Below are 72,089 nucleotides of genomic sequence, written 5' to 3'. Positions count from 1 at the left end.
GGGTTAAAGACTTTATGCCACATAGGAGTCCTTCCATGCCTCAAGATAATGTTCCATTGGAAAATGAGGTGAATACGCAAGTGTTCAACCATGACAAGTCTGGAAAAGTGCTGAGCTATGAACATGGGATGACCAAATCCAGGTTTGTCTAGCTATGGTTCAATCATCCGAGGAAGCCAATCTACACCGACCATCAGTACATTGATTAAAGAGATGAACGCTAAACATGCCGAGCAAATACAAACAGTCCAAGCCAAACAAGCAGTTATACAGAAGGCTCTACTCGAGAAAGCAAAATCTCATTCTGTGCAAAGGCCACAGAGCGAGAAGCTCGTTTGATAGCCGAGGCAGAAGAAAATGTTTATGAAATTGACTGAAATTTGAGAGGCAAAGTTCATGGATATGATGGATGCTCGTGAGAAGAAGTATATGGCTCTCCTCAACAAATGTATAAAAAAAAGGAATTTCAAGTAAGTGAAATACTTACTAATAGAACTAGATTGTCAATAAGTTTGCTAATGGTTTAATATAGATTGATTGTTGTTATTTGGCTTTTTTTGTGTTGTAAATGAATGTTAGTTTCTTATTTGATGTATTCTTTGTTTGCTCAACCAATAATTAATGGATGTATTGATGAAAATTTTTTATTTAGCTTCAATTTATGGGTCTTTGGCTATTACTAAAATATACTTCCCACGTGTTCATGTTTTTTCTCATCTAACTCATATAAATAGAAAAGGTAGATTGTTATTTTTGCCCTGGTTAATGCAATTGAATTTCATACTAGAAGACCTGATGATGAGGTTTTCAGTTTAGATGATAATGAATGAGGCTTGTGGCATATTATGTGTGAATATATATATGTTATAGTAGTTGAGGAATGTAATTGTCCCCGAATTTTTTGATGTCATGGGCAACAAGTTGACAACATGTTAGCAATGCATTCACCGAATGCAGTTACCAAGTGATGTAATGGACAACAAGTTAACAATATGTTGCCAACGTGTTGACTGCTTCTATTAGGATTTTTTATATAAACTAATAATTGCATTATTCAATGGTAATTTTGTATTAATATGATCACTTTATTTTAATTAACTATTCTATTAATATTGTTTCAAAATTGTCCAAACCAAACACATACGAAGTTGCTCTTGTTTCACCGAAATAGGCTCTTCAAAAGTCAAGAAAAAAAGTAGTAAAAAACATGGGACCTGAGCCAACTATGTAAGGTGTTGGCATAAACAAGGTCTATCCCAACCTTTTTAAGGTTGGTATAAACTACTTTATCCTAACCTTTTGTGAGCCGATTCTGATTGCGTCTCGTACAACCTTTATAAAGTCAGTGTAGGCACGATCTAACCTGACATCTTGATTGACCTCGGATCCACCCTTCTTATGTTAGGATAAACGTACACTAACTAAACTTTTTTTAGGTTGGCTTTGGTTGGCACATGAGCCAACTCTTTAAAAGTTGGCCCAAGTGCGACCTAACCCGACTATTTTTAAGTCACCTTTGACGGGGGCATAAGCCAACTCTTTAAAATTTGACATATGAATGCTTTATTCTGACCTTTTTTAGGTCGCCAATTTCCTTCTTTCCCAACCTTGTTTAAAGGAAGGTCGACCTTGACTAGGTCTTTGCCAACCCTTCAATACAGGTTAGCCTAGGTTGAGTCATGCCGGTGCTTTTTCCAAAGTGTCGTGGTACCTATGCCAACAATGCTAATAATAACATTTTCAAAAGCATCGGGAGGGCATATGGCAACATTTTTTGCGTCGTCCTAAGTAAAAAAAAATGTCGACTTAGGCTTGTTTTGTTGTAGTGTCTTTCACATAATCAAAGCCAACGATTTTTAAGGTCTATTATCAATGTCACTCGTCAATTTAAAGTGTTAGCTGCTTCAATGCTTGATGATCAATATAAAAGAAAATTTCATTTCAAAAAAAGTAATGCTTCCAATTTTTTAAGGCTCGTATACTTGCATAAAACTCTTTATTATATGTAAACTGTAACAACCCATTTGTCAGTGGTGTTAGAAATAATGGTTTCGAGACCACAAATTTGATGAGTGAGCCTATAAATATTATTATTTGATATTTACGAGTCAAATATAGTAGTATATTGAATTTTAATATAATATTTTTTGTTAATTGAATGAATAGTTAAGTATAAGTGGTTTGCCCCTTAAGTCAAGTGATTTTGGAAGATGAGGTATCGGGACCTCATTTCTGTAAATCGAGATATTTACGGAGTGACTATATAGGTATATTGAAGTTTGGTTCAAAAATTTTAGTGATTTGGTAATTAATTAAATAAAAGGACTAAATCATGAAAGTTGCAAAATTTAATCGCTATTAGTGTAAACAGCATCGTGTAGCCTAACATCCCGACCCACAGCTTGTGTAAACAGCATCGTGTAGCCTAACATCCCGACCCACAGCTCATGTGAGCAGGCCCATTTTCACAGCTTGTGTTAGCATTTATAGTTACAACTTGTGTGAGCATTATTCCCGTGTATCCAATACTATTTCATTATGGTTCATCGAGTGGGAAATAAATATATCAAATGGTTATATGAAAAATGAATACATGAAATGGTTATATAAATTGATTATATGGAAATAGATATACGGAATGATTATATGAATCAACTATATGAAAATAGTTATATGAAGTGTTTATACGAAATGTTTATATGGATATAGATATGTAAAAAGGGACATTTGAAATGAAAATCTTGAAATGAAAATGTGAAATGTTAAATGAATAGATGATGGATGAATGGTATATCAAATGTGTTTACTTGTATATGTTTTATGACATGAAGAAGTTACACATTTTCATATATGTGAATTTACTAACCTTTGAGACTTATGGTGTGTATAGGCAATTAAATGACTTCATGACCTTGGTTATGATTTTTATTATGAAAGGTTTAAGTTAAGTCTTTTATAGTAAGTTAAAACTTAGGTTCAATATGAACTTACTAAGCTTTAAGCAAGCTTACCTCGTTTTGGTTTTGCTTCTTTGCAGATCATTAGATACGAGTTGCTGATTGGATTACTTTTGGAGACCACACTATCTGGCAATTTATTCGGTAACTAATTGTTCACTTTGGTCTGGTTATAAGTGGCATGTAAATAGGGCTTTGGTATATGTATGTTATGATAATTTGGTTATGTTTTTGCCATTTGAAATATGTAATATGTGTTTTGATGTAAATCCTTAATGGTATTTTGGTTGGTTTGGTGTTTGATAACATAAAAGTGTGTTTGAAATATAATGCATTGTTGGATTTTTCAATTGGTACATACATGTTAGGTTAATTGATGAAATTTAAGTAATGATCTTTGAATTTGGTGATTTATGTTGATATAGTGAATGTATAAGCATGGAAAGCTAATTTGTTTAGGTTTTAAATGATTGATCCTTATGTTTGAATTGTGGTGCCAATGAAGGCATATTGGTTAGGTACATACGTTGATTGTGAAATGGTATATTTGGCATGTTTTGGCACATTTTGAATAGGTTTGAATGTTGAACAATGCATAGCTTGGAACCTAAGTTTTGGTATGTGAATCGCCTTGTGTTTGAAGGTGAATTTAGGCACACACGGTCTACCACACAGGTGTGTGCTTTACACGATTATATAACACGGTCGTGTGGTCTATTTGATTTTAGGTGAAGGATGTTTCACACGGTCACAGGTTGTTACACGGCCTTGCAACACGGGTGTATGGTTTAGTACCACATGGCCTTAACCTTGTCACATGGTTCTATGACCCCTGTTTGTAGTTTTTCCATATTTTTTTCTTTCAGAATAGTCCCTACTTGTTTCTAACTTGATTTTAAGGTTTCAAAAGCTCGATTTAAATCGTTTTTGTATTTATGTTGTGAATGATAAATGGTTATTAATTTATGATGATTAAATAGATTTTTGTATTTTGAATATGAATAATCGAATTTGTTTACTGTCATAATATCTCATAGCCCTAATCTAGTGATGGAGACGAGTTAGGGGTGTTACATAAACCACTTCTATTTAGAGTAAGTCAACTTCTCATTAAAGAAAGCTATTGGCCACTTTTCTTGTGAAAAAACAGCTGTAATGCTACTCTATTAGCATGACACCACTTCAAAAACCATATCAAAGCTAGACAATGCTAAAACTGGAGCATTAGTTAGTTTCTTTTTAATGAAATTGAAATTTCTCTCAACATATTCATTCCACTAAAATGTTCCTTTCCTTGACAAATAAGTATATAGGAATCATACTTGTAACACCCCAAAATTTGTTACATTATAAAAGCAGTGATAAATCGAGATTATGTTCTCGATAAAGTGAAATAAGGAAATGAAGGTTATAAAAAAGAAAGTTGAGTGATGTTAGAGAATATTTAATTGAGAAGCATGATGTGATGCATTAATTTAAAGTAGGGACGAAATCATAAATATGTGGAAAGTTTTGGGTCCCAAGTGTAAATATCTAAAATTTCAAAGGTTAAAATATAAATATGAAAAAGTTGATGGGGTAATAGTACAAATATCTTAAGGGTGGAAGGATCTAGAAAAATAAGGAAACTTGATAAATAGGGACCAAATTAAATAAGCAGAAAAAGTATGAGGGACTAAATTGTAATTTTAGAAAAATTAGGTGATGATTCAAGAAATGAATTGTGAAGAATGTTGAAGGGTAAAATGATCATTTCTCAATTAAGATAATTATCATAGAAATATCATGATGATTAAAGGACTAGTGTTGAAATTTAATTCGTTTGAATATTTTATTTTTATTTTATTTTCAAATATTTTTTATTAATTAATAGTTAAGAAAAGATAAAAAAAATAAATAAAAAAGGGTCTTTCATCTTTCCTTCCACCTTCTCACACCATTTCCTTGTGGAGAAGAAAGAAGTTTTCATTTCTTTACATTTAGTCCTTCCACCATAAATACATCATTTTCACCTAGAATTTTAAGGAATTTCCATAACCACCAAGAGAGAAAAGTGATAAGGAGATTATAGGGAACAAGAATATTACCTTGGAGTTAAGAAAATAGAAGTTGGAAGAGAAAAGAAAAACAAGTTAAAGTTTGAAATCAATAGGATAAGGTAAGAACATCAAGATTTTAATTTTTTTTAAGTTTGATATTGTTGAAAAAACATGAAAATGATGTTAAAGTAGAGATGAAAATGATGTTAAAGTAGAGTTTTCTTATATAAAGTTTTATGTTCTTAATGTGTTAGTGAAGGGAAATAAAAGCAAGTGATGGAAAATATTGTAGAGAAACGAAAGGAGAGTTGTTACAAACTTGGTTATCAACATTTTGCACCAAAAAAATTTTGGACAACAACAGTAGTCTAACTTTGAAAATTTATCAAAAATTTTAAAAATTGATTTAGACATTGAATCAAATAAGAAATTAAATCTTATTAAGTCTAGTTTTGTATGGAAGAAACAATGAAAGAAACGAAATTATATATTTTGATATATATTAGTTTATGTGGGACAAGTTTAGAATGGATTCGGATTCCCCTGTTCTGACTTTGGAAAATCATCAAAAATTGTACAAAAATTATTAGAGCCTGAAATTTATATTTTTAAGAGAAATAAACGAAAACATCATTCGAACCCCGTATTAAGAGATAATTAATTTTTAGTTAAGAAATGATGAAACTATTAAGCAGCAAATAGGGGAAATTTTGAAGAATTTACTGTATTGATTGGATAAAGTAGAAATTTTGAAATTTTGGAGCTCAAGATATAAATAATTTAGTGACTATGACACAAGTGGATAATTTTAATATGAACACATAACTAAATAGTGGAATTATGGTTAATGCTACATATAAGCATGTTATACTAAAAGCTAAATATACTAATAGGATGTGGAATGGGGAGGAGGAGGAAGAGGAGGAAAAGAAAAGAAAATTAATAATAAAAATATAAAATGAATTTGACATGTTACGAAAAGGTTATAAGTGATGGAATGATTAATACTTGTCAGAATGCTTAAACGAATTGATAAAATAATAAGTGAATAATTATTAATTGATGTGATATGGAAATCTTGATTAAAAGTTATGAAGAATTAAATTGATTGGCACAATTTAGAAATAAATATGAAAAATACATAAAATGGTAAACTACTTTAGAAAGTGTAAGTCCTCCAATGGACTTAATTGTAAAACTTTGATAATTATGTTAATTTTATAAGGTTGATTATCTTTGATTGAATATCATATTTTATTATGTAGACTTAAGATTATAAATAGTTACATGTTAATGATATGTGTAATATAGTATAACATGTGAAATAGAGTGCTCATCGTGATGACGGAGAAGCCACGTTGTGGTGAGAAACCCCCGACATTGTGACATCGCTCCAAAATTTTGAAACTCTTACATTTTAGTCCTTATTCCTTCTTAAATTGTTTTGAGAGCAATAATAAGCTCATATAAGACTCACAAATTATTTAAGACATATCGAAAGCATAAATTGATCAAATTGATTAAATATATACTCAAAATAAAAACGAATTTGATTGTTGTTGCTTCGGCAACAAATGTAACAACCCAATATCTTAACCCGATGATCAAGTCGGGTATATGAGTGTTACAATGTTGATGCTAAAATGGTGAATAAATCATAAACCTTAAACCACTCTTTAATATCTTTCACTTTATCATTGTTAATATGAACACCATCGGCACTAACAATGAACCCCAATAAAAACAACTTTGAAGTTATAATGCTATATTTCTTAAAATTATAATAGTGTTTGTTCTGCTGTAAGACCATCAATACCTCTCGCAAATGTTGGATGTTGTCTTTTTTTAGTATAGCTATGGATCAATATATCATCGTGTACACTACAACAAACTTTTTTATAAATTATCGTAATATTTGGCCATGTGTTGCATAAAAGCATTGGGTGCATTGATAAGCCAAAAGACATCACAAAACACTTGAAAGGTCCATCTCGTGTCTTCAAAGTTGTCTTCCATTGGTTTCCTAGCTAAATTCTAATATGATGGTACCTGATAGGAATATCTATCTTTAAAAAATAATTAATTTATTCAATTGATCCAACAAATCATCAAACCGAGGAAATAGAAATTTGTGCCCTATTATGATTTGTTAATAGCTTTATTATCTATACATGTTCACCAATTACCAATTTTTGTTCTGAACAAAACTAAAACTAAGCAAGGGCTTATAATCTCTTAGATGTGTCCTTTCTGTAACAACTTTTTTTACTCTCTCGTAAAATCTCACTCTCCTTTGGAATCATTTGGTAATGCAGTAAATTCGACAAACTTGTCCCAAGAATAGTGTTAGCTTTAATTAATCATGCTTTTGATATAACAATATTTAAGATTAATTTTATATTTTTCCCTTAAGTCATTTAATGAAAATCAAATGATATTATTTTAAAATATTTTCAAGTCTTAAATTAACTAAAACATACTTATTTATAATTATTTGATTCATATATTATCTGAAATGTAAAATTTATAACTCTCTTTAGAAGTTATCCGAAAGTCAATGAGAGTGCTCAATTTGAAATTTATAGGCATCCTTTAGCCAACAACTCAGCCCAAGCATAAATTATAATTGTCAAAACCATTTTTTGTTTGATTTGAAAAATGGGGATCGACTTTTAAAAATAGAAATGGGAGTCGCCACCGATCTTTTAAAGAGATGTGATTGGATCACCTTGAAAACGATTTTAGGTCTACGAAATTTGAAAAAATAGGTTTGGGAGTCGGTTACGCATGAGGAAGGGTCAGCACCCTCGTAACGCCCAAAATTGGTACCGAATTGGTTGTTTAATGTCTTAGTGTCGAGAATTTGAAAAGATTTTAAAATACGATCCTTCCTTTTTATTAATGTTAATTTTATAAAAGATGCTTGGATAAATCGAGGCGAATACCAAAGACCTCCTTGTCTTAGAGTAATAAAATAACACACCCAATACATTAGGGCACGACATTTTAGTCCTCGAGAATAAGTTTGTCTTTTGATTTTCAAAACTTGTGTGGTGAAGTTTAAAAAAGATATTCAATTGCTTTAAGTCAGATGAAAAATCGAAACCCAATACGTTAGGGCACAATTTCTCAAAATTCCGAGCATTGAATATCACCCTTATTATTGTTTAAAATCTTCATTTCGAGAAAACGACATGTCACATCCAATACATTAGGACACGACGTATCGAATTCCCGAAAATGAGTTTTTGGCTTATGTGCTTTGATTAAAGAAAATTTTCGATTATTTAGATTCAACGAGGAAAATCGAAACCCAATACGTTAGGGCTCAATTCTCTCGAGGATTCCAAATTTCGAGTATTGCGTCATTTTGAAAATTTTTATATGAAATAACTTTAACATTTGTAATCTTTTGAATAAATAAAAAACGATTAAATAATAATGTACAACGCGAAATGATAATTTGTAAACTAAAGCATGCATTAATGAATAACAAAGATTCGATATATACGAATAAACAATATCATATACGTAAGAGCAACAATTTTATACCCTACACTATGCATATACTATCATCCATATTAGCAAGCAAATGAATTAAAAGGTTAGTCTTAAAAAAATAACAAGCGAATTAAATAAAATGCAACAAGTTTTTTTAAATAACAAAAAGGTAACATGAAAGAAGGGAAATTATATATTAAAATAAGTTTAAAATAATATATATGTATATACATGAAAGTTTGAAATAAACCAAAAATATAGTTAAAAACAAATAATTTGAAATCAATAGTATTTTATGTACATACATATGTATAATAAAAATAATTTAATATAGGTTGTATACATAAAAAATATTAAATAGGGATATTATCGTATAAATCTTTAAAGATGAAATATATAAAAATGGCTTTTAAACGTATATTATAAAATAAAAGTTATTAAAAATATATTATATAAAAAATAATTCATCACAAAGTTAAAATAATAATGTATGATAATAATAAATAAAAGAATTTAAAAATAATAGTGCATAATAAACTAACATATATATATATGTAAAAACAATAAGTAACCGAAAATGTAACCAAATATAACAATAATAAAAAATAACAAATAATAATAATAAATTGATATTAAACTAATTAATAAAACAATGGGCTGATTTGGAATTAAAACAGAAATTTAGGGGTAAATCTAAAATAAACAAAAGGAAAAGTCCAAATTACAAAGCGCGAATAACATAGGGACTAAAATAGGAAATATTCCTTGCCCACTCAAACGCTGCGCTGCAAATGGACTAAAATGACGTAATATCGAAAATGTGGGGCAAATTTTGAAAATAAACAAAAACCGAATTAAATCAATGAAACAAATCAGGAGGACTAGTGGCACAAATATTCCCTCCTAGACCAAAACACGCAGATCTGGCCGTGTTCGGGTCGGATCATCGGGTATGGCTTATACGACACCGTTTTGAAGGTATTGAAACAAGTCTCAAACGGTGTCGTTTTACATGACTCTTATAAATAAAAAAGTAAACACATTTCAGCCATTTTACATCTAATGAAACCCTAGCCGCTCTTCACTTAAAACTTGGCCATCCAAACACCGATTAATCTTCGCCCAGACATCGACGGCGACAGAGGGAGCGAAGATCCAACGGCGCTGCTAAAAGGTAATTTCCCTTTTATTTTATATCTATTCTTATATATCTATATGTTTGATAAGAAAGGAAAAGAAAGAAATATGAATTGAAAAAGAGCATAATCAAAAAAAGAAAAAAGAAAGAAAACTTTGAAAAATCACCTTCCAAAAAACCCTTCTATTGCTTTTTGATTCTTTTTGTGCATTGATTGTGCGTAACCCTTACAAAATCTGGAAAACAGCTTTATATAGCCAAAGATAAAATGGGAGAAGAGAAAAAAAATCCCAACAAAATATCTTTCGCCCCCTTTTATTTGCTGCTGTTTTCTGTCCGTTTTTGCTTGTTCACTTGTGTGCAGGTACGGCCGTACGGAGCAATGGGCGTGGCACGTACGGAGGCCAACTGGGGCATGCGTGGCGCGGAGGCTCGACGCGTGCTGAAGGCAGGAGCGGCGCACCAACCATTAGGGCTTCCGACTTTTGCTTGTGCTGAGGCTGGGTTAGGGTTATTGGGCTTAGGCTAATTGGGTTTAGGCTAAGGCTAATTGGGTTTAGTGTTTGGGTTATTGGGCTATCTGTAAATGGACTTAGCTTGTATTTTGGGTTTGCTGGACTAATGGACTTTTAATAATTTTGTTTTTATTTTTATTTTTTATATATTTTTTGTTTATTTATTTGATTTAGGCCAGGCAAAATTAGGGTATTACAATAATGTCGAGGTTAATTTGGGTATTGCACACTATTAATTATTATTATGATGGGTACAAGAGAGTTAGAGAATGAAATCTAATGAATTTTTTTTAGTAAGCATCCAATTGAATCAAGTTCACTTGATAAAAAAAATTCAAGTTATTTAAGTTGATGAGACATATTTTATTATCTTAATTCGACTTGAATATTTTTCTAATCAAATAGAGTAAAATGAAATTCGAGTTGAATCGAATGAATTTATTTGAGTTACATTAAAGAAATTAAACAAGTCAATTTAAAATTTTGTTGGCAATGTGGCTAAATTCCTAGCTAACACATAAATTTGTTGACAAGTCTTTGCTCATTTTCAAAATTAACAGAGATTGAATGGGTGTCTAAACCATTTTATTGTTCAAGTTATTCGAATTGTTCGAGTTGCAAAATTCAATTTGACTCGAACTCAAAAAACTGAATTATTTATTTAAGTTGATTCAAAAACCTAATAGCCCGATTCGATTAATTCAAAATTTGAGTTTTTTTAGTCAAATTGAGCTTTGTCTACCACTATTTCTCTTTCTGTGTAAAAAAAATTATAAAAGAAAATTTAGGTGGTGATGTGGCATAACTTTAGAGTGACAAAATTATAAAAAAGAAATTATCAAATTTTGAAATTAAGGTAAACAAAAAAAAAGAAAAAGAAGATCCAATATGAAAAGAAATGGGTAAAATTAAGAAGTAAATATTAGTTGATGGTAAATAAATATGTAATTTAGAGCGAAGCGCAAGCATGTTAGTAGTTGTGTGTTATAATCTACTTGAATAAAGACAAATTACAAAGTCATAAACTGTGTTATAATCAAACTAAACCTTAAATTAGATTTAAAACTAATATCTCCTCAACACCCAACATTCTAAAACTTACCACAATGCCTAAATTTTTCTACTTGCTTCTTGTTTAAGAAATGTTCAATGTTTGGATGGTGGCTACATAAAACTTTGGCCCAATCTTTTGGGCCCATCTCATTCTTAGATTTCCTTACCCCAAACAAGCGCAACCGCTAATGAAATTATAAAAACATCATGTGTTCTATTTATTTATTTTTAATTATTAATTAAAGATAATATGATTTTTTTTAACTTTTTTCACTCTTAACGTATCAAATAATTATTTTTATAAGCATACTATTATTTTTATTTTAATTAATGATATTTTCAATAATTATTTAATTTTATAAATAAAAGAATTAAAAATAAAAATAAAATATCATCAAAATAATAATCAAACTCTAATTTATTAAAATAATTAAAAGTATATAAAAATTATGAAAAATTATAAAACTCTAATTGAGTGGGAAAAGATGTAAACATTTAAAAAACTAATAAAAATAGTCTAACTAAATTATTTTTGAAAGCTTTTTTAAGTGTTCTGACTTGTGCACTAATTTAATCCTTATTTATTTTTTAAAACCACAATCAAATGATTCAATACAACGAGGAATCCTCATATTTATGGTCTCAAAGCATGTTTTTTTTTTTTTTCTTTGTGACAGAAAAGAAAAGATACAACTAGTTAAGTTATACTAAAGGGATTATTTGTATACACATGCAACCTTTCTTCCCTATTAAGGGTTGTTTTAGCTATTCGAATTGCTTCAGTGTTTTTTTCTCTAGGGATGAATTTAAGTTCCCATTTTTTTTATCCTTCAAGAGATGGAAATAATTCAACATCAAGTATTGAACATTTCCCTACCTGTCAACAAAACCCGATGATTCAATCTTCGTGGTTGTCTCTCAAAGTCCCTCCTATAGTAGCATGGCCTGAATTTGTTTTGACAGAACCATCAATTCTTAATTTCATCCAACTGTCTGTCGAAATAGTCTCTGCTCTCACCTTTTGTTTCACATTATAATTTTCTTTGGGCATGGAAGTGTATTGTTTTGCACAGCTGTACAAAACTTTGAAGATCTCTTTAATGCTCCATGACACTCCCTGAAAAATAATAATATTCCTATTCTTCCAAATGCACCACATGACAAGGTTGAATAAAGTTGACCAAACTACCTCATCGGAGGCGAGTTTTTGGTTATTTTGCAAATTAGACATGAGCCACTCCTACAGAGTCCCGGCAAAAACCAGGCTTACTTCTCTATTGGAACAATAAGCGACCAGACCGCTTTTGCTGCCCTACAGTCTCTGATCGCATGGATGGTATCCTCCGGAATTGCTCTACAGATCATGTAATGATCATCGTTTGTTAAACTGCGCTTAAGCCTCTCCACTTGCGTGAGTAAACGATGCTTAAGAACTAACCAAATAAACATCTGAACCCTCAGCGGCCCTTGATACTGCCACGGTATATTCCAAGTTTCATCTCTCAAATTCCACAAGTTTCCTTTAATCTGCTTATAAGCACTCTTGATAGTGAAAGATCCTGTTGAAGTTCCTGTCCAAGTGACTTTATCCAACCCAATGCAAGGGTGTGGGGGAGGAATGCTAATAATAAGGCTTATAATCTCATTCGACAACCTAACCCGAAATAAATCTAAGTTCCACAAGCCCTCCTCAATTACCATATTGTGGAGGAAACAATCTTCATCAAGGTTATTTCTGACGGAATAAGATTTATCCAAGGTCCAACTTCACGAATTCAATTGTCCTTCCAACACTTTATGGTATTACCATTACCTACAGACGAGAGAGTGTTCTCACAGAGGAAGGGCCAAATTTTCGAGAGTGCTCTCCAAAGAAAGGAGCAGTTTAGTTCTTAGAAAAAAGTTAAGATTTTTTTCATGCATAGTTTAATGAAATTCTCATAAAGGTTTTATTATTGATTGGTTTTTTAATTTTATTTTTAAAAGTTTTTCATTTTTATTTTAGAAATTTTAGAACATTTTGGAATTTTCTTCGCATTTGAAAAATTAGAATGTTTTGAAAATTTTCACAATTTTTTTTTAGAAATTAGTGTAATTTTTTATAATATTAAAAAAATTGATATATAGCTTAAATTTAAAATAATTTTTATATTTTTAAATAATTTTTAACTTAGATATTTAAAAAAAAACCTCATAAAATAATTGAAAAGTCAATTAAGTCCCCAATAAAAAGTCATCCTCATCTGCCATGTATCTTTTGTTGGAGCTTCAATGGTAACATACGTTTAAAGGCTTAATTGATTGTTAGTTTTCAATTAAAACACCGCAAATGAGTGTGATCTTATATTAGAAACTTAATTATTTTTAATTGTTTTAAGAGAGTTTTTAATATTTAAGTTTTTTTATATAATAATGTTTTGTTTTCATAATTTTACAAATGAAATTACAATATTATTGCATACAACCTTTTTTTTATCACTTAAAAAGTTAAATTTGTATTTGAATTTGGATTTTAAAATTTTAAAATTTATTAACTTAAAGTGATTTATTTTGAAAAATATTTTTCATTTAAATTTTTTATTTGAATAATTAAAATTTAGATTTAAGGTTTAACATTTATAAATCAATATGGATTGTTATACCACGTACCTTAACACCCTACACTATAATAGACATCACTATAATGCCATCAAGGACAACTGTTAGTAGGGGCGAAGTCAAAAATAATTTTAGGGGATCAGAATTAAATTATATATTTTTACAATAGTAAAAAATGTAATTTCACCATTTTAATAGTATATATCTTTATAATTTTAAAAGGATTAAATTAAATTTTTACCATTTTTGGAGGGGTCTAAGTACAATTTTACCATTATCAATTTAAAATTTTATAAATCATAAAGGGGCTTAAATGAAAATTTTTTTATTTTAGGGGAGACTGGACCCCCTACCAGCCCCCTTGGCTCCGCCCCTGATGTTAGATCCAATTTCATTAATTTTTTCCAACTTGCCAAGCACGCCAACTTTATATCGCAATGCATTTAGATCATACTCTAATCTAAGTCTAAATTGAACTCTACTAAAGAAGCACTCATGTAACGAGGAACACACTCCAAACCCTTATTCTTATATAAATATCAAGAGAAATGGTGAGAAAAACGGAAAAAAAGAAATCAACCATAGCCATCACTACACTCCTAAACCTCCATTTTAATAGCTTTCAACTATGTAAATCACCACCAAAGTCTATCCCCAAATTTGTGTAACTTAATTGTTTTATAGCAAATATAGTATAAGGAGATGTATTAGTGGTTTATTATTATGTGTTGTTTTTTTTATTATGAAAAAATGGTGACCTCGTCTTTGGTTCTAAGTTAGAAGAAGCAATCAAGGTATTTTATTCGATTTGCATTTGAAACATCCACCTAACTTTAACTGAAAGTTCTTGAATTCTTCCTTTTTTCACTCTAATTCCAACTTTTGTTTCTAAAAGTCCAAACTATCCTACTCTCTTTCTTTCGACATTTCAAACCAAAACTACACATTTTAAATCTTTGCTGATCCATTTGCAATAGGATATTATATACACATCAATCAAATCCAGATTCATGGCCACTCTTTATGTTTACGAATTTTGATTAACTCTTCTGTTTTTGGTGAATTACAATAAGATCGAGCTTGATTAATATGACTCAAATTCAAATCACATCTAAAATAATGAATACGTTTAACCATCAAACTATCCTATGGAGTTTAAATTTATATTTATAAGGGAAACAAAATCAAATTTTGATACTAAAATATATTAGAATTAAGAAATGTGTGGATGAGAAAGTCAAGAAATTGGGCAGGTGAAAGGAGCACGCCTTCTCTTTGGCTTTGGTCGATGCTGCCTTTCCGTCTTTGACTTTTGGCAGTCGGCTCTGCTTCATGGAAGCCGCACTCCTGTTCTTTGTCTATATATCCCCACGTGCCTCTGTTCAACCTCAATTATATTTTCTTCAATCACGGACACAAACTTCCCATATCTAATCATAATTTTATTTCCCATTTCTATTTAAAATTATATTATTATTACAATAATTTTAAAAAATAAGTGAATATGCGTAATTCAAGGATTGGAGATTATAGATAATAGACAATTTATAGATTAGAGAGGATTTATAGGTAGACTGATTATGGACTAGGTTGTCCGATTTGAAAAATTAGAAGGTTTAGATAAATTTAAAATTAGGTTTAAACAAAAAATAATATCCATTTTCTAAATGGGTCAGGCCTTGGATAAAATTTTTTTTAGTTCGGGCCTAAATAAAATAACTATTTTTAATAAAAAATTTCTATCATTTTTGGTGCTATTTTTGCTTTTATTTTTTTTGTTTTTTTGTTGTTTGGGTGTTGTTTTTTTGTGCGTTTTTACTATTGTTACGTTGTTGTTTTTAATTTCATTTCGGTGTCATTTTTAATATCATTTGAATATTGTAGGACTTATGTTGTATTGGTAATCTTGCTACTATTTCTATTACAACTATCTTAGTATAAGTATTTTTTTATGTATTTTCAATTTGTTTGTTGTTTTAATATTTGTTTTAAATTTTTTAAGTGTTTTTGATATATTATATATTTTTTAAAATTTGTTGTATATAATAAAATAATTTAAAAAAATTAATACGGGCTAAGGTTTGGCTTCTATAATTCGGGTCGGGCCTAGACAAAGTTTTAAGTCTATTTTTTGGGTCGGACCGAGTCTAGGCCTAAAAATAACCTTAAAATTTGGTTGAGACCTGACTCGGCCCAAAATCAATTCTAGCTATGAATAGTTTTAAACATTGCATCAAAAATAACAGATATGAATTAGCTCTAGCTATGAGTAGTTCTAAACATTACATCTTATAATTTAATATGATCAGAACCTATAATATAAATAATTTTTTTATATATTTTTGTTTCTTTCGTATTAAGTAAAACTTTTTTATAAAAGATAAAATCAAATGTAAATATTTTTTGATGTTGAATCCAACATACCAAGCAGAATGGAATAAATTGGTAGGAAGCTATACAGATGGTGAAATTGATGTGATTGAATGAACGTAAGGATCAAATCTATTTATTAAAAAATTGATGAGATAATAATTTGACCTGACCGTTAATGATAATTTCTTGAAGTGAAATTTGTTAAATAAATGTTGTACTCATCCTAACCAATTGAATATAAAAGAATGATTTGTTTTTATTATTTAAACCCCACTAGTCTATGTTACTAAAAATGATCAATTGAGCAGTGTTAGTGTATCTCTTCAAAAAATCATCCTAAAAATGATTTGTAATTTTGTCTTTTTTTATTCAAAAAATTGATATATCAGTATGATGTACAAATGATACATTTTGTGTCATTGTCTAGTTATTCCGTCAATCATACTAATTTTTAACTAAAAGAATCGATTTAATTTTTTATTTAACATATAGAAATTAATTTATCTCTTTTTTAAATAGAAGAGATAAAATAAAATTTAACTCTTAAAATAGAGACCTTGATAATATTTTTTCTATTTCTGTATTATGTTTATCATCATTTATCTTTTTCTAGTCAAATTCAAGTGTAAACTAGCTTGGTCGACCTATTGGTGCATGTGAAGTGCTTACAAGTGCAACTACTACTTTTATTTCTTAGGGTGGGTTTGGATGGACGATTAAGTGCGATGCGGTGCGTTTAGTTTACTTTTTGTCTCACGCTACAGTATCGCTATAGTGTCTAATTTCACCGCCACCGCTGTTTTTATACTAACCGCGGGTAAACGCATCGCCCATCCAAAATCACCTTTAGTTGACTTTGAAATTAGATTTATATTTATATTTATATTAAATTAAACCCCCCGACCACCGTCCCCCGTGTTTATTGGCAAGGAAAGAAGCATGCGGCAAGAAAAACACATGATATGATGCTGAACGTTCTAGTGAGTTTGATTCATTCCGTGTGGCAATCTTCTTATGGTAGTCTCAGCCCATCAAGCAGTCTAGCACTTTCTGCAATTACATGATTAGCCAGTCAATTGCAGTATACCATAAAGATATGAACAAACCAAAAAAAAAGAACTGAACAAAATTAAAATTATCCAAAATTATTATTTAAAATTAAAATATATACAAAATGTATATATTAAAATTAAATTATCCAAAATGTGAGAGATGGAGGCGGAGGGGGTTTGGGTTTTTTAAAATAAAAATAAAAATAAAAATAATTATTTTTATTTAATATTAATATAAAATTCAAAATTATTGTTTTTTAAAAATTATTTGTGTGTTTTTTATATTTTAAAATTTTATATATTATTTTTTTCAACAATATTTTTTATTTTTATATTTTCTAAAATTTATCATTGTTGTTTTGAAAATATTTATGTATTTTTATATATTTCTTTAAATTTTTTAGAATTAGGATCAAATTAAGATCATTTGTAAATTTCTTAAGGTTAACTTTTAAAACAATTGACTAAATCAATATAATATGTAAAAATTAAGGGATAAATTTATTACATTAAAGTTTCAACTGCCATGTCACCTCCCGTTAATGCAATTAATGGAAATGGATAAAAATAATAATCTCAATTAATTAGGTGATCAATTTTAAAAAAAATCATAATTAAGTGACTAAAAAAGAAAATGACCCAGAGTTGAGTGATGTCCAGTAAATTTACCCTACATTCTTAGCATTTAGAGTGTGCTTAGTGTTCACTTTATATATAGACTAGAATATCCTGAGAAATTATATCAAAGTTTTCTCTATATTAATTTGTAATAATTTAAATTTAAAATTTATATAAAAAATTTAAAATTGAATAATTGTAATAAAATACTCAAAATTTGAGATAATTTATATAACATGAGAAAATAATTGAAGTTGTGGATTAAGTTTGATCACACTTGACATTCTTCCACTAAAAGGAACTAAAGTTATAAGTTGATACGAGTCAAGGAGGTGACACTCAAGGGGTTGTTTTTCCTAGTGGTCCAATCACTCGAAGCAATGCACGACAATTAAAATCAAAGATAAATGCTTTTGTCCAAGACTTTGTTGCTACAAATTTAAATCATCATGTTCGTGACGTTGACAAATACGGGAATGCAATTTACTGGACCAATCTTGAAATAGTGAAAGCCCATGAATTGGTGGATTAATCTTTTATGTATCTTATTATTATTATTTACTTAATTCTCATTGGTTAGGACACATCACTTATGAGTTAAGTAATTTTATTGGTTAGGTTATTATTTATTTATTTTCTTAGATAATTTTAAAGAGTTTTATTAGGATTCAATTACTCTTGAAAGAGTTTTATTAGGATTCAATTACTCTCGTAATTTGCCTATAAATAGGCTTGCTTTCTACACATTGGGGGAATAAAAAGAGTATTTGTTTTCTTCCAAATTTGTGTGAGGCAAATTTTGAGAGTAGAGTGATTCTTCTCTCGCTATTTAGTTTGGAGTTTGTTACTTTCGAGGGTATTTCGGAGTTACAAATATTCAAATTTCTTTCCCGTTCATCAGTGTTTCTAGAGGTTCTTCTTCTAGGGTTTCGTAGGAGCCGCTCAATTATTGACGTTTTGGTTACAAGTTAACCAAGGTTCATAGGGCAAATCTATGCTTTTATTATTATTATTATTTTTTTATTTATTCTCGTTTATTTCTAATTGTGTTTCTCTGTGTCTAATTCGGATTTCCGCATCAGTTGGTATCATTCAGGCCATTCGGTTTATTTTTAAGCTAAATCATATCGAAACGAGTCAAAATACAAAAACTTCTCATGGTTTCGTCGATTTTTTTTCTTTTTTTCTTAAAAAACAAAAATCGCAAAAAAAAAGAAAAAGGCAAAAAAACCGCAAAAAAAGTTGTACCTTTCATAGTAGGTTTCTTTTTTCCTATAGTTATTATTGCATCTTTTATTATTATTAATTTAATTTATTTTTCGTTTTTTCTTTTTCTTTTCTTTCATCGACAGTCAACGGTTATAACTTCAAAGCTCTCCAATTTATTTTTGATTTTTCCAAAAATCTTCAAGATCACCAAATTAAACGCTTCTTCTTGATTTAATTTCTTTTTTTTTTTTTTTTACAATTGGGTAGAGTTTTCTTAAGTGTTCTTCTTATTAAAGCTTTTCTTTGACTCTAGAGTTAGGGATCGTTGCAGGTCTACGTTTTTTGTTTCTCTTACGCTTTCTAACACTTTGTTTCTTCTTGTGTTAGCAGATATTAAAGGCACGCACAATTCCTTCATCCGTGTAGCCTCCATTACAAATTGCCTCGTCAAGTTTATTGGCCTCTTAGAGCAATTAGGGTCTTCATTGTTTCTTTGAAGTTTGCACCTCCGTTATTTGATCTTGATTAGTAACCCTCTCCAAACATATTTACAAGTTTTGAATCATTCAGAGAGTTATTCTTTTGAGAGCTAACAAGTGAGGTTATTATTATTCTTTCTTTCTTGTTCCTGTTTGTTTGATCTTTCACAAATACCATGCCGCTCACTAGATCCCAAACTAGTAAAAATGAAGAGGATAAGCAAAAAAGAGAGAACGATCATTTGGTCGAGTTGTTACAAAAAGAGATGAAAAAGTTGCAAACTCAATTCGAACATCGCATGACCCAGATGTTACAAGAGCAAAGGGAGTATCTTGATACAAAACTTACAACTCAAGAGAGATACATTGCTGATAATTACAAGAAGTTGAACGAGTCCTTTATAAGGCAATCAAATTCGCGAGATCGAACTTTTAAACGAAGTGAGGACCATGTTTTTTATGATGACTTTGAGTCCGAGTATGTACCTAGAGAAAGGTTGGAATGAAACAATGACACCCCCAAACCAAAATTTCCTTCTTTCTCAGGGAAGAATGATCCTGATGCTTACCTTGATTGGGAGGAAAAGATGGAAGCAGTCTTTGCTTGTTACAATTACTCTGATGAGAAAAAGGTAACATACGTTGTCGCTGAGTTCATTAATTATGCACTAATATGGTGGAATCAATTATGTAAAAGCAGGATTCTTTATAGAGAGCAACATGTTACTAATTGGGTTGAAATGAAGCGTATCTTGCGAAAACGGTTTGTTCTACCATACTATTATCGAGAACTCCATCAAAGACTCCAACATCTTGTTCAAGGAGATAGATCTGTGGATGACTACTACAAAGAGATGGAGACTATTCATATTAGAGTCAATCTTGTTGAAGAGGCTGAGGTGACTATGGCTAGATTCATTGCCGACCTAAAGCCTGAGATTGCAGATCGAGTTGAGTTACAACACTACATGGATGTTGAAGAGATGCTTCAAATTGCACTCACCATTGAAAAGCAATTACGAAAGAAAGGGACAACGAGGGGTGCTAGTTCAGTTTCTAATCCTGTTTGGAGAGGAAATTGGCAAAAATAAGATGACAAATTATGGAATGGGAGATATGCATGGTTCAAGCCAAATGAGCCTAGAACTTACTCCAAAGATAGAGGTATGCCTAATTCATTTAAAGGTTCTACTTCTACTAATCGAGCTCTATCTTCTTCTTCTACTTCTCCTAGTGTCATTAAGCAGCCAAAAGATATTACATGCTTCAAATGCCAAGGAAGGGGTCACTATGCTCGAGAATGCCCTAATAAAAAGTCATTGGTGATTCGAGAAGATGGCGAGGTTGATTTTGAGTCTGACAACGAAAATGAGATGCCTCCTTTGGAAGATGCTGATGATGTGCATACTCATGATGAGTATGAAGAATACTTAGAGTATGGTGAGAAAGCACTTGTTGCTCGAAGGGCTTTAAATGTCCAGTTTAAAGAGGAAGGGCGCGAACAAAGAGATAACATTTTCCACACGAGATGTTTGATTAGTGGACAACCTAGTTCATTGATCATCGATAGTGGAAGTTGCACCAATGTGGTAAGTTCTTCCCTTGTTGAAAAACTTGGCCTACCTTGTGTGAAGCATCCAAGGCCATACCGCTTACAATGGCTGAATGATAGTGGGGAGGTAAATGTATCTAAACAATGCTTAGTTTCATTTTCCATTGGTAGATACTCTGATAAAGTTTTGTGTGATGTTGTTCTAATGCAAGCTGGGCACATATTACTTGGACGGCTATGGCAGTTTGATTGACGAGTAAATCATGATGGTTTTCTTAACCAATATACCTTTGTGTTCCTTGGATAGAAGTTTACTTTGGCTCCACTTCCTCCTCAAGAAGTCTACAATGATCAACTCTGATAAAGTTTTGTGTGATGTTGTTCTAATGCAAGCTGGGCACATATTACTTGGACGGCTATGGCAGTTTGATTGACGAGTAAATCATGATGGTTTTCTTAACCAATATACCTTTGTGTTCCTTGGATAGAAGTTTACTTTGGCTCCACTTCCTCCTCAAGAAGTCTACAATGATCAACTCAAACTTGCTAGTGAGATGGGTAAGGGAAGTGAGGTAAAATCATTGAAAAAGGCTGAGAGTAAAGAGGCCCTTAGTGTTAAAAGCCAACTTAAAGGCCCAACATTGGTGAGTGATTGCACACACAAGTCACGAGATGAGAAAGTGAGTTTATTCGCTAGGTTTCGAGATATCAAATTTGCTCTTTGTACAAAACAAACATTTGCAATTATTAAGTTTAGGGAAAACTTTGTTTTGACTAACCCTAATACACATTTGCCTAGTTGTTTTGTTGATCTTTTGCAGGATTTTGAGGATGTATTTCCTTCTAAAATGCCTAAGGGATTACCTCCTTTACGAGGGATTGAACATCAAATTGACTTTGTGCCTGGTTCGAGTATTCCGAATAGACCAGTATATCGAAGCAATCTTGAAGAAACTAATGAGTTGCAAAGGCAAGTTGAAGATCTCTTAGAGAAAGGGTTGATTCGTGAGAGTCTAAGCCCTTATGCGGTCCCTGTACTTCTCGTCCCAAAAATAGATGGTTCTTGGAGAATGTGTGTTGATTGTCATGCTGTCAACAAGATTACGGTAAAGTATTGATATTCAATTCCTCGATTAGATGATATGTTGGATGAGCTTAATGGTGCATGCATTTTCTCTAAAATTGACTTAAAAAGTTGTTACCATCAAATAAGAATGAAACAATGTGATGAATGGAAAATTGCTTTTAAAACTAAGTATGGCCTGTATGAATGGTTAGTCACGCCATTTGGCTTAACTAATGCTCCTAGCACATTCATGAGATTAATGAACCACATACTTAGACCTTTTTTAGGAAAATTTGTCGTTGTGTATTTTGATGACATACTGATTTATAGCAAAACTTTGAATGATCATGTTAGGCATGTTAAATTAGTATTGGATGTGTTAAGGCATGAACGACTCTTTGCTAATCTTGAAAAATGCACCTTTTGTATGGATAAGCTTATTTTTTTGGGTTTTGTGATAAGTTCTACAGGAATCCATGTGGATGAAGAGAAGGTAAAGGCAATTAAAGAATGGCCTATCCCTAAAACTGTTTCTGAGGTAAGGTCTTTCCTTGGGTTAGCCGGTTTCTATTGCAAGTTTGTTCGTAATTTTTCCACAATTGCTTCACCTTTGACTGCACTTATTAAAAAGGATGTATCTTTTCATTGGATAGATAAGCAAGAATTATCATTTAATGAACTTAAAGATAAATTGTGTAATGCTCCTATTCTTGTTTTACCTAATTTTGAAAAGACGTTTGAGATTGAATGTGATGCTTCTGATGTAGGTATAGGTGCCGTCCTCATGCAAGATAGTAAACCACTAGCCTACTTTAGTAAGAAACTTGGTAGAGCACATTTGAACTATTCGACCTATGATAAAGAGTTGTATGCCTTGGTAAGGGCATTAGAAGTTTGGCAACATTACCTTTTAACAAAAGAGTTTGTGATTCACAGTGACCATGAATCACTTAAGCACTTAAAGGGACAAGGTAAGTTGAACAAGCGACATGTGAGGTGGGTTGAATTCATTGAATCTTTTCCTTATGTTATAAGGTATAAGAAAGGTAAAGATAATATTGTGGCTGATGCTTTATCAAGGAGGTACATTTTACTTAGTACTTTGCATACTAAGTTATTAAGTTTTGAGTATCTCAAAGATTTATATGCCACTGATTCTGATTTTGCAAGCATTTATGACGCATGTGAACATGGTGCATTTCACAAATTTTATAAGCATGATGGCTATCTTTTTCGAAATAATAGACTATGCTTACCAACGTGTTCAATGCGAGAATTGTTGGTTCGAGAGGCTCATAGTGGTGGTCTTATGGGTCATTTTGGAGTCACTAAGTCTTATGATGTTTTACATGAGCATTTTTATTGGCCTAGCATGCGAAAACTTGTTGAGAAAATTTGCTCTACTTGCATTACTTGTAAACAAGCTAAATCCACTATGATGCCTCATGGTCTATATACTCCTCTTCCTATTCCTAGTTCACCTTGGACTGACATTTCAATGGATTTTGTAATAGGTTTACCAAGGACAAAGCGTGGACGAGATAGCATCTTTGTGGTTGTGGATCGATTTTATAAAGTGGCTCATTTCATTCCATGCTATAAGACTGATGATGCAACCCATGTTGCCAATCTATTTTTCCGTGAAGTTGTGAGATTACATGGAATCTCAAGGACTATCGTTTCCGATAGAGATGCAAAATTTCTTAGTCACTTTTGGAAGGTGTTATAGGGTAAGTTAGGTACTAAACTACTTTACTCTACTACATGCCACCCTCAAACTAACCGAGGTGGTAAATCGAGTTTTGGGATCTTTGCTTAGAGCCATAATAGGTAAGAATGTTAAATCTTGGGAAGAATGGATGCCCTATGTTGAGTTTGCTTATAATCGTTCTGTTCATTCTTCCACAGATTTTACTCTTTTTGAGATTGTATATGGCTTTAATCCACTTACTGTTTTAGATTTGCTTCTTTTACCTTTGAATGAGATTGCTAATTTAGATGGTGAAAGGAAAGATGATTTAGTGAAAGAGATCCATGAGAAGGCTCGTAAAGCCATTGAGAAAAAGATTGAGTCCAATGCACATCGAGCTAATAAAGGGCGAAAGTAAGTCTTGTTTGAACCTGGAGATTGGGTATGGGTACATATGAGGAAGGAACAATTTCCTTCTAAGAGAAAGAATAAACTTGATGCACGAGGGGATGGACTATTCCAAGTACTCGAGAAAATAAATGACAATGCTTATCACATTGATCTTCTTGGTGAGTATAGTGTTAGTGCTACTTTCAATGTTTCTGATCTTTCTCCTTTTGAATTTGATGTAGGTTCAGATTCGAGGACGAATCTTCTTGAAGAGGGGGAGAATGATACGAGCCAAGGAGGTGACACTCAAGGGGTTGTTTTTCTTAGTGGTCCAATCACTCGAAGCAAGGCACGGCAATTAAAATCAAAGATGAATGCTTTTGTCCAAGGCTTTGTTGCTACAAATTTAAGTCATCATGTTCGTGACGTTGACAAATACAGGAATGCAATTCACTAGACCGATCTTGGAATAGTGAAAGCCCATGAATTGGTGGATTACTCTTTTATGTATCTTATTATTATTATTTACTTAATTCTCATTGGTTGGGACACATCACTTATGAGTTAAGTAATTTTATTGGTTAGATTATTATTTATTTATTTTCTTAGATAATTTTAAAGAGTTTTATTAGGATTCAATTGCTCTTGAAAGAGTTTTATTAGGATTCAATTGCTCTTGTAATTTGCCTATAAATAGGCTTGCTTTCTACACATTGGGGGGAATAAAAAGAGAGTATTTGTTTTCTTCGAAATTTGTGTGAGGCAAATTTTTGAGAGTAGAGTGATTCTTCTCTTGCTATTTAGTTTGGAGTTTGTTACTTTCGAGGGTATTTCGGAGTTACAAATATTCAAATTTCTTTCCCGTTCATCAGTGTTTCTAGAGGTTCTTCTTCTAGGGGTTTCGTAGAGAGCCGCTCAATTATTGGCGTTTTTGGTTACAAGTTAACCAAGGGTTCCATAGGGCAAATCTATCTTATTATTATTATTATTTAACTAATTTTATTTATTCTCGTTTTATTTCTAATTTGTGTTTCTCTTGTGTCTAGATCCGGGATTTCCGCATCATAAGTAATTTAAGATTGTGTAAAAAAAATACATGAAAAATCACAATCTATATAAAACAAATTATTAACATCATGTTAAATCTATAATATTATGATCATAAAAAAACAATCGAATAACTAAAATTTTCTCTAAATTGAATATTTTTAATATTCAAAACTTAATAATAAAATACAATATTATTCCGCTACCAATATGGTAGTATAATAAAAGCGTTATCATGACGAGGTGGCATCGCATCATCGGGACAATAGTCTTCTTCTTGTCATGACATCTGTAGCTCATCGGGACAAGCAGCTCCTCTTCATTGCAACACCACTCTCTGATTGTGTCTTAATTTGATTGAAATGCGAGGCATACTCCACAGGTCCCTATACCCTTTTGAAATTTATAATTTAGTGCCTATACTTTAATTTTGAGACATTGAGCTCCTATACTTCTTTTTTTAATTTAAAAATTTTAGTCCCTCCATCTAATTTTTCTATTAAAGTTAACAGTGTCAAAAGTAAAATAACTTTTTTAGCCTTCAGCGTTTATATTTTTTTGTCAATTTTATCATTACCCTTTAAACGTACATAAAAAATTTTAAAAAAAATATTTTTTCATATTTTAAATAAAAACATAAGAATTAAAATAATTTAAATAAAAGATAAACAACTCTTTAAAATTCAAAAAATAAAATATAAAAATGATTTTAAAGATATAATTTTTTTCCCAAAATTCAGTGTTATCCAAGCTAGATCGGACTAGCAAGCTAGACTTGGAACCGATAGGGGAATCGATTTAGAGAGAGGTAAAAAGCGATTGACTTGCAAACAAATATGGATTGGTTTAATCGAGCTAAAAATCGGTTGAACCGACAATTAAACCGATTTTTATAATTTATATATATTTTGATTTTTGATTTTATAATTTTATATATATATTGCTTTGAATTGGTTATGATCAATCGTTCTGGGAACCAATTGGTCAAACTAGTTTGAAATCGATTTAACTGAATTTTTAGATCAATTCAACCAGTCCATACTGGTTCACGGGTCAATCAATTTTTTACCTCTCACTAGATCAATACCCCAATCGATTCTTAATCCGACTGATTTGTTTGATTTAGATAACATTGAATTTTAAAAATTTTATTTATATTTTTAATTTTTAATTGTTGAATTTTAAAGATTTATTTTTTTTCATAATTTTTTTATTTTTATGTTTTTATTTAAAATATGAAAAAAACTTATTTTTTTAAACTTTTATGTACTTTTAAGAGTAAGGACCAAATTGATAAAAAATATAAATGTTGAGGGCTAAAAAAATTATTTTACCTTTGACATTGTTAACTTTAATAGAAAAATTAAATGGAGGGACCAATAAAAAATACTAGGACTTAATGTCTCAAAGTTAAAGAATAGGAACTAAATTTTAAATTTCGAAAGAATATGTAGAGTTTTGGCATATTTAAACCTATAATAAACCATAAGTAGGTATTTTTATTTGTTCAATATTTTCTCCAAACTTACATATTAATTAGAGATTATATCTAAGAATAATTATTTTATCCAACATTACTAAAATAAAATAAAATAAAAACCTTAGAAGCAAGTATAATATGTTACCAAGTGGCTTTATTTATTATTTTATTGTTATTTTACTGAACTTAAAAGAAACATGGCATCGTCCTAAATTTGTTTGTAGAGATTTTTTTTTTTACTTCATTGGATAGGAATAATCTTATAATACATAAAACTAATAAAAATTATTAATTTAACAGAAAATATTATTTTAAATAACAATTCAAAGAAAAATATTTGATACATTATAATCCACAAATAAAGTTGAGAGATAAACGATTTGATATACGATTTGTAAAGTTTTTTAGACTCCTCAAAAAATTTAGAGTGTAACAAATTTTCAATTAATTTTATTTTTAGTTTTTTAATAAACCCTATAAAATACATGTGACATTCTCAATCTATTTGTAAAATTTGTGAGATGATTTTCCAAAATTGAAACACATCACAATTTTAATCTGTTAATGATTTTTTTTTAGTAATTTCATTATAAGTTTTGATCATATTTGTTATCTTTGACATAAGTCATAGAACTACCGGTAGCCCTTCCTTAACTCATAAATAGGAGAATAATATGTTTTAACGCACTCGAACTCACGTCCTATTATATTGAGAATAATATATATCAATCGAGTTAAGACTCAATTAACATTATGTCACACACCAGCGGATTATTTAATTAATTTTAATAGAAAATATTAGTAACACACATGAATAATTGAAACTTTACTAATATTGGATGTGGACCAGACTGGTTAAGACATGGTTTTGACTGCATCATCCGCGTGTCCCAAGCTTCCTTAGACCAATTTGATCTGCATGGACCCCACTGATCAGGTCTAGAATATACATTTAAGTCAGTTAACCAAAATCTAGTTAGAAATTTTGAAGACAAAAAATAGTAAAGTTGAGCAAAAATTATTAAATTATTCGTTAAAAGTAATTATTAATTTATCTGAAAATTTTCATTCAAGTTATTAAATTATTAAAATTATTATTGTATGCTATTTTTTATTCGTACTGCTTGCACCAACTGAAATTCTAATTTCTCTTCTCTCTTGTAGTTTGATTATTTTATAAAACAACTTTAAACGTTACAAATATTTGAACCATAATTCAAACTTTCTTCTATGATATTTGAAACTAATTATTGGGTTAACTTAGATCTGAGGTATGTTCTTTTATTTGAGGTATGGAATTGTCGTTTGGAGTTTGCTAGACGAACTTTTAAAAAATCAACAGCATAATAACGTAAATAAAAACTTTCAAATAATTTAGTAATCATTTTAAAATTAAGTGACCAAAACATAAACTTGTTAATAATTTAATAAACTTTTGATATAAATTTTTTTTAACAAATATATAATTTATTTTTAATAAAATAAGAAATATGAAACCGTCTAATTTACTTTTTGAGAAGAAACAGTCAATTTGGTTTAGGTTAAACTTTGCCGTCTAAAGTAAATTATTTACAACCCTATTATTATACGTATCTAATGCTAAAGTAGAATCTCTAATTTTGTAAAATTATAAGAAAAAGAAGAAGAAGAAGAATGCATTAATAGTACAAGTAATTTAATTTAAAGAAAAACTAAAAAAATATTTTCCCATGTTTTATAATCTAATTGATTTAACAGCAAAAAATATGTCTTGAAAACCATTAAATAAAAAAGTAATATGTTTCAGCGTATTTGAATTTATATATTTTTATATTAATAATAATGCTTATGCTAATCGAGCTAACACATTATAAAAGTTAGAATCTAATAATAATGATTAATAAAGTTAAAATCTCATTGGTTGTTTTTATTTAACTAATAATGAAGTGAAATGTGATGAATATTAAGTTATAAAATAATGAAATGGTTGGATGTTCATGAAAAAAGGACTTATATGGTTGGAGTTGGATGTTATTAGTACCCATATAGGAGGGCAAATGTTAAAGTAACAGCTCAGTGACCTAATTGAGCAATAGGGTTCCATAGCCGATGGTACCCTGTTGACCAAATTAGTCCAGTGCTCCCTTTATCAACAACCCTCTCTACGTTTTCTTTTCACTTTTTTTTTTGTCCTCCCTCTCTTCTTTTTTCCTCCTTTGAATGGTGTTGTTGCAGACATGGCCGTTGAACTCATGATGAGTTGCAGGAACGGTGACAGCTTCGCAGCCAAAATGGAAGAAAACGCCGTCAAAGAAGCCGCGTCCGGGCTCGAAAGTGTTGAGAAACTCATCAGATTACTTTCTCAAACTCAACAGCAGCAGCAAAGTAACAGTAATAATCAAGAGAAATACCAGGCTTCCTCTATCTCAACAACATCTAATTCCCTGGATTTGGAAATGGACTGCAAAGCTGAGGCTGATGCCGCCGTTTCAAGGTTCAAGAGAGTTATCTCTCTTCTGGATCGAACCAGGACCGGACATGCTCGTTTCAGACGAGCCCCTGTTCAACCCAATCAAGAGCAAGAAACCAAGGTTTATTACGCAACACCGATCCAGCAGATTCCGCCACCAGTGACTACTGCTTATCCTCTTCCTCCTCCTCCTCCTCCTCCTCCTCCTCATCATCATCATGATTTTATGACGGTGAAAACAGGGGGTTTAGAGAGGATTGATTCGTCGAAAACCATTAATTTTTCGTATTCTTCTGCTGGGAATTCGTTTATGTCATCCTTAACGGGAGATACTGATAGTAAGCAGCCGTGTTCATCGTCATCTGCGTTTCAAATTACTAATTTTTCTCAGGTTTCCTCGGCTGGGAAGCCTCCTTTGTCTTCTTCTTCTTCTTTCAAGAGGAAGTGTAGCTCCGACAACTTGGGTTCTGGCAAGTGCACTAGTGGGTCTTCCGGTCGCTGCCATTGCTCTAAGAAAAGGTACTATTACTCAATCCATCGATTTCTTTTTGAACTTTCTTATCATGTTGTGTATTTAAAATTTTTGTACTTTTGACAGAAAACTGAGATCGAAAAGGGTGGTGAGGGTTCCGGCAATAAGCCTGAAGATGGCCGATATTCCACCAGATGATTACTCATGGAGGAAGTACGGTCAAAAACCGATCAAGGGATCCCCACACCCAAGGTATGTGGATTAGAAAAAGGTTTTGCACAAATTTCCGCACATTGTTTTCCTGACTAGAAATTCCAACATGCAACAGGGGTTACTATAAGTGCAGCAGTGTAAGAGGATGTCCAGCTCGCAAACATGTTGAAAGAGCCTTAGATGATCCATCGATGCTAGTAGTTACCTATGAAGGCGAGCACAACCATTCCCTATCTGTTGCTGAGACCACTAATCTCATCCTGGAATCTTCGTAAAAAATCCCCCCAAGTTTCAAATTTAATTTTCTCTTACATTATGTGTAGGATGGAACAATTTTAAATGTGTTCTCAAGTTAAAAGAAAAAAGAGAAGAAAATCAATCTCGAAGGAGATATTTCCTCTGTAAAATATATCTATATGCAGAAGCTTTGTTTAATTAAAAGGGAAGATGGTGGATTTGGTATTAGATTTTTATCTAAAAGAAGGGAAATTGGGTTTATTTTTATATAATTCGTTTGCTTTCTTTAATCTTGTTTCTAGATGCCGACTGACTACTTTTTTCCTTCTTACACAAGTGAAGCAAATTTTCTACGTATAAATAGTAATAAAAGGCAAAAAAGAAAAGGACTGAGTCAAAGAATTGGATAGATGTGGACCAATCTGTCGTGTTAGAGGGGTTGTTGACTATAACACAAATGAGGACGGCGAATTAACTATGGGTTGGTGTTGGGTAGCGATTTTATACAATTTCTATTACAACTTGTGATGCTTGTTTGCTTCAACTTTTTATTCTTTTTTATATTATAGCATAATTAGTATAATATTTCTATGTTTAGTTTGTAAAGATTATGAATATAAGTGGTAATCTTAACCTCAGTTTTTTTCTTTTGGTAATGGAAGCTTTCGAAGTAACTTTCATTTTTATGACATTTTTGTTTTTTTATTATAAATTTGAGGAATTTTATCCCTTCATTTTATAATTTTTCTTATGTATATTAATATTTACAATAACTATAATATAATCTTTTAAATGTAAGATTTTGATTTTTGTAAAAGAATATACACACACGAGTTTAAAATAGAAATAATTATTAAAATAATTTTATATTTTATCACCTAAACGATGAACCTAGCATAACATACCTAATAATACCTTCAACTTATATTTTGATAATTCTATTACTACAGATTATATTATACTCAAAGTCAAATGACGCAAATAACTCTAAAAAAGGGGAAAACTTGAGAGAAGTTAAAATGGGTGGGTGGGGAATTGATTAGTTTCTTCTTTTAGGACATAAATCCCAAAATTGTGTGTTTTTGGTTGCTACAACTTTCCTCTAACTTCAACCTTCAAAAGTGGAAAATATTGTACCTTCATTATTATTCATCAATTTTATCTCACTTTGTATTTTAATCAAATTTTATTTCATTTAATCCATATAATTGTACCGTCAATATCAATTGTTTGACATACAACATTTTGAAAATTTCTTTCTAAAAAATTATCTGGGCAAATGTTCACCTTTTGAGGCAGAATTTTGGGTATTCTGGACAAACTTCTCATCTTATTAAATAAGGGATACAAGAGAGCCACACTCCAGACGGATAATTTAGAGGTGGTTAATGCATTAACGATGAAAGGGACGATGAACTCAGGTATTACCTTGCTCGGAAAGATTTAAAGTCTTATGCGTTCTGGAGGATAATGAGAGGTCAGATATGTTCATAGGGATTGTAATTTAATTGCAGGTCATCTGGCAAAGATTAGCCTTACTTGGCAGACAAGCTTACAAATATTTGAAGTGCCACCTGAAATTGTATCTATGGCTCTTCAACAATACAAAGCAATTAGTGTCGCTTAGTAGTTGACTTGATGTAATTTTGTTTTATTTTTCACAAAAAAAAAATTATTCTAAAAAAATCGATTCCCCTCAACAAACATGATTCTAATTTTTTTATTCGATGAAAATTTACTACATGAATTTTATTGTAAGTTTACGAGAATTGTTTTTATAACAATATATTGTTATAAGGGTGTAAAAACCATTTATCCATAAAGAGAAAGTTGATTGTAATTTAAAGATGGGTAATAGTAATTGACATTGATACCATAACCATTTATTTCAAATCCTTCCTACAAAAATCAAAAGGTAAAACAAGACAAAAATATCACTATCCCAATACTGGATTTGTTTGACTCTCTTAATTATCGGAACCGAATGATGAATTAGACAAACATCCCATATGTTTGAGAAGAATCGTATGCTTTTTCCTAGCAATTTCTTTCCCCCCTACCTTCTTCCTTGTTACATCCACTTTTGTGTTCAGATTACTACATTTTCTTTTTCTTCATTTTTAAAAACGGTTAGTAAATTCAGGAGTGAAATTAACTTATAAATTTAAAAAATAAAATATAATTTTCTCATATATTAATTTTAAATTTTAAATACTTTAAAGAAAACTAAAAGATGAATTTTTAATTTTTGTGACAAGGTCCTTACCTACTCCTGAATTTGCGTAAATCAAATATTCACTCCCTTGTTCTTAAATTAGAGTAAAAGCTAATATCATAAGAAGATAAGAATATGGTTTGAAAATAAGTATGGAATAATAGATGTTGACGTTTCACTTTTAAATCTATTAAATATTAGGGTCATCAAATGTATCAATAAATCAAGTCGCAAGTTTATAAATTAAGTAAATTATATTGGTATTCAGGCAAATTACCATTAAAATTCTTTTTTTAAATAATTATCGAAATGGGCCCGATAAATAATTATTTACCGGAATGGACCCATTTCCCAGAAAGCGCGTCCACGTCAGCGCGATGTCAGGGTACGTGACAGGAAAACGCGTCCTTGAGGGAGCTTTTTTCTCGATTCATTACTTTTAGGGTTTAGGGTTAAAAATTAAATAAATAAGGGATTAGAGTTTAGGGTAGAGGTGTTCATGGGCCGGGTAGGGCCTGGTTCGGGAGGGGCCCAAAAACAATTTTAGCCCGCTTACTAGGCCCGGGCCGGCCCGGCGCGAAATATGAGACTGAAATTTTTCCAGGCTCGGCGGGGGAAAAAATTTATAAGCCCGAGCCCGGCCCGGTCGGACCCATTTTTTAATAAACACCAAAAAAATATTTTAAAAATAAAAAGAATAAAAAAAGTATTTTAAAATATTTTAAAATTAAAGAATAAAAATATTTATTTATTATATATTCGGGCCGGGCCATGCCGGGCTCGAGCCAAAAAAGTGGTGCCCAAGGCCTGGCCCATTTTCTAAACGGGCCTCGTTTTTTTGCTCAAACCCATAAATAGGGCCTATATTTTTACCCGAATCCTCCCTTATTTTTTGCTCGGCCCATGAACACCTCTAGTTTAAGGTTTGTCAATTAAATTATTTTAAAATTTTTCAAAATTGGATTAGTTTTCGTGTTTATTATTTTTTAAGAAAAATTTAATGAAATAATATAGAAATATTCAACATATTGCCTTATTTAAAAGAATTTCTATTATATTAAAAGTGTAAAAGTAAATTTCTATTTTAGTACATGAAATAATATAGAAGAATTTCTATTTTATTACATCAAATAATATCAAAATATTCAAAATGTTTGTACAAATATATTAAAATAGCTTCTAAATCTCTGTGGTCGCTGGATTCAGTGCCACATGACGCCCGTCGACGGTTACGCGCTGGATTCCTCCTTTGTCCAGCTTCCGGCGGGGGTTGTGGTTGATCCGGCGGAGATTCTGGTTCCTCCGGTAGGGTATCTGGTTGTCGGTGTTGGGACGATGAGCCACCTTGATAGAATAGTGACTGTGGAGGTGTTTGCATCACCAACGGCGAAGCTGTTTGAAACCCATACAGTGATGGGGATTAGTAAAAATTAGAGTTCCCCAACGACCCCTATTGCGATCCCTCGTGCAATACTGGCATATACATCGGCAATCCACTAGGCGTAACGAAAAATGAAGATGAACCGTGCCATTGACTCCAACCTGTCATAGGACTCGAAAAAGGAAACATATAAGGGTTAGGATACATAAAAGGGCTAGGATACGCACCTGGCATCATTTGAAAAAGCTGTGTCGTGGGTATCGTTAGTTGAACTACTAGGTCAGGTGACTGTGTCGGTGCTCTCGTTGGGCCTAGTGATTGAATGGCCGCTGATGAAGGGTCGGATAATTGTTTGGGCCTCGTTGATGGGCTTGCATTGCCATCTATTCATCTTGGATTTAAAGGCCCACGTCGTTCCCTTTGGACACGTAATTGCCATTGCCTCTCCTCTGCCGACAGTAAATACGACTTGCCATGGATCCTAAACCATGGCATGAATTCCGGCACGCACGCTAACTCTGGAACGATGATCAGTTCTCGAGTAGGTATATAATCATACCGATCTTCCCACATTTGGGTGTAGTACAACCAGAATCTCGGCCAATCCGCATGCAATTGCCGTAGGTCGATTTTGTGGTGATCATCAAACACCTCAGGTGCCACGGGAATAGGTTGTCTACATCTAAATTGCTGTAACACTTTGTCTGACTGGTGCATCTCCGCGGTATAAAATTCTTAACTACAACCGCTGTATTCACTCGTGCTTTGTTCAACTCAAAGAGAGTTTCACTCGGGCAATAAGAGATATTCTTTATAACTGGATAGGTTGCTGTTTCGGGGAGAAGGTAAGGGTCCAATCGCATAGTTGATCAACGTGACTTTCACCTACCAAGCATTTCGATTTTGGAAGTACTCATCCGGAATTATTGCTCGAATTGTCGGATCCTCGTATGGTGTCCATTGAAACTATATGAACATGATGGAAGTATTAGTTATATATATAATACTAAATACTAAATACCAATCGACTAGCTCATGATGAAAAGATCAATTTTATTTAATACTTACTTGTGCTTTCGACTGTTGGTCTAATAGAAGCCGTATATCTTCAAGAGAGGTAGGTAATCGAGCATAACTTGTCGGATGGTTCTACCTAATTAAATAATTTTTTAGCATACTATTATTTTTAAAAATCTACGTAATAATTGTAAAATATAATATAAAATTTACCTCGTTATGAGTGGAAATATATATGGGTGGTCCACTCGAGGGCGTAAAAATAGAAAGCGAAACCGTGCCTATGACTGCAGTAGTGATAGGCAACCTCCGATTTTCGTTTTACTCGGTTGCGTCGCGCCGCACATCTCCCGATATAATGATGCCAACACGGCAGACCCCCAACTCAATTCACCAGTTGCTCTAAAATCAACGAGTTTCAGCAGCCATCTTAGATGTATGAGGTTCTGTGACAAGTCCGGCATCAGATAACCTCCAATTATCTGAAGAATGTATGCCCTAGCATATTGGATTCTTTCTACTTCGGTTGAATCATCAACTGAATCTGGGAATGTGTCTCGTAACCAGCCCATCTCGATCCGACCTTCGTTAATTTTCTCCGGAATAGCGCCCAAAAGCTCGTAGCACACCGCTCCCCAATCGCCAGATTGAACAGACCTGGTGACTGGGTACCCGTCCACCGGTAATCCCAATTGCAGATTGACATCTTCCAAAGTGATAGTGCACTCTCCACATGGAAGATGGAATGTGTACGTCTCGGGTCTCCACCTCTCAATCAACGCACTGATAAGTTTTAGGTCCAACTTGCATCCCCGGCCTACCGTCGCCACGTGCCAAAAACCCGCTTCCCGCAGGTAATTCTCTACCAACGGTGATGGAGGACCATGCATATTACGTATATAGCATTCCAATATCCGATCTACAGACTTTTATAACAAATAATAAATTAATAATTATTTAAAATTGCATAAATAAAAAAATCTTAAATAATATTTAAAAAATAAATTTAACACTTACCACTTTCATTTTTTCGACGGATATGTGCTTGTTATCAAGACGAATTAATTCTCTGGCCATTGCTAAATTCGTACAAATTTTTATGATTTAAAAAAATAAAAAAAATTAATTTTTTTAAAAATAATTGAAAATAGGGATTTAAGAGAAATTTGAGAGGAAATTGGGGTTAAATATGGATTTGAGAGAAATTTGGAAGGAAATTGAGAGCAAATTGAGAGGAAACTGAGAGGAAATTGATAGAATAATTGAGAAATGATTAATTTGTGAAAAAAAAATGAAGGGGTGGAGAGTATTTATAGTTTTTTTAACCGTTGGGGGGCCAATGGTCAAAAAAATGACCGTTGGTACTGTTCACGCGCGGGGAAAACGCGTCTCCAAGGACGCGCTGACGTGGCAGGAAAACGTGTCCACGTAAGCGCGCTTTCTGTCCACGTGGACAAAGCGCGCCCTTGAGGACGTGTTTTGTTGCCACGTTAGTAGAAAGCGTGCAGATGTGGATGCGCTTTTACTATAAGGGCTCATTTTGGTAAATAATTATTTACTGGACCCATTTCGGTAATTATTTAAAAAAGGGCTTTTAATGGTAATTTGCCATTGGTATTCACTCAATTATTAATAAATTTTTTTAGTAATTTAATTATAAAAAGTTACAAAAGATCACGTAACTATTTGCTTTTTCTTTTTTTTGTTATCAATTGTTAAATGACTAATAAATAGATAACATGACAACTTTTAAAATTGGCATAATAATAAATTTAGTCCTTAATATTTACAAATTGTTTTAATTTAGGTTTTTTTTTTAAAAAAATTAGCCCTCAATGTTTAAAATTACCTAGCTTTATCCTATTTTTTTTTGGTAGATAAAGAAGCTAAATACATTTAGTCATAACAGGAACTATATCTAACACCAACACTATCTTGTAAAATTTCCATCTCGATCATCTTGGGAGGAATATTATAAATTCTTAAACCAATAGGAACATTTCTTATTAATGTTGCCATGGAATCTGCAGCCATATTTGCTGTACATGGAGTGAATATCACCTTCACATGTCAATCACTTGCTAACAACTAGATCTATTCATGGGTCGGGTCACCCGGTCCAGCCTGAAGGCCCGTCTGAAATATGGGAGGGTTTGGGCAAAAATATAGACCCGAAAAATGGGCTTGGACAAAAAAATAGGGTCCGTTTCCAGGCCTCGGGTAAGGCATTTTTGACCTAGGCCCGTCCCGAATTCACTAAAGTACAAAATAATATGTTTTTTAAAATATTATTTTATCATTATTTTCTCCCTATTTTGCTACCATTTTACTATTATGTTGCTACTATTTTGTTGTTATTGTTTGAATATTATATAAAATTTATTTTATTGTTAATTTTATTATTATTTTAAAGACATTTGTTAATTTTGTTATTATTTTAAAGGCATTTGCTTGTTAAGTTGCATCTATCTTAGTGTTATTTAAGTATACATATTTTTTAAAATTTATTTTCAATTCGTTGAGAAATATTTATTTTGATGTTTTTAGTATTTTTGATGTATTATATATATATTTTAAAATAATATAAAAATTAATATGGGCGGGCTGAGTCGGGCCCAAGTTTTAACATTTTTATCCGAGTTAGGCTTGGATAAAATTTTAGGCCCATTTTTTGAGCTGGGCCCAGGCCTAGCAATCTGGCCTAAAATTTTAGTTGAGCCTGACCCGAACCCAGCTCAGCCCGGCCTATGCACACCTCTACTAACAACTCTTTGACAATTCGTGCCAGACTCCTTTACTAACATGCCAATCCTTTGCGTTATCCTATTTTTTTTACATGAAATCATAATTCAATACACAATATATAAATTAGAAACAAAAATAAAAATAGTTTTTTTAAAATTATGTTTATAATTAAACTAAATAATCCGTTTCTTTTATTATACTTTATATTATTTTTATTAAACTGGAACAAGTAATTTATTAATTTTAGATAAATAAAATTAAATATAATTTTAACCAATGTCAAAAGTTATATAGCAGCTCACCTCAAACATTGAAAAGCTTAAAAGAAAACAAGACATTGTGTGTGTTCTAAATTTTCTTCTTTTTTTTTTGTCAAATCATAGCTGTAAATTAACTTTGGTCGGAAAGCTTGTTTTTCTTCTTCGAACCCTATCTTGACCACCTTCCTATGTCAATTCATTCACGTTTGTTTTCTTTTCTCTTTCTTTATTTGGGAGGGGGGAGGACAGTGATTGCCCATTTGCTCTGTAGCTTGTTTGAACCAAACAATATTTGAAGACAAATTTGGGAACATAATAGACTTCATCCTGTTCCTGTTATTGTTCATCCATGTTGAAATATTAGCATACCCACGTATAAAAGCTACAAGACAGTTTTCCATGGTTATATTTTGTTTTCGCTTGGAACCTAACACGTGCATGTTCTATAATTGGTTGCTTATGTGACGCAATACATATACTATTTATTAAGTCCTTGATTGAGCTAGTATCACTTTTAACCGGATTGCTAACTCGGTTAGAAAATTATAGAAATGTCCTTCCATGATTAAAATATATATTATTCGAGGTATTTTAATCTTTTCTTTTTAACAAAATCCAATTAAAATATACACATGATGAGATTTAAATCCGCACCAATTAAGTTATTAAAACATTAAATTTACCACTCAACCAAAGTTTTATTTTGATGTATTACATGCATTTTTGTTTTAATATAAACAATTTATTATCTCCATCAATTGTATAATTAGTTTCAAACTATACGTTTCATTGTTTATTGTATGTTATTTTTAAACAATCATCTATGTTTTAAATATGTGGTTTCCAAACGCATATGAGTGATAGAATTTCTAGTATGAATGATATTAATTAAGTTGGTGTCACAAGTTGATAGCAAACTAGTTTTGTATGTTTAATGTACTTATTTTTGGTCAAATTTTGAATAGAATAATACTAAGCTTGTGATTTCTTGTTTAAATTTTATAAGGACGCAATTGGAATGCCGAAGTTCAAAAGAACAAGTAAATTGGGTTAAATTAGAACGAAAAGCAATAAAAGGGGCCAAATTGAAATGTTGCAGAATTGGTGGCTGATAAAAAAAATCAAATTTTGATTTTTTCAAACTCTATAATCAGAAAAATATCTAATTTTTATTGGTTGTTAGGCATAATTTTAGAGGGAATCATGCTAAAATTAGCATATGAGAAGTGTATAAAAGCCTGGAAAAGGTAGCATGGAAGGACACTTGAAATTGAATTGAAAACAATTTTTTTCTTTTCCCTTTTCACGTGTCTGTAGCTTATCAAGCTTACTGCCATTTTTTTTGTTCCCTTATTTTGGTGCAATTGTTCTTTAAGTCCCCTCTCCTTTTCACCAATCACTATTACATTTAAAGTCGTTCTCATCATCCAACAAAGCATGATAAATTTCATGCTCAACTAAACCCCATTTAGCTTTGGTCCGGTCATCGCTCCGGTCGAGAATCGTGATAAATGAATCCGCACTAAAATCTTACAACACGGTATTTATTATCTCTCCGAAATATGGAATAGTCACATTCGTCCTTCAAAGAACTGCCACCAAACACCATCGTTCACCTCTCCTTCTCCTACCTAACCGTCGCCACACCTTTTCCTATAAGAACCGCCACTGCTTCAAACCCAAACACCACCATCCCACATCCTCAAAACACCCAACCACCACACCTACTACCATAAACAGCTCCGCCCTTTAACCCACACCATCACACTTCAAATGTCGCTACACTGCTCCAAAACCTAAACGCCAACACTGCCCAAAACACTAAAAACGTCGCTCCTCGAAATCCTAAAAAGGCACCGTGAATCGCCGTAACAAATGCCATCATTTGCTTCTTAACCCAAACACCGACCATGGTTCGTACTAGAAATCAAGCAATCGACGGTTTCTCAGTTTCTCGTAATCGAGGTCGCAAACGATTTTTAGCACCACCTGTTATCAACATTAATGACGAAGATTCAGAATCGTCTCCACCACCACCGATACAAGCTGTTGGACCAAGTCAACACCGCTGTTGAAGGAGCTCAACACTGGATGAGGTAGAAAATCTACAAATTAGTTCAGATACTTCCGACGGGGTAAGGTACGACGTCTCGAATCTCCAACCGATTTTTTCATTGCTAACATATCCAACAGGACATTCAGACGGAACTAGCACCTTTGATTATCATGGCGCAAAACCTTTGAATCAACACAAGCAACCTCCTATGTGCCAAACAAGGGTAGCCACCACACGTGCTCGATAGCAATCGTCACACCAATTAAGTGAAGAGCCTGTATCAACACCAGACATCAGTACTAAAACTGTTAGTATACCCAGTCCGCCAAATAGACTGGTCGAAGAAAAGTATCAACCACTTAGAGATAATAGGCGCGACCAGCGAGGGCATACCTATACAATGCCGTTAGAGGCAAGACTTCAGGGATTTCTAAATTTTACATCCCTAGAACACCACACGAGATACAATGAAATCCAACATTGCTCAATCTTAGTCTGTAAGAGTATCTCTCTTTTTACCCTTGATATACTTGATTTATGATATTATGTATTTAATTATTTCAATGCTATTGGTGTTGGAAAATGAGTTTAGAAAACACAGCGAAAAATAAATTTAGGGAAAAACTAGAGTTAAAAATTTTTTCAAAACAAGATCTTGGTTGTGACATCTACAGTAATAAACACTTAATCAAAGTTGTACCTTTTTGATTCGTTTAGGATGAGCACTTTGCCCAAGTAGTCTTTTTCTCTATCCTCAAGCTCACGTTTGCCGAGTGTGGGCTCGCTTCGAATTAAAAAATTTTTCACAAAAATTATCAGTGGTGTAATTTTGCAATTTCTCTAAACTTTTGAATTAAGTTGTAAATCAAAAAAATCTCTAGAAATTTTCTGGAATAATCTCTTCAGAAAATTTTCTCCCTACAACTTTCTCTTAAATTCAAATTCAAGTGTGCGAAAATAATAACCCAAGGCTTTCTTTATATAGGGAGAGTTTAGAGAGTTTAACTGTGATTAAACTTAATCACCTTAATATTAAATTAATATAAATAAATATTATATTAATTTAATATTAAATCTTATTAAAATAATAGAATGTTTATCTTGTAGATAAACATTAAATTAAATTAAATATTAAGATAATCACTTTAATATTAAATTAATAAAATACTATTAAATCTTATAGAATGTTTATCTTGTAGATAAACATTAAATTAAATTTAATATTAATATAATCACTTTAATATTAAATTAATAAAGTACTATTAAGATAAGTATTATATTAAATTTAATATTAAACTATTAAAATAATATTACTTTTTGGAAGAATTAATCTGAAATCAAATTCTCTGGTAGAGTCCCAATACGTGTGTAACTCTTCCACTGCTCAACCACCGATTACCAACTGCCGCCGGCCACTGGTGTCGCCGTGTCCAGATGCAGATTCGACACCCTTACGACACCTTGAGTCGGTTTAACTGCTGCCAGTTCAATTCGAGTCAATGACGACCCGACTGGTCCAGTTTAGCCATCGGTTGGATCGTCGGTCCTGTTTCACATACCAGGCCCGGTTCGACCAATTTTTGGGTCTTGGTCTCGATTTTGGGCTCTTAGGCCCAATTTACGATCTCAACTCCAATTATCAAGTTTAATTACCCATTGGGCCAATTGTTTGACTTGAAAATTAACTTCTAAAAATATCATATTAATTGTAATTGATTTGATTAATTTAATTTTACTTTATCAAAATTTTCCAAAAATCACTTAATTTTTTTAAATTAATTTTTCAAGAAAATTCTTTAATCAAATTATCTAGTTGAACAATTCTTACGATTACGACCACCTAATTTAATTCCACATCGAATAAATCAACTCAATTAAATTATTCCCAAAGTCGTAAAATTTTCTTTGATTCAAATGCAGTCCGATCAAGCTTTTGTTGAGCTAACGGATGAACCAATCAAACATATACAATTAGGTTCTAGTGATTGCAATTATATCCAAAAGTATTGTTATGATAATTCAGAATTACTAAGTCACGAAGTCAGTTCACAAGAAGTACCATGATTGAAAACTCCTTATTGTATACTCTTTTTGAAAGCAATTCATCTAACTGCTCTGCCCAGTGACCTCGTTTGTTATTTGATAAGTTCCTTAAGCTACAAGTCAGTGAGTTACACAGCCTAACACACGGCCTGACACAAGTTCCTTATTGTATACTCTTGTGTTGAGCTTTTGTTTACTTTTCTTGGTGCCATTGTTGTTGTATCCAAGCTTTTGCAAGAAAGTTGGGAGTTTTTATTAATTTTCTTGTTGATTTCTTGCTGATTATGGGTTTTAATATGAGTATGAGTACCTAAATATTTAGGGGTTGGTTGATGGAAATGTTGGGTAAATGATTTCTGGGTTCGGGGACTAAATTGCAAAAATGGGCTAAATCAAATAGACTTAAAAACTTAGGATTGACTCCCCTAAAGGAAAATCAAGATAAGTGAGACTGAGAGGAGATCTTATTGGGCACCAATTTAATAAGTCCTGGGTTAGTCGGTGAGGTCGAGAGATTAATCGAACTAATTTGTCTAATTTGGTAAAGTTAAGGTCGAGATGTAAAATGGAGTCAATTTAGGAGTAATAATAATTTAGATCCCTAATTCGGAATTCAATTGATCGCTCTTTGTTATCGTCTTTGCTCGTATTTGATAGTTGTGTAATCTTTTTCTTTACAATTTAGTCATTTGCGAATTCTAGTTAAGTAATTAGTATAATTAAAACTGTTGAATGGATTATCGTACTATAGTATATAGTGAGTAATTGTTTGGATTCTTTAATTTCATGTTTTTAGCTAAAATTCATTTAATCGCCAACTCCTTTAAATTCGATCATCGGAGTACTCCTATATCCGGTTATACAAATATATTATAGTTGACCTGTGATATTTGTAAATACCGCACGTAATTATTGATTATTTGATTATTATTTTTAGTGTAGATTTCTCTCGTAATCTGCGAAGACGAGGGAGGCGGTCACAGACAAAGCCAAAACCCCGAGGAAACAAGAAGCAATCAAAACCAAGGGAGTAGCGACTAGTACCACAAACTCATGCAGACAGGCAGACGAAAACCATGCACTTAGGCAGACAAAATTCTGTTTTGATTTAATTATTTTTAATAGAGAATCTCTATTTAATTGTTATAGTAATATGAAAACGTATGCACTATTTTATTTAATATTTATTTTTGGTAGAACTATTTTAGTAATAATTAAACAAAAAAAAATACTATTATTACTTTTACAAATAAGCACATATAATTTTTAAAAAAAATATTTTTTATTTTAAACCCTTGATATTTTACAGCTTTATTTTCATGCATATTTTTAAGCCCCTTTAAGAACAAATTCAGTATTCTCAACCATTATTAAATCATTAATAAATACAATCAATACAAAAATTATTCTATAAAATAACATATAGTAAACACAATTCCCATTACATTCCAATAATCTTTTATCAAAATCTTAAAAACTTTTTAAATTCCAATATTAAAATTTAATGTCTAACAAAATTATTGGATTATTCAATGAATTGATTACTAACTAATTTTCTTAACAAATATCAACATTAATTATTGAAACAATGTTTAGATTGTAATTATTTTAAATACATTATTATGCACAACTTTAAAATCTTTTAAGTTTTACATATTTAAATTAAATTATTTTTCTTCATTATAAATTAATTACTTTACACAATTTATCTTAAAAATAATTTTGTTCATTTGAAATAGGGTTTCCAAGAGAGGAAAACAGCTAAAGGAGGCACTGTATGGACCATAGTGTGTAGTGGTAAAATCACTCTTTATATTATGGTATGGACTGCAGAAGTTAATTGATAATGTTTATAACTTACGGTCACACTTTTCTCCCCTAAGATATATTCAATTTTTTAATAAAATAAGAAACATATCTTAATTAAAACATCACACATAACATTATAATTTTCTTTTATAAAATAAAATAATTGTCTATTTTGGTTTACATATACAACTTTATTTATGATATTTAAAAATTATTTTTATTTCATTATGAGAACTTTAATATCTTTATATACAATTTCTTTATCGTTGGATTTAAATCAAGCTTGGATAACAAAGAAATTTACTTTTCCAAATAAAATATAAAAAGCATTTTTATAAGTAATTTACTCCTCCCACCCCTACAACATTTTTGCCTTCATTCGCGATTTAATGATGACCCAATAACACAAAAAGAAAAATTAAAATATGAATACCAAATTCTTATAAATAAAAAAGGATTTAACTTCTAAATTTTTATAAAGCAAAAAAAGATGGAAATTCATAATTAAACTTTCTTTTTAAGCCTATTTTTTTTAAAAAAATTTACCTTCGGAAGCATGATTAATTAAAACTTTCGCAATTAGTCAATAAGTTATTAAAAATTGCATCACAGACGTATGTATATGAAAACTACATATTTAAAATACAGATATTAGTTTAAAATAATACATTATAAGTAATGAAACTAATGGTCTGAAACTAATTAATGATAACACATGAAATATGTATGATGTTAAAAATAAAAAAAATGATTAAATTGTAAGTAAAATGAAATTTAAACAGATGAATACATCAGATTAAGAAAAATAAATAAATACAATTATTTGTCATACGTTGTTATCAATCCTAAGTTGGTATCGAGTTAATAAAATGTGTATAATAAAATTAAAGTAAAAGATTGAGAAAGTTTTTCCAATGTAATTGATATCAGTTCAAATATCATAATATGTATATTTTTATTTTTTTTAAATTAAAAAAAAAGTAAGGTATTCTCAAATGATATAACTTAATTTAAATACGAAGAGTCATTTTTGTAATTTTTCTAATTAAGTTTGATATTGTTCATACCTATCGAACAATCTAATATGAATAACTCGCTATTCGCTCGGGGTATCGGCCATAATAATTATGTGGGAGAGATGGTCGAGTGGTTCAAGGCGTAGCATTGGAACTGCTATGTAGACTCTCGTTTACCGAGGGTTATTAATCCCTCTTTTTTCATACATTCACCTAATTCGTTTATGCAACTAACTACAATGTATCAAATCAAATAAGAACATATACTAAAGAATTAGACGTTTTTTAGTATAGGTACTCAATTGACTCGTAACATCAACTCAATGATAAACGTGCTAAAAGATAACAAAGAAGTAGGTAAATAAAAGATTGAATATAGTTGTGGACAAACGCATGAAGTGGATGGGATCCTACAAAACATAGTTGGTCTTGAGCTTGTTTATCAAGTGCTCTCCATAAACAGCTCTCTCATTTATCTGTTTTCCACCACATCTCCGGTGGCTCCACAACCGCATCTAAATCTCCCTGGACTTGATTTCTGTTGATCAGCGAATAATTAAAAACAAAAACAAAAACAAAAACAAAAGTTGTAATTACCTCATAAAAATAACCCACCGAGACTCAATATTTTGGAAAATTGTTTATTACTCGGTACAGGGTTGCCTCGTATATGCCATTGGACCATATCTACAACAACATGCATGTCTCTTCGTAAAAAAAGGGTTAATTGAATTGATTTGATTTGATTAGAAGAAGTACCTTCAACATGTCACCGTTGTTGCAAACAAATGTTCCGGGAATTGGAGTAGCAGGTATCCATTCACCTGATGAGGTTTTTTATCTTCAAAACATAATTGTATATAGTTACAATTATAAAGGTGGTAATAAGGATTATATATATATGTACCTCAAGTGCAGTAATATCATCATCTTGATTAATCAAAGATAACAAAGCTGTTAAAAGCATATACAGAATATTTTATTAGAAATACTACGAAAATCTTCTAAATAATAAATTAAAAAACTGAAAGCTTACCGTAGTCGGCGTGAATCCCACTGATGATATTAGTTCCCCGCAAGACAGATAATTAATTTATTTATACCAGCCAATCTGATTTTGTAGGGAGTGTTGGTAATCAGCTAGGGTTAGATCAGGGTAACCATTGAGACGAACCATCCAAAGTGCCTTCGGATTCATCCCGCGATACCCCCAATACCGAACTTATCCCTCCCACTATTTTCCTGGAAACATCTAACCATCCGAGCACCAACCCACAACCAATTAAATTAATCATTAAGTACGTTATTTGCAGATTAAAGAAAATCAGTGGCATGCCTGTGCCAAGTCTGAAATACTCTTCCATCCTCGTTTTGAAGTTTGGTGGATCCTTTGGCCTGCATATACACATCAATATTTCATATCATCCAACATATGTATAGATAGGATGCATTTGATCAACTTACCATTGGTTATATCCTGCCATGGCTTCACCAAACTTTTCGTAACTCCCCTTCTCTATTTCTTTATAGAACTGTGATTCAAAAATGACGTTATTACAAACAGTAAGTGTTAGGATCGTCCCGATTAAGCAACAAACAAGTAAAAATAGCAGAAGAAATTGAGAAGATGAACACACAAATTTAACGTGGAAAAATCCTTCCAAAGAGGATAAAAAAACTACGGGCAAAGATAATTTTACTATAATGGCAAAAGAATGAAGAGAACAAAAGATGGAAATAAAAACTAAATCCCGAAAACCCGAAAAACAAAGAACCCGAAAAACGTAAACACAAAATTCTCTGAATGTGTTCTGAGTTCTAATCTAATGGGTATATTTTCTAAGATTGTAAAAGAACCTATTTATAGGCTAAATTAGTAAGTCAAATAAACTATACTAATAAATGCTAAATATATTATACTAATAAATATTAAATCTTCTAGAAAGAAAATATATTTTTCTTTAACTTGACTTGCAAGCAATCTCTTAGAATTTGGATCACACAACTCTAACAATCTCTACCTTGACACGAATTCTTTCAATGCCATCTTTGCCAAAACCCGCCACGGGCCTATCTTGAACTATGCAGGGAATTAACTGAGTCGAATCTATGCTTAGAAGCTGGAAGACTTCTAGCCTTCGACTTGTGCACTGCCAAATCAAAACTAACCCGGGTCTGATTTTCATGAATACAGTGCCCTAACTTTTCAAAACCTGCATCCAAAAGAGAACCTTTCTTCAACGAAACGGTCATACCTTTTTCCCTCCTATGACCAAATTGCCTTCGCTCCAAACGAGTTGACTTTGACTCCGTAACGGACGAGGGACGTCCGATTTCACTGGTCACTGTAGAACCTTCCAGAATATAAAGACTGCCAGTTCTTTTACCTTTTAACAAAACGAGAGCTTCACGAGATACTTTAATGTCGCTCGACTCGATGTTGATTCTACATCCTTTCAAGTCTAAAATACTTAAGAAGATGAGATTCTTTCATAAATCAGGTACATATCTGACATCTGAGAGTGTCCTAATCGTCCCATCGTGTATCCTAATTTTAACAGTACCAATACCGATTATCTTACTAGATGAATCGTTTCCCATGTGCACAACTCTACTTTCAACTGAATTGTATGTGGAGAACCATTCTTTATTGGGACACATGTGGAAAGAACATCCTGAATCTAGGATCCACTCAGACGTAAGCTTGGAGTTATCGCTTGTTGACACTAACAAGAAATCATCACCACCTTCATCGACCAAATTAGCACCAACTACATCTTCCTCGTTACTCTCAGCAGCTCTTTTATTTCGCAGTTTATAACAATCTGCTTTGACGTGACCTAACTTTTTACAATATCGACACCTTTTGTCTTGTTTCTTTGATGCTACCAAAACAGAAGCTTGCCTATCTGCTTTGCTAATCAAACCAAACTCATTGTCGAGTTTGTCTCTACTCAACAAATGACCATTCACATCTTCGAACAAGAGTTTGTCTCTGCCATAAATCAAGGTCTTCCTGAAAGACTTGTATGAAGAGGGTAAAGAGCACAATAATAGCATAGCTTGATCTTCATTGTCAATAAGAACCTCAGCGTTCTTTGAATCATTTAAAAGAGTAATGAATTGACTGATGTGATCTCTAAGAAGCTCACCTTCGTTCATGCAAAACGTAAATAGACGTTGTCGGTTAGCCAGAGACTTAGTCGCATAAAGAGTTTCTAACCTTTTCCACAAGGCGAATGAGGTCTTCTCTATCAATACCTCCTGCAATACTATATTCGCGAGGCACAACTGGATTGCAGACAAGGCCTTTTCATCAAGCTCTTCCCATTCTGTTTGATTTAGATTCTCAGGCTTTTTCCCTGTAACAACCTTTTTCAAGCCATTTTGAACTAAAATTGCCATCATCCGAACTTGCCATAGATTAAAATTTGTCTCACCATCGAACTTCTCAATTTCAAACCTTGTTGCTGCCATATCTGAACGGACTGATCTATGAAAATTGAACTAGCTCTGATACCACTTGTTAGGATCGTCCCGATTAAGCAACAAATAAGTAAAAATAGCAGAAGAAATTGAGAAGATGAACACACAAATTTAACGTGGAAAAACCCCTCCAAAGAGGATAAAAAAACCACGGGCAAAGATAATTTTACTATAATGGCAAAAGAATGAAGAGTACAAAAGATGGAGATAAAAACTAAACCCCGAAAACCCGAAAAACAAAGAACCCTCAAAACGTAAACACAAAATTCTCTGAATGTGTTATGAGTTCTAATCTAATGGGTATATTTTCTAAGATTGTAAAAGAACCTATTTATAGACTAAATTAGTAAGTCAAATAAACTATACTAATAAATGCTAAATATATTATACTAATAAATACTAAATCTTCTAGAAAGAAAATATATTTTTCTTTAACTTGACTTGCAAGCAATCTCTTAGAATTTGGGTCACACAACTCTAACAGTAAGGATTAGAGATTAATTGTAACGTAAAAGCATTTGCAATTTGTAGTTAATTAAATTATAACATTATATATATATGTTGTGTGACACTAGCTACTTACATCAACAGCTTCCAGCAAGTCAGGCACACCGTTGGTTATATTTTGCTTCAATTTTTCGTATCCCCTGCTTCCAAATTTATAGGGTTAGTTCAATAATTCCATCAACGAAATTAAAGGCAATTCAAGCTAACATGAAACTACATATTTAATTATGGTATTAATACACTTCATATTAGCCTTAAATTTATCCGAATATGAGTTTAAAATTTTGTTTAAATTTATTAAAATTTGTAATTGACTAACCAAACTCATCTTAGAAACACATATATTATTTTTTAAAATTTAATAAATTTTATATAGTTTTTATTTGTTAAAATTTTATATGCTTACCCCACAAATTGATATTTAAATTGTACTTTATTTTCATCTTGGTACCTAAACTTTTTGTCACAAGTAGTATCTAAACTACTTTTTTCCCCAAGTTAGTATCTCTGTTATTCAAATCGCTAGTCAAACTACTACGTCTATTAAAAAAAAAAGGCTTAACCCACAAATTGATAGCTAAATAATGCTCATTTTCTCAAGTTGGTACTTAAACTGTTTTATGCTAATTTTCTCAAGTTGGTACTTAAACTGTTTTTTTATCACAAGTGATACCAAACAGTGGTGGATCTTGGGACTAAGTTTTGGGGGGCCTAGTAAAATTTTCAAAAAGTTTAGGAGTTAAATGAGAATTTTTTTAAAAAAAATTGAGGGTCTAATTAAATTTTTTGTGAGATCAATGAGAAATTTCAAAAAATTGAGGGGCCTAACTAAATTTTTAAAAAAAATTTCAAGAAAAAAATAAAAAAATTCAAAATTCTGTAGGGGGCAAGGACCCCTATGCACAAATAAGGATCCGTCCCTAGTACCTAAACTATTTTTTTCACTCATTTTACACTAAAATATTATCTTCGTTAAAAAAAATTCAACCTATAATAGACGGTCACGTCATATAAACTTTTAAAATTAACTTTTTAATCTTTTATTTTCTACTTTACAAAAAAGTCTTTTATTTTCCTTTACATTTTTTCTTTCTTCTTTTTCATAATGTCTAGACATGTTAAGTAACGTTTAAAATTGGCCCCCTCGAGGTCGAGACATTGGCGATTAATTCTATTTTCAAACTTTACCGCCTACTTGCTCAACTTAATGGGATCGAAAAAGTTCTTTCGCTAAACAAAACCAATATTTTTAGAATCAGATTGGATCAACCGGTTGGGCCGAAAATTGGTTCAAAGATAGAGGTTGAACCGATTGACTCACAATTCAATACAAATAAGTTAAACTAAGCTAAAAAACTGTTGAACCAGTTCAACCAATTATTTCAATTTTTTTGAAATTTTTATTTTACGGTTTTTTAAATAATTGTTAAAAAATATATAAAGAACAAAATACTTTTTGTCTTTTTTGTTACATGACACTTTTTTTATTGGTTATCTATTTTTAAATGAACTTAACGGTTTGACTAACGAGAGAGGTATCAACTTGGAAAAAAAATAGTTTAGGTACCATTTGTAACAAAAGAAAATATATATGTACCAAAATGAAAAAAAATGACATAACTTAGGTACCAATTTTGTGGGTTTAGCTTTTTTCTAAAAATAGACGTAACTGTTTGATTAACAGAAGTACCAACTTGGGAAAAAAAATAGTTTAGATGTTACTTGTGACAAAAAAATTATGTACCAAAAAAAAGTATAGTTTAAATACTAATTTATAAGTTAAGCCAATTTTATATATAGGCAACTTAGCAGTTTTTTAATGTTACATTACAATATTAAATATTGGAAACTTATTTAGTACACTATCAGTAGAGTTTTTAGACTCTACAAATAAGATCAAGATGTTGACAAGTATCCTACAGAGATATAATAAAATATTAAAAAATAAATATTTTAAAAAATACATGTTAATGAAAATTGCTTATAAAATAAAAAATATACACTATCAATATACGAAATACTCACTCTTATATCTTATTATAGATTTAATTTTTTATTATAAATTACATAATATAATATATTACAAAAGTAAAAAAAAAAAAAACCCGAACTGCGCCTTGAAAGATAACAAAGATGGATTAATTGAAAGATAATGGAGATTAATTACATACCGATTATGGGAATGGATGTAAACTGGGTTGCCATGCTTTAATTCTCTACCCTTACTTTTAATAAAAAAAAAATCACATTTTTTTTACTTTTAATATATATATATTTTTAATTTTAAAATAGATTGTGATAAAAATCAGAAGATAATTGAAGTAATTAAGCAAACAAATAAGCTAACACATATATAAAAGATTAATAAATAAATTATGAGGGAATGGAAGTTAATAACAAATTTGATTATGGTATATGACAATGGCTAAAATGACCCAAAGTCATTCTTTTAATTTAATTCGAACAAATATATTAGGTTTGATTCGATTCGAATTCCATCTCACTCGACTCAATTCTAAAAAATTTTAAATCAAATTAAGATGATAAAATATGATTCATCAACTCAAAATTTTTCATTCAATTTGATTCGATTGAACACTCACTCTCAAACAGAGAGTGAACCTATCAATGAAATTAATTATCAATAAACAAATATGAACTTATATTTACTATATTAATCGTACTATATTATTAATGAATTAGGTAATATTTTGGCAAAAAATAAAATATCAATGAATTTATAATATGGTAACTTTGTTGGATTCATTGGGTATCAAATATAGATATTTTGCAACAACTTATTAAAAGATTAGCTGACATGAGGTGACATCACATTAAATACAACTTTATATTTGCTAACTTTTCACAATTTCAAACCATAATTTTTCATAGTAAGTTTTCATCGTACATTATCCATCTTGGTGTTCTTTTTTTCACCTTTTATCATCACCATACTATACCAATATACAAAGCCTAATTATGAAAGTCTCTTTTTTTCTTTTTTTTGGTAAGTTCTGGATCTTCTGATTCTATGAGCTTACAATTTTCATTGCCAAATACAAAATTATTTTTTACACGAACACCATCCCCAACAAAGAAAAGATCCATCTATAAAATGTTTCCAAATGATGATAAATAATCCGTATTCACCTCCCTTTATACCATTTTTGACACCTTGGCTTGGGACTGTTATGTATTTATGATCATCACATTCATGAACTAAGATGAAGATGAAGCTTTCCTTGATGTATTGATGTTCTTGTTGCGACAGTATTGGTAGCTATTCTCTTCCATTCTTTCCACCACGAAATGTGCTAGAACTCCGTTCAATTCCACCAAGTTTTCCTTGCACAAAAACTCATCCCCAGACATCTTCTCCACATCTCTATAATAATCATGAACAAATATATGCGTCTTGGGATTGCCCCCTTTCTTGCTTCTTGCAAGCACCCCCGACGTGAAGATCGGTTGCATCCTTCCAGGGCCTTCGTCTCCTTCGCCTCTTGGCCCGTCGATCAATATCAAGTCCCAATCCACTTCGTAAACATGGTTCGGCAAATCATTGATTCCCAGCTTACAATCTGAGAACAGCAGGTTTTGGACCGGCCTACATTCGTTCCGGATCTGTGCTTTAGCAGATGCTATGAGCTCTCTCGTTTCGCTTGCCTTGGTCGTGTATTGGACGTCGTAAGCGTCGATTTCGGGGTGCAACTCTTCGAAATAGGCCGCGTAGTACCGGTTTTCGTCGATGAAAACGGTGCGGCCATTGTGGTTCAGTGCTTTCCACAGGAGGGTTTCTTGTGTTAGACCGAAAACGAGGAAGTTGCATGGGGAGGAACATTTACGTAGGACATCAGAGATCGGCTTCAGCTCCGCATATGTCATGTGGAAACTGTCGTTGGATCTCGAAGCATAATGGAGAAGGGTGTTGATGACGGTGGTGGGCAATAGTGCACCACCACCACCACCACCACCACCAAAGGCGGACACAGATGAGCCGGGGCCTCTCACGGTTGTCCTTACGGCTGCTGTAGTTCTACCGGAAACAGACTCTCGGGTGTATATGAGAGTTAAAAGGAAGGCAATAGTGAAAAAGGAAATGAAGGCAAGAAGCCATAATCTGCTAGAGCTGCCTTGTTTTTGGATATAAGGATGGAGGAGGATTAGCTTGGTATTACTGTTACTGTTCTTCATTTTTTTTTTGCTTTTGCAATCGTGGAGAACAATGTTTTGACTGGTGAGAGAATCAGAGAAAATGGGGTTTGATTTAAAGAAGGTTGAAACAATATAGGATTAGGCAAACATGAAGTGACATTACGTTAAATTACATTAAAGACAACCTAATAATATTCTAGAAAACCAAATTAAACCACATGGAAAACCATTTAAGTATTTCCTTTTTATGCTTTTGGGGTTTTGAAAAGTAGGTTGGCTTTGTTTTCACTGCAAAACTAACATGGAAGTGATGATTAATTGGGGTGAAAGAATGGTGAAAATGGGTTATCCAAAATTAGAAGTGGTATGAAAGAAACAGAGGAGAAGAGGGGTTGTTGAAGACCGGGGGCTGGTGAGGGGCAAAAGGAAAGTAGATGGGGAATATGATATTGTAGTGACCCGATAACTAATTACAAGCCAAATGTCTCTTTTCCTTCATCAATTTCAGGTTTTATTCTCAAGTAACTTTTTTTTTATACATTTATATATACCATTTCTTAAATAATGAGTTTCCATCTGAAGGTGACAATTCACCTGCTTCAAATTTCCCATTTGCAGAAACCAGGGTTTGGGATGAACAGAGTCACAGACTAAGTATGCAGGTTCTTTTATATTCCTTTAAATTAACTGATAGTCTGGTTTATAGTTATATTTGAACAATGTATAACCCAAAAACCCATATTTTTCATAACAAGTTCAACTGATCTAAGGAATCATGTTCATTAGGAATTTGTATTTGCAGGAAAGTTGTGTGTAAGTCCCTTTTTTTATTGGAGAGGCATGGGATCGTGCAATTATACATTTGAATCAGTGATCTCAGTGGTTCAACAGCTATGAACAGAATAGATTAAAAAATGACTTGAACAGCAAGGTAATATAATCAATAGCATTACTCGTTGCAAATACAGGTGATCATGGCCGAGTTGGGCCGGTCCCAGACAAAATTTTAGGCCCGTTTTTAAGCCCGGGTTTAGTCTGAAATATGGGTCTAAAAATTTGTCTAAGTCTGGACCGAGAAAAAATTGCTAAGCTTAATATATAATTCGGGCTAGGCCGTGCTGGGCTTGGGCTAAAAAAATTTTACCCAAGCACTGGACCTCATTTTTTTGCCAAAACCTATATTTCGTGCCTATATTTTTACCTAAATCCTCCCATTTTTCAGGTAGGTCTTGGGCCAGATCGAATAACCTTACTCATGATTACATCTAGTTGCAAAACAAGGTTATTACGGTACAAGGAAATGATGACAATCCTTACATTGGCCCAAAAAAGGTAATGTCAGACGATCTTACTTTATGCTTCTACACTTGTCGGTTAAAGCTTAGCCCTCTATAAAATTTTATTTTAGTCGCATTGGATTTTGCACATTAGTTTGTTTGTTGTTGATAGAATGATAGTATTAGATTAAATGGTTGTTTAAGTTTTCTTTTTTAAATTTAATGCTATGTTAGTTATCATTCAAAATTAAGGTGCAAGAACTAAAATATTATATTTTCAACAGTAGAGAGGTTAAAATTGCAGTAAACTCATCTTTTATCATTTGGGTTGCAAATACAAAAAATGAAGCCCTAAAAAAATTAAGTAGGGTATGGGCCTCCTGGGTTTCACCAGGCTTTTTTCTCATATGCCAGTGGTTAAACAACATAAAGCTTCACACCATCGTTTTCAAGTGACAAAACTGAACAGATTTCTAAAAAGAAAAATCAACAAAGATAAAATCCCCTCTCTTGTGCTTTTTTAGCCAAAGGGGCGGCTTTAATACTTGAGTTCTATGGTCCAATCAACAGTTATAATTTACATTAAAGAAAACAAAACAACATTGACATGACCTTTGTGGATTGGTAACGTTCTGTTTGGTCAATAAAGCATCTGTGTTTTTTCCTCGTTGAAATGGAGCACAATGCATGAAAGATTAAAGGGAAAGGCATTATTAAGGGATAAAAAGAGCACATGTTTAAGTGCATTTGGCTTCAAAGATGGGACATAAAGTTTGGGGCTTTCAACATGGGGAGGATATTCTAGAATGGTGAACACTAATGAAGTAATTAAATTAAATAAAAAAAAGTTGTCAAATTACCCCATCTTTAATCATAACAAGATGGAGGTTGAAGAAGCATGGATTTTTTAAAGAATCTTGATTAAGTATTTAGTAATGCAAATAAAAGTGATATTTTAAAATATTTAATTAGTAATTATTATTATAATAATAATATTGAAAAGAAGAAAATGATACCATTCCTATAAACAAAATTTGATAAAAAATTCGGTAACATTGATGCATTAAATAAAAATTAAATGAGTACTTACTAACATCAACTAGATGGATTATGTTTTAATACCGAAAATGGATATCATTTTATAATAGCAGTTTTGTTTCTTCTTAATTTCCTTTCCACTTTTGGACAACCTTCTATCATTAAATATGATTGAAGACAAATTTTCTTGAGAACATGCAGACTTAGTTCTTCACCTTTTTACTCATTGGCTTGCTATTTACTTTACTGCCATTCGATTGAAGTACATTTAATTGCTTTTGTGATAAAAGAAAACTTAAAAAGAAGCCCAAGCCCTTTGTATGAATGACACCTTTTAATAGGTAATTTTGCACTTACAATGTCATTCCAAAGTTGCAAACGTGAATCTATATGGTTCCTCCTCAAACGGATTTCCTGTGGCCCGAAATTTCCAACACTCACTTGCATGATTTGTTGCCACATCTATCTAACTAACCTATAAAAAGCTAAAGCAGCATGGTCCTAAAGCCTAGAAAGATTCCGGATCCGGATGGATTACGCCCATTTTTCTTTCAATGTTGTTGGCCATAGGTAAGATTCAATACATTAATTGCCATTATTCCCAAGTGTCAAGAAGTACCTTCAATCACTCAATTTCGGTCCATTAGTTTAAGCAACATGACCTATAAAATTATCACAAAAATAATGGCTGCTAGGATCAAACCAATCCTCCAAAATATTTTTTCTCCAATGGAAGATTTCTACCTAGCTGCTAAACTTCAGATAATGCTATTATTGTTCAAGAGATTATACATTTATTAAATCAAATGTAAAACAAGGTAGGAGCTATGATGATCAAACTTGATCTCGAGAAGGCATACGACAAGTTAATTAGAGTGGTCTTTCGTGCGGAAGGTTTTATTTGTACTTTAATTTTCCACTTAGTTGGGTTAAGCTATTATGGCCTGCATCTGGTCTACCATGACTACAGTTCTCTTCAATGGATCTAGACTATAGAGCTTTAAACCCTTACGTGACATTAGGCAAGTAACCCTTTATCTCTCTATATGTTCATCCCTTGTATGGAATACTTGAACCTTCAAATCTCTAAAGAAGTGGAGGAAGGACAGTGGAGCCACATCAAGCATCAAGAAATAGTCCATTACTTTCCCATCTATTCTTTGCAAATGATGTCATTAGCTTTGCCAAATCCATTCTTAAGACAATTAATTCCATTAAGAGAGTGCTTCAAGTCTTTATGGAGGAATTGGGACAAAATGTAAACCTTTCTAGGGTGGTTTTCTCCCCTAACTACCATGCACATAGAAAGAAAGAAATTGCCAACTCCCTGAATATTAAAGAATCTTTAGATTTAGGGTGATATTTAGGCTTTCCTATTCATTCCAAAAGAATCTCAAAACGGGACTATGAGGTCATTGTTGACAAAGCTTGAGGAAAGCTTAACGCTTGGAAAGTAAATACATTATCACAAGCAGGACAAATTGTGCTCATCCAATCTACGATGGCTTTGATTTCGAGATACTTCATGCAATGATGTTCCTTTCCATCGAGTATGTTGAAGGAACTTGATTGAATTAATAATGACTTCTCATGGGGGAGACATAAACTCAAAGAAGATGCACCTTGTCAATTGGGCTAAGGTCACCCAACCGAAATCCCAAGGCGGCCTAGGATCATGATAACCAAAGCTAGAAACCAAGCCCAATTAGTTAAGTTAGGTGGCATGTTATTTAAGAAAAAGATAAATTATGGGCAAAGGTCCTTACCTCCAAGTACACTCCCAACAATAGAATTGTGAGAAAAAATATGGATGTCTTGCCTACATGGAGCGCTCTAAAAAAGATTAGTCCCTTCCTTGAAAAGGGCTTGCATTGGGTTATTCAGAATAAAAACTCTACTAACTTTTAGAATGATAACTAAATGGGTAGGGGTCCTATAAGAAAATTAGTCGAAAGATCGTTAAAGGAGGAAGAAAGCCTGTTGACTTTTAGTCAAGTACAAAATTTTTAATAGAACGACCAGTTTACTATTTGATCTAACGGACAAGGACTACTTTTCCCTTTTTTATTAAAAGGGGCAAAATGCAATTTGACTTTTAGTATAGAGGCCTCTATGGTACTTTTACCATATTTGCTTTTGATTGTACATAATTAAGGTTGAAGCTTGATTTGAATATTAAAGGTTGATTTGTCTATATTATTATTTAAGCTCCTGATTGAGTTGGTGTCACCCTCAACTAGGTCATCGACTCGGTTAGAAAAATTATGAAAATGCCCTTTCTTAATTAAAATAAGTTATATTATTCGAGGTTACTTTAGTCTTTTTTAATTTAAAAAACCAATAAAAACATGCATAAGATGGGATTTGCACCCAAACCAATTGTATTAGTAAAACCTTTAATATACCACTCAACTTAAGGTTTATGTAATAGCCCGATTTTCAATGGTGCCGGAAAAGGCGATTTCGAAATCCCATTTTCGTAAATCGGGTCTGTAGATATTAAATAATATTTAATATGAATAATATGAATATTTTATGGAGTTTTTATAAAATAATATTATTGTTTGGCTCATAAATTTTGTCTATTATTAATTTAATTTAGGTGTAGGGACTAAATTATAAAAGTCCAACCGCTATAGGTTTTTAATTGGCCAAAGACTTAGGGACTTAAATTACAATTAGCTAAAGGTATAAAATGGTAATTAAACCATTTTATAATATGAATTAGTGGATGATGATGGAAGATCCCACTAATTTTTTTAATGATAAATTAAGTTAATTAAAGCATGATTAATTTAATTAATTAAGTTAATTAGTCTCTAATCCTACTATATAAATTAAAATAAGGTAAAAAGATGTCATGTTTTCACTCATCTTCTTCTTCTTGTCGAATTTGAAAGAAAAAAAACCATTTGAAGTTTTTAACATTCGACCATCTAATTGGTAAGCATTTTCAAGTCATTTTCTTGTAATTTTATGTTTTTGAGGTAATTGAAGCTTGATTTAGCTAACCCATGTACCAAATTGTAAAATTGGTAAAGTTTCTGAAAGTTTTCGTTGTTGATTTCTTTAAGCAATTGGTGTGGAATTGATAGATTTTAAGCTTAGATTGTGAAAAAGGACTAGATTGTAAAGTTTAATTGCTAGTTTTGTACATAAGGACTAAAGTAAATAAAATGTAAAATTTATTGTGAAATTTTAGTATGAATAAAAGTAGAGGGTCTCTAATGAATGTAATTGAAGTCTTTTTTTAAACCGAGAATCAAAATTTAAAGATATGGTTATTTCAAATTTGAGGACTAGATTGAATAAAATGTAAAAATTTAAAGGTTTGGAAAAATAAAATTATATAGGTTCATTCATGTCATGTCATAATTTATAAATGTTTAGTATTGATGGATTGAATGGAATAATTGTATAGATCAAGAATTAGATCAAACCGGAGGTAATCAAGGAAAAGTCAAAATTGTTGATTAGTGTCACACCCCGAACCTGGATGATCTAAATTGAAGATATATAGATGTAAATTAGCCTATTCTGATAGACTCTGGTGGTTATTTCGCAAAATTGTAAACTTCTGGTGAACTAATGTTTTGGCGAATTGAGTATCCGCCTATGGAAGTATATCAGGATTTAGTTTTTTGACGTGTTCTTTATTAAAAGAAATAATTTGATAAAAGAAAAGTAAGCTCTGTGTATGTCATCGCCAAAGGTATAGTTCACCCTAGTTTGTTCAAGCATTATAAAGAGCAAGTCTTGGTAACTAGATCTGGTTATAAACTAATTAAATTGATTGGTCAAATAGTTTTTCGACAAGACTCTCATTTATGTTTCTTCCGAATTCTGTAGGCCATTAGGAAGGGCATATTCTGAAGTTTCTTGACACTTGTCAAACTCCACTAAACGAAAGTGGATTATATATGTGAGTAGGGTTCGTGAGAAAGTTTCTTCTTCCTTTAAAATGATTCTTAAATTCTTAAATATCAAATGTTAATTGTTGATTGCTATTCTTATGTAAACTGGAAGCTAAGGATTCTTTAGAATAAACAGAAGATGTTCTATCTTTTAGTAAGTCTGACAACTTTACATGTTAAGAGTAAGGGTACTATTATATATATATGCAGCAAGTTATGATTAAAAGGTCATGCATGGGGGTTATTTGTAGATGAGATGTTAGCTGTAACATCCCTAACCCGTCTCCGTTGTCGAATTAGGGTTATAGAGCATTACCATACTGTCGAAACCATTTTTTATAAAGAGCAAAACTTTAGTTATCGACTTATTAAAAAAAGAAAATTGGAGTCACCACCGATCTTTAATGAGGCGTGATCGGATCACCTTGAAAACGATTTTAGGTCTACGAAATTTGAGAAAACAGGTTCGGGAGTCGGTTACGCACGAGGAAGGGTTAGCAGCCTTGTGGCGCCCAAAATTGGTACCGAATTGATTGTTTAATGTCTTAATGTCGAAATTTTGAAAAGATTTTAAAATACGATCCTTTTATCTTGAATAAAATGAATTGGGTGATAAGGCTCACTTATTTCAAAGAAATTAATCGTCACACTCAGTAAGTTAGAGTGCGACATTTTAAATCCTCAAAATAAAGTTTATCTCGACTTTTAAAACCTATGCATTTTGAGAAGGATATCCGATTATTTGGGTCCAATGGCAAATTAAGACCCAGTAAGTTAGGGTTTAATTTCCCGAAATTCCTAAACATCGAATATTGCCTTTATAAAAAATCCTTAATTCGGAGTAGCAAAATTATCGGATCCAGTGAGTTAGGGTCCAACATTTTGAAATCCCAAAGAACTTTATTTGAGATTCGTACGATTTTATTTAAAAGGTACTAGGCCATCCAAATTCAACGAGAAAAATTGAAGCCCGGAAAGTTAGGGCACTATTTTCTCGAGAATCATTAGATGCCGGATATTTTGGGAACTTAAAACTATTTCGATACTTTAATAAAATGCGATCTTTTAAGCAATGCACTATGGGTGAATGTTTTCGTACAACATAAAGGATGATTTGTAAATAACATACACTAATGGATAACAAATAATCAATATATAAATATAAACAAGCATAGTAACAATAATCTCAATTACGCCAATCGCAACACCAACATTTGAAATACACATTATAAAAAAGATAAATTAAAGTAAATTAAATAATATACATATATTAATTTAAAATAAATAATATGTAAAATAACTTAAAAAATAAAAATAATATATAAAGTAACTTAAAATATTTAGACTTATAAGTTAGGTTAAGATAATAAATAAAAGGTTTAATATAATCTATAAAAGAGAAAATTGGAATTGACATATTTTGAAAATAAACCAAATTTTAAATAACATATATAAAGTGATGTATATACATAAACATATATTATATATAAAAGTTTAAAATGGATAAATAATTGCAAATAAAAAAAGAATTATGAAATAATTTAAAGCATGCCATATAAAATATAAATTACATACAACATATATATTTAAAATAAGGGGTATTTACAAAGAAAAATAAATAAATGAGGTGACACAAAATAAAAAAATAAATAAAAATAAAAAATAAGACGAAGTATATATAAAATAAGTAAAAGGAGAACCACAATAGTGCTAATAATAATAATAGTAATGACAATAAATTAATTAATAAGCTGACTAATAAAAGGATTAAATCATAATTAAAATCGAATTAACAGGAAACAAAAGAAATTAAAAAAAATGCGGGTCAAAATGCGATTAAAATAAAATTAAAAACCAAAAACAGAATTAAAATAAATAACAAGGACTAAATTACAACGCGCGAATGCCACGAGGGACTAAAAGAGAAATAATCCCAACACCTCGAAGCGCTGCGTTATGAGGAGGACTAAAGTGAAACAAAAACGAAATAAGAGATTAAATTTAAAAAGAAATAAAAGAACTGGATTGTAGCGCGCAATAAAAGCGAGGGACTGGTGGCGCAAATAAGTCATTTAGCCAATAATGCGCGAATCCTTCCCCGGGTCGGGTCACCGCGCGGGTTGCTCAGACCAAGTGGCTTAAACGACACCTTTTTAAGTTGTTTGTAAACTAAAAAAAATCTAAACTATCAGCAACCCTAAAGCCTTCCCTTCTGCGCCGCATCAAAAATCGAAAGCCCCTCCCCCTATCCATTAAACTCCAATCCGAACGGAGAAGGGATTCGGCGACGCACCAATCCCAGGTATGAGTTCTTCCCTTCCCTTTTTATTGTATCAAAGAAAGAAAGAAGAAAAATAAGAAAGTGCAGTAGAAAGACGCAAAAAAAAAAAGGTAAATCACCTTCTTTGATCTTTTTTTGTATTCAGTATCCGTAAAAAAAATTACAATGCCTTTGTCCTCTGTTTTTATAGGCCGAAAGTAAAAAGAAAAACCAAAATAAGAAATACAATGTTTTTTTTCTTTTCTTTGCTGTGTTGTTTGTGTCCCATTTGCAAGTGTACGAGGGCAGAGGTCGACATGGAGGTACGGAGGCAGAGGCGCAAGCGTACGGAGGAGATGCACGCGCACTGAGGCGTAGTACGCGCGGGGGAGCCTTGGGTTCAACTGCGGCGCTGGAGGCTCACCATTGCTGCTAGGGTTTCGGGTTGTGGTCTTTAGGGCTTAGGTGATTTGGGCCATTGCAATTGGGTTTAGTTTTTGTTGTAATTGGGCCTCTGTAATTGGACTGATGTTATTTTTTTTTGGACTTTAAATTTGGTATTTATTTGTTCCCGGGCCCGGGTCAAACTTGGGCATTACACATTCAATTTGAAACATTTAACTTTAAAGTAGAAACAATTATGTAACTTAATATCAACAACTAACAAATCAATATAACAATAGTAAAAATACACTTTCAGACCTTAAACCGAGCATTCAATACCTTAAAAATAACTTGGAAACAATCAGGGATCAATTTGAAACAAAATAAAAAATTTTGGAAAAACATAAAAATTTGGGAAACAGGGGTTACACGACCGTGTGACATAGCCCAGACCATGTGGACATTCGAAGTCTAGACACACGGTCGTGTCCTAACTCGTGTGTTCGCCCGTGGGTTATTTGAAATAGGGCCACAGAGCCATGTCGCAGGTCGTGTGCCATACCGTGTGTGCATTCGATGTTGGGTCACACGGTAGTGTCATAGATCGTGTGCCAAACTGTGTTACATACTGACTTGAGACACACGACTGTGTCTTAGACCGCGTAAAACCTACACCTAAAACAATAACGGCACATGGCCGTGTAGGGTGGCCGTGTGACAGCCCGTTTCCCAGGCCGCGTGCTTCTCAAAATGACCCTAAAACAAGCCAAAGGATTGAACTTTTCTTGCATAACAAACCATACCAGTCTAATCATACTCATATGACCAAAATACTTTAAAACATACCAAAACCAACTAGCTTAGGTGCCTAACCAATATGCCATCAATTGACACCACAATTCAACACATCAACTTGACTCAATTCAACATTTCAGATTCATTCATTAAGCATAATTCATATATATATCAAATAATCATTTCAAAGCATACCATTCAACCATATTTCACCTACTTTCATATAAGTATACATAAGTGTCACATACCATATTTTTACACTTTCATTTGCAATCTATCAACTAAGGACATTAAAACACATATAAGCTTGGCACAAACTAAAAACAAAACAAGTTATCAAATAAACATTCAAGCCCTATTACATTCCAAAACACATTCATATCATTTAATCTAAATGTCTATCCAATATTGTAACAGCCCGGTTTAGACCCTAGTCAGACAGTGGTTTCGGGACCACAAATTTGAGTTAAAAATATTTTAATATCATTTTTGGTGTTTATAGCATGTTAATTTATATTTTTGAAAATTTTGTGTGAAAATTTTATCGTTTCTGTGCTCGATTTTATAAAAAGGATCTAATCGCGTAAAATGCAAAAATGGCTTGCTATATGTTAAAGTGCTTATTTGCTATGGTTTCTTAATTTTGAAGCACTTAAAGTGAAATTTGGCCATTGAATAATAGTATGGATGGTAATGGACAACCATTATAAAGTTTACATATTAATTTAGAAAGGTTAAAAAGGTAACTGATATATTATTAGGTAATTAAATAAAACATAAAGTAAAAAAAAAACATGTTCATCTTCCTTGTTGGCCGAATGTATAGATGAAAAGAAGCCATTTTTCTTGTTTGAAGGTTCGGCTATCTCCAAGCTAGATTGAGGTATGTTTTGAGCTCTGTTTTCGATAATTTTTACGTTTTTGAGATCGTTGCTTCGAATATGACCTAGCCCATGCTTTAATTTTTGGAATTGATGATGAATTTGAGATTTTCCATTGTTGATAATGTGATGAATTTGTTGTTTGATGATGAAAAATAAATCTTTGATGTTTGACTATCATGTTTAATTAAGTGATTTTTGGATAAAAATCTAAATTAGGGATTTATTTGTGAAATTTAAAAATTTAGGGGCTTAAATGTGAAATTAAAGAAATATATGGATTGCAAGGGACCATAGGAAGATTCGGCTAAGGCATGGTGTTGATGAATTTTTTGTTTTGTGAAATAGGGACTAAATTAAGAAAAATACAAATTTTTAGGGATAAAGTGTAAATTGCCCTAATTATGTGTTTATGGTTTGAATTGAATAAAATGTGTTATTAAATAGCTACATTTGAATCTATTTAGATCAAGAACAAAAGAAAACGAAATTAAATCAGGGGAAGTCAAAAGTGGTCGAGTAGTCGATTTCATCTGTTCGTCTTCGTTCGGGGTAAGTTTGTAAGTGAATAATTGATGTTAATGTTAATGTATTTATTTTATACATAGATGAATCGAAATGTGTGTATTTACACTACAATGTTGAATTGTATTTAACATAGGATAATTAATTACGAGTTTAATTCGATTAATTTACGACATCCGAAAGACATACGAAGCACAGGAATGCTGAAATGTGATATTGTGTAAGACCACGTTTGGGACATTGGCATTGACTTGAGATTTACGTGTAAGACCATGTCTGAGACATTGGCGTCGTATATGATTACGTGTAAAACCCTGTCTGGGATAATGACATCGTTATTTGATTGCATGTAAGACCACGTCTGGGACGTTGGCGTTGTACGAGCTTTTTGAGCCATCTGAGTATCTCTTCTTTGAATCTGAATGGTATAATGGGAAATTATATGGCAAAACTGAATGTGAGTTTGAATTAAGCAATTTAGGCATGTTTGAGTTATACGAAGTTGAAAGTAAAGGTAAGTATTATGTATAACATGAAAAGATGAATTAATCATTTAAATATGAGTATATATGTATGTGTACAAGAATAGTAGAATTCGGTCTACTTGTATAATTTATATGTGTTCTTTGAAAACTATTTACTTATAACTTACTAAGCTATTTAAGCTTACTGTATGTTTGTTCATTCATTGTTTTATAGATTTTGGAGGCTAGTTACGAGCTCGGGGATTGTTCAGGAAGTCCGTCACACTATCGATCTTTATCTCGGTATTTTGAAAGCTCGAAACTTTGAACATATGGCATGTATAGGCTAGAACTTGTCTTGTTTAGTCATGATGTATGTATAAATTTAGCCATGCGAAAATGACTTAATCTCGATATTAATACATACGTGTGGTATTCAGTTATAATGTTAAAGTTTGTGTATATATATGGCTAGAATTTGAACCTATTTTGAAACTATGTTATTAGTATATATGTTTGGGATGTTGGTTATAATTTGGCAAAGAGAAATGGTAACTAGGTTCAATAGTTGGTTTGATAGTTAGCAAATTTTTTTAAAAATATAAGATGTGGAACAATTTTTAAATGGTGGATAATCTGATTGCATACATATAAACAAGTATATGATAGGTTGTATATGTTTTGGATATTGATGGTCTATTTGGTTAGTTAAAGGTTGGATTTTATTTAGGTGTATAATGCTATATACAAATTGTAGTAGTATGGCCACATTAATTTAATTATTTATTAGTGATAATTTGCTTCGTTTCGGTAAGTATTTGGTTTAGCAAATAGGTTAATTTGGTTGATCACATGATTATGTTATAAGCATGTCTATATTCGGCTATTAATAGGTAAGATCAATAATTATATACCTATGGTATCATTGGTTGTGGATTGATCTTTCTATTAATGTTAGGAATTGGCATAATTTAGTTTATGAATGAAGGACATATAGTTTTATATTGTAACTTGATAGACGAATAGAGGATAAAACGAATGGCAAAGTGTGCACATGATCATGCTTGAATGATTTATTTCGATGTGGTTAATTGTGCAATAGGTTTTAATGTTTAATGAATATGCTTGAACATTACAGAGTGGTTAATGCCGCATTTGTCTATGGACATTAAGCCGTGTATAAGTATGTACAGAACTATGAAATAAAGTATTTAATTTATGATAGATATTTGAATACTATTGATGTGTTGTGCTTATAATTCGAGTAATATGTTTTGTAAAGCATGTATATATATTGTATAGCTTTGAGATATGACTAATCATTTGAAAATGTGATTATATTCATGGTATAGATTCGAGTAAATTTTCTGATGTGTTGATTTGTATTTGTAATATGAGTAATAACGAATGTTTAACCTTTAATTAGCTATATGCTTTATATATATATGAATATGACTTGCATAAATGTTCGAATTTGTGCTTGGGTTCGGTAATACCTCGTGACCCTAATCTAGTAACGGATATGGGTTAGGGTGTTACAAATATACTCTCATTGGTACCACAATTTAACATCCAAATCAATTCAAATCCAATGCCATAAATTCATACCTTAAACTTACATCACACATCTACCATTTAACCACTTCTTTCACACTTTAATGAACCAAAAGCCATCTAAATCTCAAGGCATTCACAAGTGACCAAAACATATACTTACATATATACATTTATAAGCCAACATCAAGGCATATATGAAAATAAAATTAAACCACATCACATTGATAAATAACATAAAAACTCCTAGTACATGCCATTTATAACCGTTATCCAAAACAACTAAAACTACCTATATGATAAATGGATAGTGTGATTGTGCTCCTATGTGATTCCAACCGGTCGAGCTTTCCGATGATCTATAGGAAAAAAAAACTAACGTAAGCAAATAGTGCTTAGTAAGCTCGTACAAATCTTAAACGTAAACTTACTGAATAGGTTCAATTTATGTAATTCATAAATGATTCCTTTGACATGCTTAGGAGATTATCCATTTCCATTACAACACCAACCTCACAAGTTAGGGAGTTCAATAATGGAACATCAAACATTCATCCATATAAAGGAACATATAATGGAAGCAAATCCATATACATAACATTCATCACATCTTTGATATGTAACATTCATACCTTCAAAGCTTTTATGTCAAAACTTTCCATTCCATCTAGTATAGTTTCATAACCTTTTATATAATTAAGTTCATTCATTTAAGCCTTTATTACCCGTTCATATCATGGAAAGAATTTCATTATATAAATCATTCATTCACATAATTCAAATGTTACCTTTTCAATTCAAATACTTACATTACATTTTTCCTTACGTATTCTCAATAACATAGTTCATTTATATATGTACCTTTTCATTTTAAACCTTAATTGCCTGTTGAACCACATAGAATAACATCGAATACTCGGGAAATACTCACACAAAGTGTGCCTTTACATATAACTGTAGCTGTCTTTATAATGCTCGCACGAGCTGTGAAATGGGCCTACTCACATGAGTTATGGATCGGGATGTTAGCTACACAATGCTGCTCGCACGAGCTGTGGAGAATCCACAACAAAAGCAAGACCTCAGCCATCAGTAAGACATCCAGGACCAGCACCCGAAACCGTATAATCCCTAATGACATGTCATATGTATCCTAAGAATTCTTAATGTTCAAACGAGACACTTTCATATATCAATCTTTTAATTTCTTCCCTTTATAACATTTCAATTATATATATCCATACAACTCACATTTTTCACAAATATCCATCAATTGAATAAACATTACAAATTAATCCAAATCACTAATTAACACGTATATATTCAATAATAATTAAAAAAAGCATATCATTATCTAATTTCATTCAGATTATAAATTAACCATTTTACCATTATACGAACTTACCTCGATAAAAACAGTTGTAAAAACGAAGCCGGCGACTTATCTGACACTTCAGCTTTTCCTCAGTTTAGATCCATTTGATTCGTTTCTTGATCTAAATTTAATGACCCAAAATTCACGGACATTGGAAAAGTACATTATCGAGCCTCCGTCTTAGTAAACCGAATCTGTAAATAATTATTATGAGTAATTGTGAGTTTAGTAGTATGTCTAAATAGGCTTTAATTAAGTGAAAGTAGCTCAACTTAGAGAAAATAGTAAAAATGACTAAATTGAATTAGGGGTAAAAGTTTAATTATAGATTAAAATAAAATAAAAGGGATTAAATAAGAAATTATGCCTATTTCATTAGGTAAGGCGGCAAATGGGAAGATTTTTTTGATTATGTATTATATATATAAATATTAATATGGTTTTATATTAAAATAGTGACAAATGTATGGTAGTGATAATAAGCATGTGTAAAATACGTGAAAATACACTTGTAATATATTTGTATATTTTCTTAAATCATAAGCAAAAGATATTTATTAGTTATTATTATATTATAAAATAAAATAAATAAAGACAAGTATAAGGTGATGATAAAATACAAGTTTGTTAATTAAAATATGTACATTTGTAATATATGTATTAAATTTACTTATTATTTAAGTAATAGATATTTTTTATAATTATATATATTATATTATTGTTAAATTAATAAACAAATATAATACAAAGAAAGTAAAAAGGATTAAAAGGGCAATTAAACCAAAAGCATAAGAATAATAAAGATATTTATTATGTTATATTATTATATATTATATTATTATATTATATATAAAGTAAAGTAAAGAAAGAAAACAGAGGAAATAGAAACAGAATAGGGGACGAAACATAAAGCAAAGAAAAAGAGAAAAGAAAAAAAAAGAAGTTTAGGGTTTTCAAAGTTCAATTCCAAAAATGGTAAGTCAAATTAAGTATTTTTCTTGTAATTTTTGAGTTTTTATGAACCTAGAACAAAATATTATTAAGTATATGCTGAAAATTTTGGAAGTTATTAGATTTTTAGACATTAATTTTGCTAGGTAAAAGTGTGAATTAGAAATTGAATTAATAAAATTTCTAATTAGAATTGGGAGATGTATTAAATTGTAAAATAAGTTATAAATTTTATATAATAAGGACCAAAATTGCAAGAATTTCGAAATTAGGAATTTATGATAAAAATTAGATAGTTAAGTTTAAGTTTAGTTGAAATTGAGTAGAAATGACATATGAATTGAGATAGAAAAATAAATGAATCTATTTAGGGATTAAATTGAAATTGCGATGAAAGTAAAATAGAAATTCCAGTATTAGATGAAAAATTTATATTGTATTAATGATTATGAAAATTATCTTAATTTAGTAGCTAATATCGCACCCGAGGTAGCCACGAAGAAAGGAAAAGAAAAAGTGAATGAGGAGTAGACACGAGAAGCACGATTTGTATTACTATAATTCAAATTATTTATTATTAAATGCTTATTTAAATTTATATGTATGGTAAGTGAAATATAATGTAAGTATTATTATTAAGTTGAAAGAAATTCAATTAAATGAAGAATATAAGTGTGGAATTGAAATGAATATTGACTTGAAAATAGAAAAGTGAATTTTGAATTGAATTGTGATTGAAAGTGAAAAAGTGAAATTGAACTGAAATGTGAAATTGGAGACCCTATTAACTAATTGGGCTGAGTCGAATATAGTTGGCATGCCATAGGATTGGAAGAGTTCAGGGATACTTCGACCTCGAGTCGATGAGACACTGGGTGTCATTATATTTCTTCGGATAGATTCGATGAGGTACTGGATACCAACTTTCTTCGGCTTTGCCGATGAGACACTGGGTGTCAACTATTGCTTTGAACTATCCGATGAGGCATTGGGTGCCATATTGGAGTGTTTGGCTGGATTCGTGTATTCATCAAAGTCCGAATTTTGTTAATAGGGTAAATAATGAAATGATAAACTGAATGAGTTGATCAATAAAGCTACTGAAATAAGAAGAAAAATTTAACTTGTGAATTGAAATGAGATATGAGATTGAGGAATGAACCTAAGGTTCATGATGTTCCAAGTTCAAATTGTGGATATATGATATTAATTGATGAATTGTTATTGTTGAAATATGAAATATGAAATTTGAATTTAAATTTATATGTATGATTTTTGCATTACATGTTTATTATTGTTATAATTTGAATTATAGTAATACCACTGAGCATAAAATACTCAGCGTACGATTGTTTCCGTGCGCAGGTCGGTAGAAGTCAAGAGTCCCGGTCAAGCATCCGAACGATCCCAACTCCAGCATAAAGATTTTGGTGATGTTTTCTTCCTTTAAATGAAAGTGGCATGTACAAAGGGATTATAATGGTTATTTTGGTATGTTATATAATTTTGTTGTAAAGAAAGATATTTGGTGTTTTGATGATTAAATTAGTACAATGGTAGAAATTGTTTATGGCATTGGTATTGAATTGGAATGGCTTGAATAGTTTATGAACTAATTAGAAATGATAATAGGGTTTTCATTAATTAAGTTGTTAAGTCAATATGTCAAGTATGATTTAAGTATATTTGAGTATATAAATGCATTGGTTGAAATACTGGAATTGGTTTGGTTGCGATTTGAAATTTGCAGGGAAGGTTCAATATTTATAAAGAAGTTATATTGAATTTTTTTTTGAAAAAAAAATGAATGAAGCCAATTAGTATAAATTTATATGAATTTATGATTCTTTTATATATATTCGTTATTTATCTAAGAATTATTTGTAAATTGTCCGAGATGTTTGGTAATGCCTAGTAACCCTGTTTCGACGACGGTTTGGGGTTAGGGGTGTTACACTAAATAATAATTTTTATTCAATTAAACCATTCAATTAACTTAAAATAATTAATTCAACCTATAAACCTTATTAATGGAAAATTACAAAGTTACCCCTAAAGTTTTACCTTTTATGCAATTTAGTCCCTAGACCCGAATCTTGCAATTTAACCACTTTTAATTAAAATTCATGCTAGTCGATTTTCCCTTAGTCTTGTAACTGTCCATATTTTTCCTCATTTCACACAATTTACATTGAATTTTATTAAATCAACAATTCAATCCCTATACATTAAAATCATCAAAAATCACTTAACAAAATGAGTTTATCCATCAATCAAGCTTAATATTCTAGCAACCAAAACCAAAATACATTCACATCATTCATTCTAGGTCCTTATAATTTTAAAAATTTTACAAATTAACCCTCAGGCTAGCTAAATTAAGCTAATATGATAACGAAAACATAAAAATTACTAAAAATTAACCTAAAAAATATAGCCATTCACTAGGGAGAGCTTGGTCGAACCTCTCACCTTCAACAATGGTGGTTTTTTGGCACAGATAAGAAGAACATAAAAATAATAAAGGTTTTACCTTTTTGTTCTCTTATAAAATTAACTTAACTTTATTATTATTAGCTTTAACATATAAAAATTAGTCAAATTAAGGCACTAACCGTGCATAGCATGAAATTATGAAATAATAGCTAATAAAATCTTGTAACTTTAGTAATTTAACAATTTAACCTCTTTAACTAATAGAATTTAACTTTCGTGACATTTATAAATTAGTTCTTTTTACTTAATTAACCATCTAAACGGTAAAATTTTTGGACCAACTTTCAAAATACCTATATAATTATCTCATAAATATTTTTATTAAATATTTACAGAGTTGGTTTACGAAAACAAGGTCCCTATACCTCATTTTTCGAAATAATTTGACCTTAGGAATAAACCACTTGTATTTAACATTTCATTCAATTAGCAAAAATTATCATATCAAAAGTCATAATTATACTATATTTGCCTTGCAAATATTATTACTTTTTTTGGTAGTTGCACAAGAGGTTTTGTTTTTTGTTGGAAGCCCTCTTTTTTTTTTAAGGAATTGCTTAGTCGTCTAGTAACAAGTAAGAGTAGTCGATAGTATTAGATATAGATAAAAAAAAAGAGCAAGGAATAAAAAAATTCTACTAATCAATATTTGTGAGGTGGCATTTCTTGTATTCTTGTATTAGATCTAAAGGTTTTTTCTTAACCTAACTACAAAGATGATGAATCGATTTCATTTTCTTTTCTACTCTTGTCCTGCTGCTCTATTTTTTTAAATACCATTTATAATGATTGATGAAGCAAAAAATACGGACTCAGTCGTCAAATTCGTGGCCTCGAAACCACTGTTTCTAACACTCCTAAAAAATGGATTGTTACATTAGTAATCTATCTGTAAATGGGTTTTAATGGTGAATCCATGTCCTTTTAAGCAATTGATGTTGCGGGTTCATGAAAAAAGTTCAGAATTGAGGATTTTGACCTTTTGCGAGGTAATTCTCTAATATCGATTCATACAAGTTCATATAAGTAGATTGTTTGTGATTGATGTTCCTAAAAACAACGTGTGAGTACATGAATGATTGCTAGAAAATAAGTATGTATTTCTTGATAAAGGTCATTATGAGTTTGGAATATGATGAATTGTGTGTATGGGTGTGTGTGATACTGTGAAGCAACTATATTTGTTTGCCTGGAATGTATACTGTGTGATGTGATTGTGTTGATGTGTAAAAAGCGTGTATTGAGGTATGATCTAGTTAAGAAAATGAGTTAGCCTACCTGGATATATATTTATATTGGATATGTGACGTGAGATTGAAAATGTTTTTGAATGGAGTGTATCTGAGTGTGGAAAGGT

General features: G+C 31.5%; 2 protein-coding genes, 1 long non-coding RNA gene and 1 pseudogene across 3 annotated transcripts; 2 read left to right on the top strand and 2 right to left on the bottom strand.

The window, feature by feature from the left end:
- The first annotated feature begins 28,875 nt into the window (after positions 1 to 28,875).
- On the top strand, positions 28,876 to 30,197 carry LOC107913218 (probable WRKY transcription factor 15). The gene is given in 3 exon segments (NM_001327079.1): positions 28,876 to 29,725; positions 29,805 to 29,930; positions 30,007 to 30,197. Coding segments are annotated over 3 exon segments (1,038 nt in total). The 5' UTR covers positions 28,876 to 28,973; the 3' UTR covers positions 30,167 to 30,197.
- Positions 30,198 to 45,080: 14,883 nt separating this feature from the next.
- Positions 45,081 to 46,154, bottom strand: LOC121223163 (2-oxoglutarate-dependent dioxygenase 33-like; annotated as a pseudogene).
- A 5,338-nt stretch (positions 46,155 to 51,492) lies between these two features.
- Positions 51,493 to 53,181, bottom strand: LOC107913220 (protein IRX15-LIKE). The gene has a single exon (XM_016841741.2). The coding sequence runs from the start codon at positions 52,855 to 52,857 to the stop codon at positions 51,883 to 51,885; it is 975 nt and encodes a 324-aa protein (XP_016697230.2). The 5' UTR covers positions 52,858 to 53,181; the 3' UTR covers positions 51,493 to 51,882.
- A 220-nt stretch (positions 53,182 to 53,401) lies between these two features.
- Positions 53,402 to 54,325, top strand: LOC121223029 (uncharacterized). Its single transcript, XR_005920376.1, has 3 exons — positions 53,402 to 53,472; positions 53,621 to 53,749; positions 54,041 to 54,325. It is a non-coding gene; the product is annotated as an uncharacterized lncRNA (long non-coding RNA).
- The last annotated feature ends 17,764 nt before the right edge of the window (positions 54,326 to 72,089 follow it).

Source organism: Gossypium hirsutum, chromosome D11 (genome assembly GCF_007990345.1).
Source record: "Gossypium hirsutum isolate 1008001.06 chromosome D11, Gossypium_hirsutum_v2.1, whole genome shotgun sequence".
Classification (NCBI taxonomy): Eukaryota; Viridiplantae; Streptophyta; class Magnoliopsida; order Malvales; family Malvaceae; genus Gossypium; species Gossypium hirsutum.
This window is presented reverse-complemented; position numbering and strand designations above follow the sequence as displayed.

Bases quoted from the DNA above. Each gene is read 5' to 3' on its own strand.
- LOC107913220 (XM_016841741.2), bottom strand. From the start codon at position 52,857: ATGAAGAACAGTAACAGTAATACCAAGCTAATCCTCCTCCATCCTTAT.